Below are 72,089 nucleotides of genomic sequence, written 5' to 3'. Positions count from 1 at the left end.
TGCTCTCACTCCCTTTTATTCCCAGGTGCAAGGATACTTGAAAGGCCAAGTTCAAAAAAGACTATTCTCATGGAAGACAGCTTGAGTGATGATGGATGATGGGCTAATTGGGTGGGGAGGCACGGTCAAGACCAACCCACCAGGACCTGGGGTGCTAGTTTGCATGCTGCTAACGAGTGAAATATTCCAGAAGGGTATACGCGTGCCAACCAATTATAGAGGGCCGCATTCCAAAGAGCCCTATAGTTTAGAGATACAATGAGATGTTGTGTATTTGATGACCCTCACAATGACTTGCACTAGGGGTGGGAAGAGCTGTCCACTGGACAGTAGAGACCCAATCACAACACCAACCCTCATAGAAAGTATACCTAGATGTTTCCCATTACCCAATCACAGACACATATAAGTTTCTTAGTTTGCCACGTAGTATGACACATTGCTAGTATACAAGTGTGTATTTTTTATGTTTTACGCTGAGACCTTACTGCCAGACATCCGTTGATGTCCGTTGTACTCCCTGTTATAGATTATTGTTATTAAAACAGACTAAGGGCCTCATCACGAGTTGGGCGGTATTCCTGGCGTAATATCGAGCGCTATTTGCGTTAACGCCACGCTGTGTGACGGAAACAACACCAGATCAAGAGTCGGCGGGCTCACGCACACAGCCTTGGCGTTAACGCAAATAGCGTCAGGCTGAAAAAGTGGCTGCAAACCCAAAAATCCAGCACGCATTGTATTACCGTCGAGCTAGAGTGCTAACAGAGTTCGCTAATAGCGCCGCGGGAAATGCATCATGCTGGAACGGGAAATAAAGCAGCAGCCATCTTGAAAATCAGAGTCCACCAAAAATTGCAGCCCCTGTAGGCCATCTACTCTTCTAAAGCCTGAAAAATGTCCCAGGAGCGTACCAGGGTCAAGTCAGCCGTGGATAGGGTCCAAAAACGCAGGATGACAGATCAAGAGCTTGCTATACTTGTGTAGGAGGTCAGGGGCCATCAAGAAGAGCTGTATGGGCCACAGCAGCGCGAGACCAGTGACAGCGGCAATCACAGATCTGGAGAAAAGTGAGCCAGAAGGTGTAAGCAGTGGGCCGTGTGCCCAGGAACGGGGAGGATTTCCAGAAGCAGCTGAACACCTTGAGGGTCTGTGTCCGTGGGCTCCTGGCCCAGCACAGGAGCAAGAGCATGGGGACTGGAGGAGGGCCACCACCACCACCAGAGCGGACACCTTGGGAGGAGCAGATGACCACCCTAATAGACATGGGCGCAATTGAGGGAGTCGGTGGAGCAGAGGCAGGCACTGGTACCTAGGAGGCTGCAAGTGAGAACTCCCCCCCACCCCCCTTTGAAATTGCAAAATCTTGTTAGGCCCACCCTGCCAAACCCAGTGTGAATGTATGTGTTTGCAATGAGTGTGATGTGTCACAGCCACCCATGAGTGCTCCCTTGTACCACCGTACCCTAGCGCCCCCTGGTAGCATGACTAGCCTGAAGTATCTACAATGTATCAATCTAAGCCCCAAGGGAAACAGATCCATGGCCAGGCAACAGCAACGTGATGTGTGCATTCGTATCAAAGCCCCCCCTCACACACATCACCTTGGGAGCTGTGCATACACAGACATCTGAAGATGGCACACCAATATGTCTGAGCAGTGCCCCTCCCCTGTAGCACGTTCCAACACAACATGGTGAATAACAAATATGCAATGGCCAAGCATGTTACAAAATGTACCCTAATCCACCGTAAGGCATGAAATGCATGATACAAATGTAAGCTGCCCTCAACTCATACCACACCCTATGTACCCTACAGGCACGCAGCGATCATCGCAGGGCAATGTTGATGCGGAAGAAGTAGCCACATCCAGCCGCATGCCCCGACGCACCTCAACCAGCACCACCACCCCGCAAAGGGACTGGCCTGAGAAGGCAAGGCGCAGGACACATCCCAGGTCACCCCACCGGAGCCCAGTCAGACCGGCTCAATGTCCACAAGGCCGCAGGGTGTCCCTTCCTCGAACACCGGAAGCCACCAAGGGTTTGCAGGATGTGGAGGCATCCACCAGTGGGTCAAACACGGATGAGAGCCACACATCCACTGAGGAATAACAGAGCGCACTGGTGTTCTCACCCAGCCAGAGTGCCCCTCAGGAGATGGGCACACCTCAAGGGACCCCGGAGCAGGTGCCAGTGGAAACACACACTCCCCATGTCCCTGCACATTGTGCCCGCACATCCTTGCCCAATGTGGACACCCCTTCTTATGGTTCCCCTGAAGGCAGCCCCATCCAATTGCAGCAGCCCCATCATAGAGGCCGCCATGTCCGCTGACAGCTCCTCTACCACCCCGCGCAGACCTATCAGTCTGATCAACAGCACACCTGACAGACCCATAGTCACGGGAGCTGCTGTAATGGGACGGCTGGACATCATAGAGGAATGACAGTGGAAAATTGAGGCCATGGCGGCTGAGCACAACTGCCACATTAAGGCAATAAGACGTGCCATTCGTAATGCAGCCAAGACCATGGCGTGTGACAATAACTGTACCCGTAGAGTGGTGGAGGGCTGTACAGCGGCCCTGACTGGATTTGGACAGAGAGTCTGTGAGCTGGGTGAGGGCCAATCTGCACATGCAGAGCAGATGCGAGAGGCAAACAATCTGCTCCGCCAGCAGCTGCAGTTTGCAGGAGCAATCCCATCAACCTCCACGACACCCACAGAGGGATCCCTGGAAGCTCCACCCAGGCGCCGTTCCCTGCGCAATCTCCCATGCCCCTCACCAGAGGGACCCGGACGTGGGAAGCGTGCACGACCATCATAGATGGACATAGCACAGTTGTGCCAAGGCCTGGGCCTCTGGACCCACATGCCCTGTTTTGGGGTGTTCTCAGGGGAAGGGGGATTGTGTGCTGTGGTGTTCTCAGGGGGCAGGGGGCAGTGTGTGCTAGGGTGTTCTCAGGGGGAGGGGGGATTTTGTGCTGGGGTGTTCTCAGGGGGGAGGGGAGAGTGTGTGCTGGCGTGTTCTCAGGGGGAAGGGGGATTGTGTGCTGGGGTGTTCTCAGGTGGGAGGGGCAGTGTGTGCTTGGGTGTTCTCAGGGGGGAGAGGGGATTGTGTGCTGGGGTTTTCAACAGGGGGGAGGGGAGTAGTTTATTCCACAAATAATAAATCCTGTTCATAATGCATCCAAAGCATGGACATTCCCGATTGTGTTAAAGTCCTCTTTATTTTACAAGTGATATTTGTAACATGTACCCATTCACCACGATTTTGCCTACTTTCTCTGGTGCATACATCAATGCCCCTCCCGTACGGTCTAGGAACCGGAAACGTCCATTCAGCAATCGAAATGCCATTTCCCCACAGCTGCGTGTACGCCCATGGGCAATGTTATATGCCAGCTAAGCTGGAGTCTGTGGATTACGCACAGGGGTCATGAGCCATGTGTACTGTGGGTATCCAGAATCACCTGCATAGGGGGAAAACACGTACATTAGGCCTAGGTAGGTTCAGTGGATGTACAAGGCTCAGACATCATTAACATAAGCATCAAAATACTGTATGTGATCAAAAGGTACATGCTATCTCAGTGCAATGTTTTCATACATCCTTCACCTTCCAGGACATGCATGGGCTGAGGTATACATGCAGCAGTGTATCATTTCATATGTGAATGGTTATGTGTGCCACACTCACGCTGAACAAGTACAGTCATTTTCAGATGGCTACTTTCATTATGGTGTGTGCTGTGCAAAGTGCAGCATTTCGTTTATGGCATACTTACTGCATGCACCATCCCTGTGTCGAATTGTCACAGTGATCTGTCCGTTACTTCAAGATGAGGCTTCCCTTATATCTGCCTGTTCACGTAATATGTAGTTAGGTGTTGTGACAGTCGCTATGGCTGGTGTTGCGTTCGCTACTTGGCACAAGTATGTACATTTGGCCAGGCATGTGAATGGCCATTCAGGGGTCACTATCTCAGGGATGGTCATGGTTGCGACTCCAGCTACTAATGTACAGTGGTTTTGTGTATGTGCCCACATTAGGACTCTGTTGGCATTACTGTCTGGTGGCCAAGGTGGGATATCTCTTGGGTGTCAGGGCAAGGAGCAGCACTGTGTTTCCATATGTGACTGTGCTTTCACAAGTGTGTGGCATTCAGATTCAGTGTGTTCTGCTGTGTGGAATGTGTGCAAGTGTTCTCCTGCGACACGCATAACATGATATGATAGGTTATTTATAATGTGCTTAATACCCAGAGGTTTCTAAGCACGGATCCGGGATCGAACCTGCGGTGCTCTGTGTCGTCCTGCTTCCAAGGCGAGCACATTGCACCTGAGCTATCCTCCTGAGACACGTTGCCCAGTCCAGCCTTTACTCGGTCAGCAACTTCCCATCAGTCAGGGCCCAGGGTGTTGCACCTGACCCTGGGGATGGCTGTCCGCCTTGCTGGTGCTGTCTCCACTTCCTCCTCCTTCTCCTCATCCCCACCACCCCCTGTGCTCCCAGGACCCTGAGCTGGTTGGCAGGCCTCTGTAGCTCAGGCGCAGCAAGTACATGTCTACATCAAGGCTCCCAGCTCCAAATGGCAACATGGTGTTGGGGAGGGTGTGTGGGCCATGGGTGGGTCTTGTGTAGGCCTCTTGTGTGCATTGTTTTCACCTGGGCCCTTATTTCTGTCTCATGTGTTCTTTTACCTCCAGCATTTGGCCGGGGGTATTTTTGGCGGCATTACCGCAGGTTTTCCGGTGATAAGAGCACCAACACTGTACTTAAGATGGCTCGGTAATAGCGCGTTTGGTTGCCGGCGCTATTACAGCTGGCTGTGATTGCACCGGTGGGATTTGCAGTCATGATCTGGCGGAGCGGTATTGGCGGCGCAAATACTGTTTCTGCTGAATTTAAGGGTTACCCGCCAACTTGTGATGAGGCCGTAAGACTTTTGCCAACTTCCTGAGTCCGTTTTATTATTGATGTTTGAGTAATTCTCCATCCCCATCCACCCTGTAGAGTGTTACCTCATCTTAAAGGGCCTTCGGGTTCACATGGTAGCAGACAGGGATGGTTAGAGAGGCCCATCGATAAGTAGGTCTTTGGAGTAGTCGGAACATCAGACACCCTCCGCCATCCAGACAGAGGAACGTGAGGCTTCCTGTGGAGAACAATTGATATGGACAATTTACAAGTAAAGAAGATACAGGTGGGACGGGCCCCTCCTTGACAAAATCCCTCCAGGTTTCCACAGGCGCCGAGCGGACCAAAGGTTAATGTCTGAAAAATATGTTTCCCTCCACCAAATGTAAGACTTTGCTGGGGATTGTGGGTAATAAATTCTGGGCCGATTCATGCAAGTTAGACCTCTGTGGATTCCCACTGGTGTCCTCTTTTCAGAAATGCATGGGAATCCCCGTTTTCCCTGGTGGCTTCGACACCCTAGGCCCAAATCTGTAGGTTGTCCACATGAGCAAAATCCTGCAAAATCTGCTCTGCCGAAAGACTTGGGGTTACCAGTGGTTTAGCTTTTTCCCTTTGCGCCCAGGTAGATGCACCCACACATGAGGCACCATTTTCATCGGTACACCTGTGGGAACATGAGAAGGTAGGACATGTGGTGTTGGCGATGTGTTTCAGTGGGTGGGCAGAGTGAAATGTCTGAAAAAATTTTTTTCCCCAAATTTAAGACTTTGTCGGGGATTGGGAGTAATACATTCTGGGGCGAATTCATTCACATCAGACCTCTGTGGATTCGCACAGGTGTCCTCTTTTCGGAAATGCATGGTGTTCCCCGTTTTCCTTGGTGGCTGCGACATCCCAGGCCCAAATCTGTAGGTTGTCCACAAGAGCAAAATTCCTCAAAATCTCCTCTGCCGAAAGACTTGGGGTTACCAGTGGTTTAGCATTTTCCCTTTGTGCCCAGGTCGGTGCACCCACACATGTGAGGTACTGTTTTCGTCGGGATACCTGTGGGAACGCAGGAAGGTACAACATTTGTTGTGTTTGCATCGTTTTCATAATGTTTTAACACATTTGTTGCTGAACTTTGTCACACAACCCTGTCATTTCCCAAATGTGACCTACATTTAGTCGCTGCTCTAGGCACTATACACTTTTGTAACCTGCACAAGTCACCTACCCTTCAAAAGGTCTCCCTTTGCTCTTTCAAAAAATGTATCCTTGCCCTTCCTCACCACATTTGTTTTCCTTATTTACACATGCTAAGTACGTCTGTTTAGACCGTAAGCATACAAATCCTGTGTAGCATGGCTCGATTTTTGGCTTGTGGTATTGCTTGCTTTGTGAAACATTATGAAAAATGTGTGATTTCCTAACTGAAAGAGTTGGAGGATTGTAGTGGAGCATTGTTTTTCTCAAAATTAACAGAAGCCATTGCGTTACCAGGCCAACAATGTCCACCACATACCTTTTCTTTCTGTCATTTTCCCAATTTCTCCCCAAACTATGGCATGTTTCCCTACACAGTTGTTGCCTGACCTGTGAAAATCACCCCTTCCTAAACTTGGGATTTTGTCTACTTTTTCCAAAAATGAATGCCTTTCTGTCTTCCTACTCAGCTTCCTACACTTCTCGTACATTCCGTCCACGCATGTCCTATTAGGAAAAAAGGTCAAAATCGCCTACCTCTCACAAAATGGTTGGTAACCTTATCAAAATATGTTTTTTTGGTTTCCACTCAACCTGTTCTTGAAAACCTGAAAATGGGGAATTCAGCACAGCAAACCATTTGTTCCTAGCACTTACAAGGAAAAAAACACAGGCTTCTTTGTACATCATTTTATTGGCATTTTATGAAAATATCCAACATTTTCTGTCTTTTTGGTTAATTTTGCAAACTATGAGTCCTTGGTGGCGTTATGACCACCTACATTTGGGAAAAAAGGGGGCAAATTTGGCCGAGATATATCATGTAACAATAAAGTCACAAGGGATTGAATGGCAACATACCGAAATCACCAGAAAACGACGGGGGGCAGGGGGAACCCTTGGCAGTTAAGGGGTTAAGCTGCAAATATGCAAAATTAAGGTGTACTAGTGTCAACAGATGTCGGTTTCAGAATCTGTCCTCAACAGTGAACCGAGCAATAAGGTCTCAGACTGGAATTTTCAAGTTTAAAGAAAAGATTATAATAAAGTTGTATATATAGGTTAGACAGATATGTGGGACACTCCATCAACAACAGTGGTGGGTTCCGAGTTGTACTAACGCCATGAGAAACACAAAAAGTGTATTTTGCCTTGACATGAAAAATAGTGATTCTTGGTCAGAGCGCCATACATTGCGCTCTGACCAAGAAGTCACTTTTTTCAAAAAGCTGCCTTGCTTGTCAAATCCTCTTCATAAAATCCCAAGTGCTACATATATTGGCTAGCGTGCACAGTTAAACTGCAAATATGCAACATTAAGGTGTCCTGGTGTCAAGGGATGTTGGTTTCAGAATCAGTCTTCAACATTGAACCCATCAATAAGGCCTCAGACTGTAATTTTCAAGTTTTCAAAAAAACAAAAAAATGTTGTATATATAAATTACATACATATGTGGGATCCACCATCTAAACCAGTGGTGGATTCTGAGATGCACTACCGCCATCAGAAACACAAAAATTATATTTTGCCTTGACATGAAAGTTAGTGACATCTTGGCAGATATGCCATATATGGCGCTTTTGCCAAGATATCACTTTTCTCAAACATGATGCTAGACTCTTGGAGAGCAGTGTCACATACGATGGTCTCTGAAAACCTGAACGATTCCAGCAAATTATGTTTTTAACAAGAGTGCTGCAAAGCACACATTTAAAACACATAGATGCTTCTGTGGGTTAATATCTGTCGATTATCACTAACTAACTGGTGTTTAAAGGAACCAAGCTAATAATCAGTGGGTACTTAGTGTTTCAGCTCCCAGCTGGCTGACAGTCTCGATATAATAACCAACTATTAACTCCTGTGCTTATTTTTTTGTCTCTGTTATATTAAATGCACCACAAGGGCACCTCAGTCTGTTTTCAGCTCCATGGAGGGGCCCCAACTATTATGTTGAAATGGGCTCCCACACAACATCAGGAGGGGCTGATCATATGTGAGACGGCCCATTACGGGAAAGAGGCACATGTGATGCACAAACATCACTTAGAAACAAAAGGTGACTTCCAGAAATCCTGACTTTCGACTCAAGTCCAGAAATAAAGCTGTGTTTTGATTTAGGACACCCCCGTTCATTTGAAACTCACTGGATTTAAAAATATTGAGGGGTGAATTTGTTCAGAGAGCATAATTGTTTCTCTGGCCTCAGGTCTAGTGCTTTTAAATGAGACCTTTTTTTATAAAAAAATCTTCAAATGTTTTAATTTACTGCAAACTTTAATTTTACCTGAAAAAAGTGACAACCTTTGAGTTTGTGTGTAAAAAAGTGATTTTACATTTATTTTGCTCAGAATCATGTTAGGATTTGGGTCAGTATATTTTTATGATTTTCCATCTATCATCAACAAAATCCTTTGGAAGGCAAAAGCATCACATCTGATGCTCTCTGAAATAAATGCACCCTCATATATTTTTTTACAAACAAAGTGGTGTTCTAATGAACGGGGGTTCCCAAAACATTAAAAAACACAACTTATTTTTCTGGGCTGGAGTCGAAGGTATCCAATTTGGATCTTCTATGTCTCACAGAAACCTGGATACTGTCACAGAGTTTTCCCTCTTCTCACCTGAGACCGATCCTTGCTGGACTCTGTGGGCGGTGTCTTCTTGCGGACAGACCTGCACTTGAATAATGCTGAGCGAGTCTCTTCTGACTCCAGCGTGCGTTTAAGATTCCGGGATGCAGCAATCTGGGGATCCGGGAAACGAAGAAGGCGTGCTGATGGCGCACGAGTCCAGGAAGCAAGAGGGACAGGGAAAGGGGCAAGGAATGGGAGTAGAAAAGCTAGGAACCAGGAAAGCAATACAGCGAACTACAGAGCACACGTCTGATCCCTACTTGGCAATAGCATGGAGACGCGCAGAGCCACGGGGATGCGGTCTATTAGTAGAATAAGTTACGTCCAACGTATAGACCGCGGAAGGCGTGTCACGCTGGACAGCCATGTTGGGAGTGTCAGGGAATGCAAGGCCCGTTGCGATAAGGACCAGGAAGACCAAAAGGGGCGAGTCCTGTGGGTCATGACAGATACATGAGACAGCTTATCATGCAGTGACTTTGGCTACTCCAGTTGGCTACTCCTGCCTCCATACTGATCGTGAGGTAGTCAGGGGAGGGGGAGTTGCAGAACTTTTTAAGCAAGAATTGAATTTTTATATATCTACTATTATTAAATTTGATCAGCGTGAAGCATGTTGTTAAAATTGAATATTAACCCTGTTAATTCACTTAGCATTTTGCTACTATACTGAACCCCCAGATTAACCCAGCTTTTTGAAGAGAAACTTCTTGCATTTATTGGTGGCGCCTATAAGGATACTACAGCTTTTATTATCCTTGGGGACTTTAATATATGAGCAAATAATCCCTCGGTTCTAGAGGGCCTGTCAGTGTTGAAAACACTTGAATCTTTTGGCTTCTATCAACACATGTAGGGGGATACCCTAGATTGGATTTCATACAATAATCAGACGATATTAGTAACATTTGTGGAAGAATGCATATGGTCAGATCACTCCCATATTTTCTTTGAGGTTCCTCTCCCCTTCTCTTCAGACACATTTAAAAAAATAATTAGACTCTCTATTTTTAATCAGAATTGTAAAAAAAGTGTCTTTTGAGACCTTCAATACCCGAGTAGTACCCCTACTACCTTCCTTGGAAGATAATCTTCCCCTTGATATATGCTTATCTCTTTTTAGAACAGCAACAAATCAAGCTTTTGATTCTCTGGCCCCATTAAAACCAGTAAAATTGAACCAAGTGCTTAGTTTTAACCAGTAGTTAACTGCATGCAACTGGGGCAAAATTTAAGGCAGAACGTAGCTGGTAGAAACAACCGACAAATGAGTCAGCTACAGTCTATAAGCAGGCAGCTAGAGCTTTTGAGGAAGAGGTGTTTATGGGTAAGGAAAAGAACTTAAATATGAGAGTAGAACAGGAAAAATCAAAACCCAAAGAAGCGTTTACTGTGTTGCAGGAGTTCAAAGGTTCAGTGGTCAAGACATGTATTCCTGAAGATAATGATTGGTGCCAACACATCCATGATGGTTTTACTCAAAAAACTGCACAACATCAACAGGGTATTCAGGACCAGGTTAAACTGTTGCACACTGTTCAGTCTCCTGAGATATTACAGAACACTGTAACTAATGCCAATGCTCTCTCCTTCTCTTTTAAAGAATTAAACGGAAAAAGAGGTAATGGAGATAATACACAGTATGAAACCTACATCCTGTAAGCGGGATATCTTCCCTGCTACCCTTTTCAGGGACTTTGCAAAAACTCTTGCACCATGGGTTACACATTTTGTAAACTGTTCTTTCCAAGAGGCCTATGTCCCAGAAAGTATCAAGGAGGCATGGATCACTCCACTGATTAAGAAAGATAACATGGATCCAACAGTCCCAGAGAATTACAGACCTATTACAAATGTTCCTTTCATATTAAAGATAATTGATCAAATTGCCTGCACACAATATAACATTTTGTGGAGCAAAACAATATCTTCACCAGTGAACAATCAGGTTTCTGCATGAATCACAGGATTTAAAATTGAACATTGCTGGTGTTGTTGAGCAAGGCAGTGCAGCCCTGCTTCTGTTGTTTGTTCTCTCGTCAGCGTTCAACTTGGTCGCTCATGCACTGCTGGTGAATAGATTGATAGAGGCCGGGAAATGTACCTCCTTGGCTGCTAACTGGTTCACGTCATTTTTGGAACCACAGAAATGCCTACTCACTAACAACACTTTTGACTTGTGATGTCCCTCAGGGATCACGTTTGTCCCCACTACTCTTTAATGTGTTCTCTAAGCCCCTTTGCAATTTACTGGTCTCCCTGGGTGCTCGGTTCGCGAATTATGCAGACGACACCCAGATTGTTTTTAAACTGTCTGGGGATTACAGGTGCGATGTGAACAGTGTCAACAAAGTATTTGTTTGAAGCCGTACGGATATGGATGGCTTAAAAATCTTTGGCCCTCAATGACTCAAAACCAGAGCTGCTTATTATTGCCACTCAACGCAAATTAAAAAACCTTGACCCCCAGTACAAATGTTTTATGGTGAATGGTGTGGGGTACATTTACCTGCCCAGCAGAACTCCCCTACAACACCAAACTGCATTTTCAGCAGTTACAAGCAGAATGGCTGTGCTGGCCCTGCTAAGCGCTATTCACTTGCATCATAACTGTGTTTTGCAGCTACAAAAATGATGGCTTTGCTGTATTTGCCGGGCACATATGGGGTGGGATGGAACCTAGAACACCCTGAAAATGGCTGCTAGTGTTTTTTTCATGTGCACCAAAGCAAAGAATCCAAAGGCAGCGCTGCTAAGCTGCCAGCTGAAAACTTCCCACTGAAAAAACAAATGTTCTGCATTTAAAAAGACTGTGCACTGATGCTCTTTTTCATCTTTTCAACATTACCCAGTTTGGTTCCAGTAAGACACATTCGTGTACACCCATATGCAGGGTGTACACCAGGAAATGAGGGCCTTTCTCACTGAATGGCATGTTGTGTCAGGCAAAATCTGTGAAAGAGCAGAGAACTTCACTCCAAGCCGTATGGAAAATGCTTTACTTTTTTGCAACAAAATAACACTAGCAAACCCTTCACAAGAAGCTCTCTCTCTCTCTCTTTGCTCATGTCAGTTTCAATGGACCCTTGCCTTGGACAGATTCCTGTGTAGTAGAAATTGACTAGGGCTATAAATAATGTTCAGAATCTAGATGTGAGAAAAACCGCATTTGAAAGTGACATCCAGCAGAATTAACCCATGTGTAAAATGGTGCTTTTGACAAACAAGAAAATGTGAAATTTTAACAGTTCAAATGTCATTTTTGCACCATTAAAATAAGACTTAGCTTTTCGTAGCAGGTTGGAGACACAAACGCCAGAAAAATTTAGTTCATGGGAAAAGTATACATGGGGAGCTTTGAAAATTAATGAAAACATGCCTTGTGATAAATCTGTATACCTATATAAAATTGTAGAATATTAGGTGAAACGATTCCCACCAAAAAGTGCAAAGATTTATTAGAAGGACTAAACAACATTGTACAAACTTAGGAGTTGGAATGCCATGTTCTGTGTCAAATATGGAATCTGCCTATGTGATTTTCAAAAGCGTAACAATTGTAAAAAGGTGTATTTTGTGTGTCGTAACTGATTTTGGCAAAAGTAACTGTGGGATGGCTCTGTACTTCATTAAAAACACACCCCATAAAACGGAGTCCCCTCCTCCAGCCAATCTACTTCTAGGGAGGTGCCGACATTACAGGCTGACCTATCCGATTCTTAGAGGTAGGTATAGCTGAGTTCTACCCCATAGTAAAATCCTGTGATGTCATGCTCCTTGTATAAAGGGGAGGCATGGGGATCTCTGGACACACACTCTTCTGACTTTTCCAGCCCCTGTGCATCCAGAGATTGTAGATTCAACCTGAAAGATTCCAGATTCCACTGCCAGTAGCTGATCCAGACCCTACTATCCAGGCAAAACCACCCTGCAGAACTCAAGCCCTACAAATATCCCCATCATCCAGGGAAAAAAGGGGGAAAGGTGGCTGAATCCTCATTGGGATTCTCCAGCACTACCTGCTCTGCCCCGCTACCTGCTTTATCCAGCTGATGCACCTCGCTATCTACTGAGACCAGACCCCGGTTGCCAGCTGTCCACTTCTAGGAGAACCCGCCGCTGTGTACCATTACCAGATCTTTGTCCCGCTGTCCAAAAACCCGGTTGGCTGTCCAAAGTACCCAATGCATGTGATTATTGTAAGTATAAGCCATTCCCCATAGCAAAACGTAGCATATCCCATTTTCATACCTTGCCATTTGTCCCACCCTATAAGTAATCCCATAAGTATCCTAGTAACTTGTTAAAAGGTCAGAATCCTCTGTGCATTCTGTTTTTGATTTCCATGTGTTAGTGCCATCCTATCCCTTTAGTCCATTGCATACATCCTTAGTCATATTTGGAATAAACTAATTCCCACATAAAGAGACACACTGAGTGGGGGGGGGGGGTTAAGACTACAGCTTAACCTTTTTCACGGGCGGCGTTCCTCTTTTCTAGCCACTAATATATAGTTTCAGTAAAACTTGTCATTTCCTTCCCAAAACCGATTTTCCCTGTGCAACTGATTCCCATTTACAAACTGATTTTCCTGCCCCTTTAAGAATCTCATACTGTCATCCCTTCAGAGTTACCCTTTCACTTTCATATTATACCTGTGATGTGCATTTGTCCCTTAGCATCAAAACCGCATTCCGACTTTGTCTGTTTAACCGATTTTTCAAGCTGCTTTGACATTTTGAACCCGTGAAAATAAGCAAATGCAATTTCTCCACGTGTGATTTGGCTGCACTGTGTTTTTCCTTCCAAAGTTGATTTTACGAAGTGTATGCCCGTTGCCTTGTAGTTTGCTAATGTGCTTACATCTTGGATACTACTATACTCATCTTTACCTCATTCATTCAACTGCAAATGTAAAACAAGTATTTAGTAAGTCCGAGTGCTATTTTGCTCAATTTCGAAGGTTTTCAAATCCGATTTTTCCTCCCATTCAGAGGTGGAAGGTTGGATTTCAATTCTGTTTGTTGCCTAGTATACCCACATCCTTAGTACTCCTTTCTACCCACACAACATTCAGTTAATAGGGATTTGAGGGAGCGTTGCAGTGGGAACTACTAACTGTGGTGCTATCAGAAAACACCTCCCAAAAATAATTTTGCCTGTATTCATTTGTGCATTATAGATCTGATGTAAGAAGGGCAAACTAAGTGTATTCTACCATTTTACCGTGTAATTATCAACACACTGGTGATTGCTTCCTCATATTAAATTTGTGTGATTTTCATTGAAATTTAAAAATAAATAAATATTGTATTATTACACACAGCCTGGTTCATGGTCCATTGTGACACGGGGAGTTTGTAAAGGTGGGTGTGAGACGGGTTGGGTGCCTTCTTAAATTGAATTCATAATAAATCAAATAAAAGTATTTTGATTGGGTGCTGCATCCCCGGCCAGTAGCAAGGGTCCTGGTCTGGAGGGGGGGATTGCCCCTTTAGAATCCTTAACACAGTGGGGGCTTGTTCGACAGGATTTGAGATAGTGTTTCCATCCGTGACAGCTTAGCACAGCAGGCAAACCATAAAGGTAGTAATACTTTTTGTGGTGGGAAAGCTGTGTTACACTGTAGAAGCACCTTCCCAAAACATAGACCCTAAGTATCAGGCCTGTGTGAAGCCCCTTTAGAATCCTTCAATGCTATCACAGTTTCTGAATCAGTTAAAACATTAGGAGTTTTTTTCGATTCACCTCTGTCTTTTAAGAAACACGTGTCATACCTCAAATCACCCTGCTCGTATTACACAAATCTACTGTGGCAGTTCTGTCCAAATTTATCAGAGGCTAATAGAGCCCTGATTGCTGCAGCAATTGTAAATACAAAACTAGACTATTGTAATAGTCTTCTGGTAGGCACTTCTAAGGTAAACATAAAAAGAATTCAAGCGGCACAGAACGGAGTGGGTTTGTGCTGTATGTGGACTGGGCCGTCGCTCTCGGATCTCTGCAGCTCGTAGGAAGCTGTATTGGCTCCCAGCCGAGCAGCAAATGAGCAGCAAATTCAATTTAAGGGCTCTGTCTAGGTGTACAAATGCCTTTCGGGCAAAGCTCCCCTTGATCTCTCTTCAAGGATAAAAAAGTTCCCTTTAGGCAGACCCTCAGCTCAAACAAGTGTGTTCTTTCAGCCGCGTGTGGTTCTCAAGAAGTTTGGTGGTCGCAGCTTCAATGCCTGGGCACCAACTATTTGGAACTCACTTCCCCCGGACCTTAGGATCTGTGCTGCTGCAACTCTTTTTATAAAAAAACAACTGAAAACAATACTGTTTGACAGAGGGATAGTTGAGTAAGTACTATACCTACTTAATTTCTGAGACACCACCAATTGCAGTCATTATATGTTCTCTGTCTGTTCCTGTCTAGTGAGCGCCCTTAGGCCTTTGGGCGAGTGGCGCAATATAAAAAACATATAGATAGATAGATAGATAGATAGATAGATAGATAGATAGATAGATAGATAGATAGATAGATAGATAGATAGATAGATAGAAAATGATAAGTCAGAATGGTATAACTGGGGTCTCCCTTCCCCACGTTTTTAGCACGGGACAAGGCGGGACTCTCGAGCACAGCACACTCCTGGGCTTCTCCAGCACGAACGTACAGTTTGTTTCCAAATTACCTGGGCCTTCTGTGGCCAAGTCGCTTTAACCCCAAGTCTCTTGCCTCAGAGGGCCTGATGTACTATACCCAACAAACAAAAAGTGCCTTTCAGTACTTTTCCTGTTGGGTGATTTCCCTTCACCCGTGGATCCCCCTCAACCAGACTCTGATCCTTTTGCCACATTGGCCTCCCCCAGTCTGGTTCACTACAGCCTTTCAATCAAGATCTCAACAACTTGTAATATTCAAGAGTATCAATGTCTTTTTAAACAACCGTTCATTGTGGACATCCCGAAGCCGGGTTCACGCTTGTCGACACAATGTTTACGGGGTGTTAAGTTTTTCTCTCATTCGCGGGCATTCCTCAGCCGGGTTCACATTTCACTCAGTTGCTTTTTCTAGCCCTCAGTCAGGCTTTCCACATTTATCGTTCATACAGCGTTTTCCCTCAGCCGGGCGCACACATCTCTTTCACGCTGCCACAAATTTGGTAATGGGTTAAAGACTTTCAATTGAACAAGGGATTTTGGATCGACCCTTGTAGGATCACCTTAAATCTGTATGCCAGCATTTCCTATGGCCTCTTGTTACTATATTATTCACAAGAAAGGGGGACCAACCAGAGTCTTTCCGAATTGACACCTATGTGGCACTAGACCCCTCTGTAGCTGGTCTTTCCCTGGGTTTTAAAAGTTCAGTAGTACATCAGTTCTTTGTTCATAACAAGTTGCCGTTTGCAACCTTCGCTCAACACGGTCTGCTTTACTATTGGTTCTCCCTCCGACTCACTGGCTGTGCTGACCTCCTTGTCGTTTCTTGTTTCTGGAGTCAACGATGGTACCACGGTGGCACGAGCGCCTCCCCGCCTCGGTTAACAGGGCAGGAGGGTCCTGTGCACTGTTGACATCTGTTACACCACACCTCAGCTGTAGTTCCAAGTTTCAGGATTCCTTTCACAGAGACTTCACAGACTTGGGTCGAAAAGGGCAAGGGCACTTCCCTACTTGTTGTCCATTCCAGTCTTGCCGTCTTTCTTCTCCGTTTGAACTGCTGTCCTGGAATAGCTGCCTCCTCATGTGTTTGTCCTTGCTCGAAGTGTGCTCTCGTGCTCTGCCTTTTATCCCTGTGGGGAAGGGAAATGGAAGGCCCGTCAGGTGTGTGTAGTTATTGTCAATTGCCTGACTCTGCCTGACTCTTGTGTTGGGACAAGTCAGGTAAAGGGCTCTGGTGTTAGTCCATTGTTTTTCACAGTGTAAGAAAGTGTTTGTGTCGGAAAGGGGGAGGGGTTAAAGCTTTGAAGTATCCTACAGGATAGGATGGGGAAAAGGTATTATAAGGAAGAGGGAACCACATCTCACCCGTCACTGTCCCACTTCCACTCCCCGAAGAGCCCCCATCCAGGTGATCCTCCCCCACTGGTCCACCCCCAGGAACTGGATCCAATATAAAAGGCTGTCTCCTGGTACCTGGATGACAGATCTCTGGGGAATAGCGGGTCAGACACCTTCAGGTTTCTCAGAGCATGCAAATATCCCTGTTTAAGGCTTAACTGCTACAGTTCCCTGGGGGAGCCTTCCTTTCATTCTACTAGTATTGGAGGGGCACAGAAGCACATTCCTTGTCGGTGAAGGATAAATGAGCCATTTTCAACAGTCTACTAAACTCAGATTACTATTCCTTACTGTGCTCAGCTGCTGAAGGACTGTCAATGTGATCATAACCTCTGTGTTTAGAGTCTCTAGAATCGTCTCCTTGTTTAACAGTTTAAGATGAGTTGCAGAATAGGGACCATTGCGGGAAAAAGCACTCCTTTTGTTTATCCCGCTGAACAGTTCTGCAATTTACATTTATTTTTAACGGGGCTCCCTACGACCCCTCAGCGAGGCTTTTATTTTGATCACTTGTGTCCAGGCCGGGGTGACAAAGGGTGGGCAAAACAACTACAGGCTAGATTCTTTGCCACGTCATTTCACTTTCTATGACCAGGTCACAAGCGGTGCTCCACAATAACGTTTTACTCCATCATTTCCGACGTTTGGTGTCAAAGGATTTTTCATGAGGCACAAAAGAATTTAGCATGGCTGCTGGGATTCCTTTTAGGCAAGTAGAAACACATTTGAACTCTAGAAAAGATACCTTTTTGTAAATCAATACTTCCTTCCACCTAGTAATTCATTTTATATTAAAGAAGGATTTCCCTTTTCCCTCAAAGCTCCTCTTGAGATTAGGCAGTAATATTATCACAGCACTTTCTTGTGCTGCTGCTCTGCTAGCACCACTGATCCAGAAACATTAGAAGTGGAGCTTGGGCTGCTGCAGGTCCACTGTTCACTAATGTTGGGGTGGGTTTATTTTACTCATGTTTTGATAGGGAGTACTTGCCTGTTCCTAGGGACTTGTTTTGGATGAGTAAGACTTGTCCCGGCTCCGTTCCCATGGCAACGTGATGCTGATGGAATTCTGATCATCATTCTCATTGCTGCAGCAGTTCTGATGCACTCATTCTCCTGACACATACATTGTGAGAGGCGCGTCCTCGTGGCCCATACATGTCTGCATTCTAGTACTGCAAGCTCCTCTTGGCATGTTTTCTGGCACACTCCTTTTCGTTGCCAGTATTCCGCCTGACAAATACCAGATCATATCTGCATTTTTTGCCAACCACAGAAGTTATGATAGGCAATATATGGTTTTTGTAACATAGGTAAGCCTTCTTTCCCATTGGCATAAAACATGTTCTGCATTGCATCTGCGCAGCGTTTGCCCCGCAGCAAATGAATAACCACAACTAAAGTCATTGGTATGACGGAGCATGCAAAGCTTTCTTTTGTTGCACACAGGCATTTTACTCTACACACGGGTGATGGCTTTCCTCAGCCGGCATCAGAAATATTTTTTTAGCCAATATATTGGGAAAAGTGATTTAAGAAATGCCTTTAATACACATTTCTAAAGGATTATGGTGGTTGGGAGGCAGCAATTCCCTTTCGCACTCCCTTCAGAGACCACTAGGTGTCCACACCGAGAGCAGCATCAAGAGCAGCACTGATTTGCAGTAAGAATCAAGAGATTCTTTGCTTCGATCAACAATCCCACAGTCCGCAGAGGACGGTCAAATGTGTACACCACAAGTTTGCAGAGCCGCTCTGCTACAGTCACACTCCCACCAGAGGGCAGTCAAATGTATATACCACAAGGTTGCAATGCCGCTCTGCTACAGTCACACCCCCACCAGAGGACAGTCAAATGTATACACCACGAGGTTGCAGAGCCGCTCTGCTACAGTCACACTCCCACCAGAGGACAGTCAAATGTATACAACACGAGGTTGCAGAGCCGCTCAGTTACAGTCGCACTCCCACCAGAGAACAGTCAAATGTATACACCACAAGGTTGCAATGCCGCTCTGCTACAGTCACACCCCCACCAGAGGACAGTCAAATGTATACACCACGAGGTTGCAGAGCCGCTCTGCTACAGTCACACTCCCACCAGAGGACAGTCAAATGTATACAACACGAGGTTGCAGAGCCGCTCAGTTACAGTCGCACTCCCACCAGAGAACAGTCAAATGTATACACCACAAGGTTGCAATGCCGCTCTGCTACAGTCACACTCCCACCAGAGGACAGTCAAATGTGTACACCACAAGGTTGCAATGCCGCTCTGCTACAGTCACACCCCCACCAGAGGACAGTCAAATGTATACACCACAAGGTTGCAGAGCCGCTCTGATACAGTCACACCCCCACCAGAGGGCAGTCAAATGTATACACCACAAGGTTGCAATGCCGCTCTGCTACAGTCACACACCCACCAGAGGACAGTCAAATGTATACACCACGAGGTTGCAATGCGGCTCTGCTACAGTCACACCCCCACCAGAGGACAGTCAAATGTATACACCACGAGGTTGCAGAGCCGCTCAGTTACAGTCGCACTCCCACCAGAGAACAGTCAAATGTATACACCACGAGGTTGCAGAGCCGCTCTGCTACAGTCACACCCCCACCAGAGGACAGTCAAATGTATACACCACGAGGTTGCAATGCCGCTCTGCTACAGTCACACCCCCACCAGAGGACAGTCAAATGTATACACCACGAGGTTGCAGAGCCGCTCTGCTACAGTCACACTCCCACCAGAGAACAGTCAAATGTATACACCACGAGGTTGCAGAGCCGCTCTGCTACAGTCACACTCCCACCAGAGAACAGTCAAATGTATACACCACGAGGTTGCAGAGCCGCTCTGCTACAGTCACACTCCCACCAGAGGACAGTCAAATGTATACACCACGAGGTTGCAGAGGCGCTCTGCTACAGTCACACTCCCACCAGAGGACAGTCAAGTGTATACACCACGAGGTTGCAGAGCCGCTCCGCTACAGTCAGACTCCCACCAGAGGACAGTCAAATGTATACACCACGAGGTTGCAGAGCCGCTCAGCTACAGTCACACTCCCACCAGAGGACAGTCAAATGTATACACCACGAGGTTGCAGAGGCGCTCTGCTACAGTCACACTCACAACAGAGGACAGTCAAGTGTATACACCACGAGGTTGCAAAGACGCTCCGCTACAGTCAGACTCCTACCAGAGGACAGTCAAATGTATACACCACGAGGTTGCAGAGCCATTCAGCTACAGTCACACTCACAACAGAGGACAGTCAAATATATACACCACGAGGTTGCAGAGCCGCTCCGCTACAGTCACACTCCTACCAGAGGACAGTCAAATGTATACACCATGAGATTACAGAGCCGCTCAGCTACAGTCACACTCCCAACAGAGGACAGGCAAATATATACACCATGAGGATGCAGAGCCGTTCAGCTACAGTCACACTCCCAACAGAGGACAGTCAAATATATACACCACGAGGTTGCAGAGCCGTTCAGCTACAGTCACACTCCCACCAGAGAACAGTCACATATATACACCACGAGGAGAGCCGTTCAGCTACAGTCACACTCCCAACAGAGGACAGTCAAATATATACACCATGAGGATGCAGAGCCGTTCAGCTACAGTCACACTCCCAACAGAGGACAGTCAAATATATACACCATGAGGATGCAGAGCCGTTCAGCTACAGTCACACTCCCAACAGAGGACAGTCAAATATACACACCACGAGGTTGCAGAGCCGTTCAGCTACAGTCACACTCCCACCAGAGGACAGTTAAATCTATACGCCACGAGGATGCAGAACCGCTCCGCTACAGTCACACTCCCACCAGAGGACAGTCAAATGTATAACCATGAGGTTACAGAACCGCTCAGCTACAGTCACATCCCCAACAGAGGTCAGTCAAATATATACACCAGGAGGTTGCAGAGCCGCTCCGCTACAGTCATACTCCCATAGTCTGCAGAGGACAGTCAAATGTATACTCCACAAGGTTGCAGAGCCGCTCTGCTAGTCACACTCCCACCAGAGGATAGTCAAATATATACTACATGAGGTTGCAGAGCTGCCATGCTACAGTTATACTCTCACCAGAGGACAGCCAAATGCATACACCACGATGTTACAGAGCCGCTCAGCTAGTCACACTCCCACCTGAGGCCAGACAAATGTATACACCACGAGGTTGCAGAGCCGCTCAGCTACAGTCACACTCCCACCTGACCTCACAGTGGCATTTAAGGATTGTAAGCCGCTAGGTGCCAGTATTCACATTGCGATTAGGGATAATTATGTATACTGGGAGGGGAATAATACTTGTACGGACAAAAGTAGAGGAAACCTGATTGACTGGTGGGGGTGGGGGCTCTGCCAGACAACTAGACAATGGAGACCCCCACTACAGAAGAACAGGCTCCCAAATATTGTGAACATTTTCAATTTTTCTTGCACTAAATCTATCTCAATGCAACATCCTGACAAAGTAGAAAATGTTGCACAGCATTCTATCTTTCAACACTAAAATCACATGGCAGCCATATTACGCTCCGTTACAAGACAATTTACAACATAAACATTTCTTTCACATACTTGATTATTTGTAGGCCTTTACAATGCTCCAATTTGTTGTCCTGTAAGCCAAAGTAATTGCTATGCGGGAGCTCCATATAACTTCTCCTGCGGCTCACACCGTGAAGATGTGTAGATTACTTCTCTTGCCCTCACCACGCCGTTTAGGAGACCAACATTCCCATATAGCAATAAGTCTACACATAGCAGATATCTGCCCAAGATCCTGTTTTTAGTAATGACTTCAGCTAACAGCAGCACAAAATAAAGCATTTTAAAAAGGCTGGGTTTATCAGCCTATTTTGTGAAAAAGAACATGCAGGTTTCTGATTAGAGAAGCACAACCTCCATTGATTGACACAAAGGTCTGCTCCCTAGTGACCGGATTAGGCCGGACAAAAGCTTTTAAACCGATAAAAACATTCTCTATGAAGTGAAAGGTGTTCATACCTGTGAAGAAAGTTGCTCAGGGACTGAAACATGTTGGGATAAAACATTAAAAAAACACAGTGCTGGCACAGTATTGTTTTGTGCATGTGACATATTTTATACTTGCATTGTCTTGTAACGGAGAGAAATAAATTGTAAAAATAAATTGTAAGGATGCAGGCAGGACGGAAAACATGCTGATAAAGACAACAATATAGTTGCTTTATCATTCACAAATAGCAGGGAGCACATCTTTTCCACATAGCTGGTCTCTATTGTTTCTTTGAATGACAAGCACACACAGCTGGAAACTATTAGTAGGGGAGCTGAAACATCTAAATGAAAACATAGAAAAGAGGCACTACATGATCCGGCCTAGGAGGAGGCGGAAATTGGAGGATAATCAATGGAAGCCTTCATCGAAGAAGCAGGTACTACAAGGGAGCGCACAGTGCTCAGGGATAAGTGGCTGGGCCTAAAGACCTGGAGGCAGTAGAAGGAGATAAGGAGCAGCAGGGACTATCCTCAAGAGCCTGCTAAGGATTGTATCTATGACCAAGGCTGATACAAACCCAGGAGAGAGAGAGAGAGAGTGAGAGAGAGAGAGAGAGAGAGAGATAACGAAAGTGAAAGCGAAAGAGAGAGAGGGGTGCGAAAGGGAAAGCAAAACAGAGAGAGAAAGAGCAGGTAAGAGGGAGCAAGAGAGAAAGGGAAAGAGAGAAGGGAAGAGAGAAAGGGAAAGAGAGAAGGGAAGAGAGAAAGGGAGCGATAACGTAAGAGAGAAAGGGAAAGACAGAAAGAGAGACTGAAAGAGAGAAAGAGCGAGAGAACAAAATAGAGAGAGAAAGATAACAAAAGAGAGAAAGGGAAAGAGAAAGATTGAGAGAACGAAATAGAGTGAGAAAGCAAAAGGGAGCAAGAGAGAAAGCGGGAGAAAGAGAAACAGTTGAGAGAAAGGAGGAGAAAAAGAATAAGAAAGAGAGGAAAGGAAAGGGATAAAAGTAAAGAGAGAACAGAATAAAATGCAAGAAAAAGAAAGAGAGACATAGAAAGAGACAGAAAGGGAAAGAAAGGGAGAGAAAAAGAGAAAGAAAGAGAAGGGGAGAGAGAGAGAGAGAGAGAGAGAGAGAGAGAGAGAGAGAGACTAAAACCCTTAGGAAGTGAGGACTAGTTGCTGGTAGGCGTTTGGAGAAGCAGAAAGCATGTCTTGATATCCCCGAGACTGTGAGATTGCTGGGGAAGACCAGTATTGCCATAGGTTGGACTCTGGGATTACATCGACTTAACCCATGGTGACACTGGCACAATGGGGAGTGCTATTATTTGTAGTTTGCTGCCCCCAGGAGCTATAGGCCTTACCCTCACCCGTCCTATTGACTCTTCTGTGTTCTGCTGATCTCTTCGTCGCACCCCAACACAAGTTCCAAAGAGTGCAATGTTGGGAGAGACTCTTCTAAGCCCAGCTCGGGAAAGGAGGAGTGGGAGTCAAAAGGCTGGAGCTTTGCCAATCGGCACGGCCTGGCCGCAAGCCTCCATCTCATCGGAGGAGTTTAAAGGGAAAAGAAAATGATCACGCAGGTCCCCGCCGTGTTGCCTCTTCAAGCTTGATGAAGGCTGCTGATTTGATGCAAACAAACCTCCTCCACCTGTTTTCCAGTTTAACTTTGCAGCAATGAGAGGCAGCTTCCAAGGCTTGTGGTGCAGGAGATTCCCTCAGCTTGATGGGGCAGGAGATGGGGTGTTCACCTTGGCATAATATCCCATGCTGTGCTTCTAGACAGACTCGCGGTGCGTAGTCTCGCAGGAAACGCAGGGGTCAGTGAGCAGCGGGAAACGGGCATAAAAAGTCACTTGCCCCCTCAGTTCTTCAAATGTACACATCACACCATTATGTGCCTGTCAGGAGTCAATTATCAATCACCATTGGGTGGCGACGAGCGGAAAAATGAAATCCTAGCGGGAGTCAATGCGGATCCGTCAAATAAAAGTGATGCAGACTCCAGGCAAAACATTGTTGCAAAAGACTGGAGAAGAAATTGGCTGCTTCCCCGAGTGGCACTGGATATCACTGGTCACGCCAGGTGCCACCTTTATGCCTACAAGGTTCCCATATCCAGTCTGCACCAAGAGCGATCCCAAAACATGAGGAATTTGGTGAAGATCTCCATTAAAACTGAATTCAGAATCGCTGTTTAACACACTAAGAAATCTGACACACTTAAAAAACATTTTTATTTTCCTATTGTTCCATTTCAAAACACAAAAGCACTCTTCATCCAATGGAGACGGGAGATGCAGACAAGCAAGCACACCACTCAGAATTGTGCTTCAAGTCACCTTCCCAACCATGATTCAAGCCCTTCCAGGTTTACTAACAAATCTTATAAAACTAGATCTTAAAAAGAGAAGGCAATGTGGACAGATGCGAAATGAGAAAGGACCTGAAGCTTTGTTATTCATTTAACTCAGTCACCTGAACCCCTAACTATGTCATCCAGCAAACCCTACAAGTACAGGGTGACATTATGAAGCCAAGCCAGTCAAGATTTGAGAACCCTTCCACGCGCATGGTTAGGAACTTTGTAACAATTCATATTGTACTCCGGGTTGTACAGTGTGACTAAGAAAATAAACGTATAATCTAAAACAGGCAAGCCTTGCCATCATTGCGCCTTTGGTTTACCAGTGATCAGTAAAAGAGGAAACACCAAAACTCCTAAAATAATCTTTGAAAACATCCTAATTTGAATGGACGTGCCCATTTGTCTATGTAAATAATGCTTAAAAATGAAACTACGCCTGTTCCGAGTCTCTGTGCCTTTAAGGCAGCCCTGAGGCAACAGGCGGGAAGCGGCAGGAAAGGGAGGAGCCGGGATTCGAGGAGCAAGGATCAGTGAATGTCTGGCCTAGTAACCTTCTTGTGGCGGGACTAACAACGCCAGCACCTGAAATTCCTAATGATGCCAACCACCACTGTATTACTCGGCCAACACTGATTTTTAGCCACTCTAAGCCAGATACGAGCAATTTTCACAACAGGAGTGGAATTATTTCAAAACCAAAATGTGTGAGAGAGCTAGAGAACGCACTAAAAAGCAAAGGCAAGAGAGTTCTTCACACACAGGCAGCACAGCATACAGAAAGCGCCATTATCTTTCCATGAGACAACCATGAAAGAGCCACGTGGGGAGTGAGAGCATCATGGCTGAACGCAGGCCACACAAAGAGCACAGGGGCATTGAGAGGAGAGTCCTCCCGTCACATCTGAGGTCACACATGTTGAGGTGCGCCAAGGCCACCCGTGTGCGCCCACCATTGTACCAGTCCAACAGATTTGTAACATTAACACGCACTTCTCTAAAAGGATCTTATGCTCCCAGGCGGGCTGCCACCTGGGGGTGTGACACGTTTGTGGAGCGTTTTGCACGTTTTCTAGTGGTTTCTTTCTACTCTTGAGCTACTATTTACAAATACTAGTGGCCAAGTGGGCACTTGTTGAAGCCAATGGCAGTGCCGGAGGCATTGGCATTGTCCACACCTTGTCACCATGGCACCCAACGTTAAGTAGGGTGCTCCTGAGTCAGTGTGGGCCTTCACCAATTCCGTGTTATTGCTGGTCACGCTTCTTGGGTCTTATTTTGGAGTATCTTGTGGGATTCGTTTGAGGAGGACGGCAGCCTGGAGCACCAGTAGCCTTTGTGAACCGTAGTGAGGAGAACACATGTTAATTTCGGCTCTGCCCTGAGCCAATGGGGGGCCTGTATATGATTTATCAGCTCTGCCGTGAGCCAATGCGGAGACTGTAGATGATTCATCAGCTCTGCCGTGAGCCAATGGGGGGCCTGTAGATGATTTATCAGCTCTGCCGTGAGCCAATGGGGGGCCTGTATATGATTTATCAGCTCTGCCGTGAGCCAATGCGGAGACTGTAGATGATTCATCAGCTCTGCCGTGAGCCAATGGGGGGCCTGTATATGATTTATCAGCTCTGCCGTGAGCCAATGGGGGGCCTGTATATGATTTATCAGCTCTGCCGTGAGCCAATGGGGGGCCTGTATATGATTTATCAGCTCTGCCGTGAGCCAATGGGGGGCCTGTATATGATTTATCAGCTCTGCCGTGAGCCAATGCGGAGACTGTAGATGATTCATCAGCTCTGCCGTGAGCCAATGGGGGGCCTGTATATGATTTATCAGCTCTGCCGTGAGCCAATGGGGGGCCTGTATATGATTTATCAGCTCTGCCGTGAGCCAATGGGGGGCCTGTATATGATTTATCAGCTCTGCCGTGAGCCAATGGGGGGCCTGTATATGATTTATCAGCTCTGCCGTGAGCCAATGCGGAGACTGTAGATGATTCATCAGCTCTGCCGTGAGCCAATGGGGGGCCTGTAGATGATGTAGATGTTCTAATGACAGGCACTTGGCCTGCTGACCCTTTCTGCTCTGAAGGTGAATGTACACTTTATGGCAGCTGGCCATTATCGCTGTCGGTAGATCTCCAGCGAGGATGGTCTTGTGGTTGTGAGTGAAGAATCAGAGTTTCACGGGCTTCAGAAGACGAAGGTGTACGCTCTTTGCTAATCTTCAGCTAAGTGGAGTTGAAGATCCTTGCCAGGACCTTGATTGGGGTGTGTTCCTGATCTAAGGCGTTGGCCATGGGAGCAGGGGCATACCCCCTCCCCAATGATAATGAGACATCGCTTGCAGGATGCAGATTTAAAGGAACGACACATGCTGACGACAGTAGCCTAGGGCTGTGCACTTGCCCTTTTACGCTTCCCCTGAGATTATTGCTGAGGCCCCAGTTCACACAGAAGAAGAAGGTCTTTTCATGAAGGTCACTTGGGAAGAAGCGCTTTCAGTAGATCCGGGAAGTTGGGGGTACCCCAGCCACTCACAGGGTCCCAAGACGGAGAGGCACAGAACCCCTGACCTTCCACTTTATCATCTATGCAGGAGAGGTGGCATCCTTCAGTGACCTGGAAACAGACAGAAAGAGAATAGTGAGTATCATGACCTTGAGCGCCATCCAAATTCCACAGCGCAAAACCGATTCCTAAATCACGCGGAAGAGTTTGAAGATTCCATCATCAGATAAAACACCAGCTCAGTGTGGAATTCGGAGGAAGCTAAAAGTGCACAGCCAAAGATACTGCAAGGTACAGGGATAGTAAGCAAACTACAAAAGAGCCATAATTGGCTCATTCCCACTAACCAGGACGCCCCTCTCTACTGTGAAACTATTAAGACCATGTGAACTACTTACCAAAGCACCAGACCAGGATGCCTTCAACTTTAGAAGAACTTGGGAATTGATTAAATAAGTACGGCCCCATCACCAGTACTGGAAATGAAGACGTATGAAAGGAACCCCCTTAACCGCCCCCAAGGTGCCTTCTTCAGTTGTGCATTAAAACACTGGCCCTCAAACCAGCCCACATCAGACTGGCCGCTCCTCTCCCACAATCCAGGAAGGAGCTGAAAATGCAACTATTCAAGGAATAGCTCATCATCCCCGTCCAATAAGGACCCACCCTGGGATCTAGCTCCTAACCTTGATACCCATGTCCATGCCTCCACTTCCTGCCTGTGCTCGACCGCACCCTAGTATCTAACTCCTACCCTCGATACCTATATCACTGCCTGAACTTCCTGCCTGTGCTCGACCCACTCTAGGATCTAACTCCTGTCCTCGATAATGATGTCCCAGCCTCCACTTCCTTTCCGGTGCTCTACCTACCCTGGGATTTAACCCCTACCCTCTGTACCCATTTCCCGGCCTCCACTTCCTGCCTGTGCTCGACTCATTCTAGGATCTAACTCCTGTCCTCGATACCCATGTCCTTGCCTCCACTTCCTGCCTGTGCTCGAATCACCCTGGGATCTAACTCCTACTGCCAATACCCATGTCCCGCCTTCCAGACCATTTTACTTTGAAGTAAAATTTGAGGTTATTTCCATGAAGTAAATTACCACTAAGTAATTTACTTTGCAGATACAGCGGGACACCCTACGGACCACCCAAGCACACAGCCTCCTTCATTAAAGAATTCACAGACTTGGTCACCATCTTGCCTCTCACACATGCCAACAACACCTTCCTCAGCAACTTCAACATCCCTGGCAAACCAGTAACCAAGTCAATGAAAGAAGATCTGCCAAACTAGATCTCTTCACACAGCACACATAAGACCCAACTCAAAGAAAAGGTAATATCCCCAACCTCATCGTCACCGCACTGCCCACACTCCATCACAGCTCCCCAATCCCACTTGACTGATCAGACCATCTGTCAATCCCCTTTCCCATTATTCACACCACATCAGTCAAGCAAACTCATTGGAAACCATACAAACAAGCCTTCAGATAATTCAAGAACTTCCAAGTGGAGGCTCACATGCAAGACCGTGCCAAACTCCACTTTGCGTGGGCTGATCTACCTCAAGGAACCAGGACTGCGACTCACTTCTCCAAGAAATTAAAACCACCATGACAGAACATCATCAACCACCATGCCCCTGTGAAACAATGCACCCTCAAGCCTAAACCTTCCGCACACCCTGGTGCGCTCAAGAATTCAACTTCATCAAACAAACCACCACCACCAGAAAACAAAAATCCTGCATCGCATTCGACCTCGCCATGCTCAAGGAACTCCATACTACACACAGAAGACTGATCACCACATCCAAGGCCAACTACTACCAAAACACCATAGCCAAGGCCAACAATGAAATTGGAGTCAACTTCAAAGCTATCAAGCACTGCATCAACCCCCTGCATGAGCCACCTATACCACACTCCACCGAAATATTCACTGTCATCAACTCTCTCTTCCTCAATCAGCATGATCCACCAACACATAGACAATGCTACAGCTGACAGCGCACTACACATCCCATCTTGCAAAACTGCAATTAACTTGGCAAGCTTCAAGACACTCTCTATGGAAGACCCCACTAGCATCCCTCAAGGCAATATTGTATGCACACAATATCCTCTCTGCCTCCACACCTCCCTTACCAAACGATCATTAAACGCTCCCTAAAATAAGGCACCATCCCCTCGATCCTCAGGACCAGACAAATACTCCCACAAGAAACCAACACGTAACCCCGCCTATTCCAGCAACTGCTGAGATGGGGGAGCAGGTGCAAGTGGATGTATGCCACCTGACCTAAGCCCCGCCCAGCTGGTGCCTTCCTGCCTGCCGCTCTTTTTCACCACTTAGCAAGCCCTGCCCACCTGGTGCCTTCCTGCTTGCTGCTCTTTTCCCTACTTAATGAGCCCTCCAGCCTCTTTTCCTTTACAGATGGGGAGCAGATGCAAGTGGATCTAGGTCACCTGGCCTAAGCCCCACCAACCTGGTGCCTTCCTGCCTGCTGCTCTTTTCCACCACTTAGCAAGCCCTGCCCCCTTGGTGCCTTCCTGCTTGCCGCTCTTTTTCACCACTTAGCAAGCCCCTTCCACCTGGTGCCTTCCTGCCTACCGCTCTTTGTCCCTACTTAAGGAGTAAGGAGCCCTGCAGCCTCTTTTCAGTTGCAGATGGGGAGCAGGTGCAAGTGGGTCTTGGTCACCTGGCCTAAGCACCACCCACCTTCTTAGCCCTGCCTCTTCCTTCCTGCTCTTAACTCTTATATCAAGGGCGTCTCTCGCCCGGGCGTCTGAAGCGAAGGGCAGACAAAGAAAAGGGCAACTCCTGTTTGGAAATGTTCAGACCAGGAGGACCCGGGGCACAACCCCCTGCTCAGACAGCAGGTAAGCATGTACCAACATGTGTTTACTCCCTCTGTCCCCACAGGCCATCCCTGCACTCTCTGGTCCCCCCGTGTTGTTCCCTTGTGCCCCCCTTCCCGCACACAGGAGTCTGTCCTGATACATTCTGGTTTCACCATCACCATCTTGTGGCCAATGCTGGATTTGACTTTTATGGACTTCATTCATTCACGGTGCGTCACCCTTTCTCAACTCTCATGCTGGACTTCCTTTGCATCTTGTACTCATGGTGGCCCTGAATCATGCTGTTCCCATCTTCATCTTGTATCCTGGCTTGCAACATTATCTGTTACTACTGACTTCTGCAATTGTATTCACTCTCCACTCTTGCTTCTCCACTCTTTTGACTGCTTACTCTCTGTTCGCTCATCCTTTCCCTTTCCCCTTTTCCTATCTCCTCCCTTTACTTTCTTATATGCACTTACTCTATCAGAATTGTCCCTAGACCTAGTATGATAGCAACCTCGTCTGTCTCCTCCCCACATCCCCACCAGCACTATCTGAAACGTCATCAGGCCTAGTACGATAGTCGTTTGTATTGTTCCTTAACTCCCTTTCTGCACCCCTTCTCCGGCTCTACCAGAAATGTCGTCAGGCCTAGTACGGTAGTCGCCTGTCTGTTTCCATTTCCTTCCCACTCTCCCACTCCCTTCCTTATCTATGTCTTAGCTCTTGCACTATCTGAAATGTCGTCAGGCCGAGTGCAATAGTTAACTTCACATCCTTACTGTTCATGGCCTGTAAGAATGTCATTGTATTTTCCCTTGTTCCCTCCCTTGCCTTGAAGCGCTTTGAAACACATTGGGTATAGGCGCTATATAAATAAACTATCATATGATATCATACTGCGCCATCACCTATCTTTCCTTCCTAGTTAAGATCCTTGAGAAAGCAGTATCCACGCAACTCCATCAACACATCGAAACAAATAATCTCCTTAAATCCTACCAATCTGGCTTCAGATGCAGATGCAACACAGAAATTACTACCATCAAGGTAAACAACAATGAGCCTCATTACACGGTAGGCAGTAAGGGTTTACCGGTACCGGTATTTTACTGGTACCGTTAAATCCTTACCGCCTTACTACGAGGTCCCTTTGCGGGTTGGGGAATTTAACGCCTGCTTTTTGCAGGCGTTAAAAACCAACCCGCAAAGGGACCCAGGGAGCTAATTACGGTACCGCAAATTGCCCTATGGGGCAAAAATGGGAATGGGGAAGGGCAATGGTGGAAGGGGGAATTACCGCCCCGCCAACCTTGGAATGGGGTGGTAATTCCCCTTTCCACCAAGGCGGTACCGGCAAATTACCGGCATGAACCATGGCGCTAGTAGCGCCATGGTTTACCGCCTACCGTGTAATGAGGCCCAATGTCCTTAAAATCCTTGATGACCACCCTTGTTTGCTGGTTCTCCTTGACCCCTCAGCAGCATCTGACATTGTAAACCACCATACATTCACCGACAATCTACATTGCAGCTAGCTCAAATAGTACCTTTCTAATTGCCACCCGTTTGTATAAAAGGATTCCTCCAATCACCAACTCTAACTATCCATTGTGGAGTCCCTCAAGGATCCATCCTCTCCCCAGCCGCATGACCTTCAATCTTTACATGGAACCACTTGGAACCCTCCTCGTGCCATACAAAATTCACATCCATCAATACGCAGTTGACACGCAGCTCAACCTCAAGATGCCCACCATCAAAAACATCCATAGGCTCAAGGCCTGCCTCCTATTGATCCGGCTGAGCGGGTCCCTTCAACATCCACCTTGACTCCTCAATCACGGTTACCACTCTCTTCCGCGACCTTTGCACCTCGCTCCCCCTCTTCATCCTCCCCTCTGTTCTTACCTACTTGGCTGGACAAACTCTTGATGCCTTCATCCACACTGATCTTCTGCTCTCCCCCTCTCTCGTCACCCCTCTCTCCTAGTCAGACCACTCCCTCCTCTCCTCTCGCCTGGGCCCCCTCAGCCCCCTGACCTCACATCCTTCAGCTCGGCCAACCTCATTCTCGGACATTCGCCCGATGAAAAAAGTGTCAGCTGCTGCCTTCGTATCTACCTTCACCCCCGCCTCTCTTCCCATTGCAGACTCTACCACTGATGTTGCACTTAGCAACCTCCACCTCGCCATCACCAACACACTTGATATCCTTTTCCCAGTCGTGAGGATTCGCCTGAAACATGCCACCAAGCGTAACACTTGGTACAGTTCTGATCTAGAAGTCCTGAAGCGCAAGTGCAGAGCTGCAGAACGGAAGTGGCAGACCTCAAGCTCATCCTGTGACAAACTGGCCTGTCGCCTTCTCCAAATGCAATATTGTATCTCCATTCGCTCCAAGAAGAGAGCTCACATCCAAGCCCGCGTCTCTGGAGCTTCTAACAAACTGCTGAACTCTTTAAAATCTGCAAGGAACTAGCCAATCCCTCCGCAGTCTCTACCATGCATCTTCCCTCTCTGGCCCTGTGCACTGCACTGGCCACCCACTTCACTGCAAAAACTCAGGACATCCTGAGCACCCTCTCCCCTCCCAGCCCCCTGCCGCCCTTGTCTTCCCATCCACCCTCAGCCTTCATCTCCTCCTTCTCTCCCATCACATCAGCTGAGCTCTCTAGGGTAGTCCGCTCTATGAAGGTCTCCTCCAAACAGAACGACCCTGTTCTTCCAGAACTTTTAAGGACAACATTGGCTCCCTTGCCGCTGCACTTGCTGATTTCTGCAATCACTCCCTTGCTACTGTGTCTTTCACCTCTTCCCTGAAGCACTCTCTTGTGACCCCCTCCTAAAAAGCCTTCTGCCGACCCCCTCATGTCCGGCTATCGCCCCATCTCTATATCCCCTTCATTGGTAAACTCCTGGAGAAATTTGTCCTCCCACAACTGACTCAACATAATGCATGAGCTGGTTTGCTGCCTACACGACCATCAGTCTGGGTTGCAAGCATCTAGAGACACGGAAACTGCTCTCCTGAACACCTGTGAAGACCTGCTTGCATCTCTGGACTCTAACTCTCCTGCTGTTCTCCTTCTACTTGATCCCTCCTCTGCATTTGATACGGTCAACCACTCCATCCTCATAAAATGGCTCCACGATATCCTAGATATCTCGGAGCGGGCACAGGACTGGCTGACCTCCTTCCTCACCGACCGTCCATCCGTCCATGATATGATATGGCATTTATAACGTGACTATACACAAGTGTTTCAAGGCACGACGAGGCAAGGGGGGGAACAGCGGGAAGACCAATACAATTATCTTATTAGGCCAAGTGACATTGAGATCGCACAAGTGCAGGGAAGTGGGGGAAAGGGAAAAGTGCGAGGGGGAAGGGGCAGTGCAATACATAGGATCAACAGTAAAACAAATAATTGAAATAAATAAGAACAATAGGTAAAAAGTGCGGCCAGCTTGTGGCAAGTGCAGGGGTAAGTGCAGACATCAAGTGTCAAGAGCTGGTAGGGGAATGTAGGAATACAGTGTTGTCCGGGAGGCAGTGCAGGTGTGCAACTGGCAGGGGAGGGGACCTGGGCCCGAGATCAGAGGGTAGCCAGGTGACCAGTACAGTTTCAGCCAGGATTTCAGCAGGGGAGAGGAGGAGAGAAAGCAGAAGCAAAGAGGAAGGTCTTGAGGTGCTTCCGGAACCGGAGATGGTGCTCCTCAAGTTTCAAGGAGGCTGTTACAGGTTATCTTGGGCTCTGTCTCCTCTCCCACCTCTACCTCTACCTGTGGCATCCCATAGGGCTCCAACCTCTCACCCTGGCTCTTTAACGTATATCTCACTCCACTTGCTCACCTTATTTCCACTCCCCCCCCCACTTCCAGTGTTATGCAGATGTCACCCAACTCTTCTTCAACCTTCCCTCTGACACTCCTGCTACTTCCTTTACCATTCCTGACTGCCATTCTGCTATACAGTCCTGTTGTGCCTCTAATGATCTCTGCCTCAATGCCATCAGGACTGAGTTCTTTCCTATCGGGATTCCTGCTCCCACTTCCCTCTGGCCACCCTCTATTGCCCCCCCCACCCCCTTCATCTGAAGCCAGAAACCTCTGAGTCATCTTCAACTTCTCACTTTCTTTCATCTGTCACATCACGGCCCTTGCCAAGAAGGCCCACTTCCAACTCCACCTCCTCAGAGGCATCCTTCCTTTCCTCACTTTTCCCCAGAAGCTCAATGTCTATAGAGCCCTGGTCCTCTCCAGGCTGGACTACTGCAACAGCCTCTTCCTTAATCTACCCTCTTCCTCTCTCCGCCCCCTAAAGCTTATCCAGAATAGGGCTGCAAGACTTATCCTTGGCCTCAAGCCAAGGGACCGCATCTCTCCAGCCCGAAAATCTCTCCACTTGCTCCCCGGTCGCTGCAAGAAGCAAATTCAAATCCCTCTGCATCTTCCATAAGGCTGTCCGAGGCCGGGGATCACGCCATCTACAACTTGCTCTCACCAAATACTCTCCCTTCACGTCTTTACGTTTTCTCTGGTCCCAACTCTCTGTCTGTCAAGTGCTTCTGTAAGCAGCAAGCTGGAGGCCAACCTCTTTCCTCAGCTGGCTCCCTCCTCTGGAACAGCCTTCCCCTTCCTTTCCGTCTTGAGCTGGATCCCCTCAAATTCTGGAAGTGCCTCAAGACTTTCCTCTTGACCTCCTCCTTCTCCTTCTCCTTTCCCCTCATGTGCTAAACCCCTCAGTCGCTGAGATTCGAGGCATTGGTCCTTATGTGTCCTCTGGGTCCTGGCCTTCCGGCCAATCGCTTTCAGCCCCTCTCACTCCCAGCACTGGCCCTTGGGCACTCAATGGCCTGTGTTCCCTCAAAGGACTGCACTTATTATATCGGAAGATGACCACTCTTTACTATGTGACCTCTGCCAAGCACTTAACGGTTCCCGGCAACTTACTGCCTGGCATTTGCCATTCCGGGGAAGTTCCTGGCACTTATCCCACCCCACCCCCACCACCTCCTTGTCCATTCTCTCTCTCGGCACTTGCACGATCCGAATGCTCACAAGGCCTAGTAGGACCACATTTATCCTGTTCATTATTGTATTCTATTGTCTTTGTCCCATGTTCCCTCTCTGCCCTGTGGGCGCTTTGAAACTCAATTTCCTGCTGTATAAGCGCCTTACAAATGCACAATATATATAATAATAGGGGTATTGATGCAATTTGGGTGGAATGAGCTCAGGGTTTACGCCCTGACTGCAATTGGCAGATGAACAGGAAATATCTCCAGGGTCCCTTTTGGGGCCTTCTGGAAGATGACATCCTCGGTAGGTCCTGGGTCAACCACAGGTTGTCCTTTATTACCTTAAATACATTATGGACTCTTAGTAGTATATCGAGTCCACGGCGAAGACAAAAAAGTCAAACCTTATATTTGGAATAGATCACTGGGTCTGTGGAAAAAGGACGAGCCTTTGTGATTGCATTAGGGGAGTGCAAGAGATTGCAATTCCTGGGAAGCCTCTACTGCAGTTGCAGGAGATTAGAGAGGTGCAGTAAGCACTGCTGGGGGCCCTTTGCAACTTACCCCGACCGGTGCAATTTCCCATTGCTAATTGCATTGGGAGGGCATGGAAAGTTAGAGATAAGATGGTGTCGACAGTGTAGCACGTATAGCGGGGCTTCAAGAAAGCGTTCCAGACGCTTCCTCCGACGTTAGACGTTACTATGACTAAAGTAGCGGTCTAGGTTTTATACGCATTGACCGGAAAGGGTCGATTTATGAAAAGGGGCTAGATGGGAAACGTAAATTCAGCCTCCTACACATACTCATGGGTTAATTGTTTTAGATTCCAGACTTTGGGTTCTAATATAGTGTCCATGTGATCACTCGGGTGCCAAAGGTTATGCCGCTTTCGTTGATAAGCCAATGATCACATCTCTACCCTGTCTCCATTGCAAGCCTTGGCCACTTCTCTTAGTGTCATGCATTCCTTCTCAGCATCCACCTTCCACACTCTTCGCCAAACCTCTTGCCTCGGCGTGACTTACATCGAAGAGGGCGCTGCTGCTCCCGTTGGCCTGCAGTTTGTACAGCGCTGGATTCAAGAAGCCCAGAGGGCGAAGCCCCTTCTGCAATCGGTGGTCATTGATCAGGGCGAGGACGCCACCGAAGACCGGAGTTGAGGCCTGTGAGGAAAAGAGAACAAAGGCGTGAGCAATAGAAGGTGAAAGTGGCAGCATGGCGGCGCTTCTGGCTGCATTGCTCTGCTCTGCCTGGCTTCCAGTCCTTTGATGCTGCTGTAGGACTGTAGGTTGCAACACAAGGAGGCTGAAATCTCTACAACCTACGGTTAAAAACTTCCAAGGTTCAGAAACCGCTTATCACAGTACATGAGAGACCAAAGGGCTAACACCCTCAACCTTGCCCTGTCCTCCTCCCTGCTCTGGGAGATGGTTGCATGAATCATGCCACTAGCCCAATACTTCTCATGGTACCCATCAACCATGGACCGCAGCCACCCACCTACATCGCCCGCTGCTCTTTCAAGGACTTCCGCAACTGATGCCATAGAGGCCAGAGGGCCACTGCCTCCTCTAGACTTTTAAACACAACACAGCCATTAGTGTAGGTGACCATATGCCACTGAAGCAGAGCCATAGCGCACCAAATTCACATATGTTCTGTGGAGATCTTTGACACCAAATGCATCATCTGCCTAGCAGAGACCATCAAGCATAAAAGCAAAAGCAGAATCGCCTTGAGAACTGCACCCTCTTCAAGACAGCAAATGCCTCATATTACAGAACAATAATAGCAAATAAATCAGACGGGTTTCTGAACTCTGTCCTGGTGGCGCAGAAGTTCAGAAGGCCAACCTAATTACTTGGAACAGGGTAACCTCTGGACGAGCCAGACTAATCAAGGTAGCGATCGCGGCGATCAAGACTAGGTCTCAAGAGGGGTGAGGATGACTGAAAGCCTGCAATGAGCACACAAAGCAAGATCACTTACAAACTACTCCAAACAGTTATGTTAAAAATATATACACATTTATTTCAAGGCCTTTAAAACAATGACCGTAGCGAGAAAATCACAATATAACGATAGTAAACCAACACATACCATATCAACACAATATATATACAAATACAACAAGTCTCAAGCGTTATATGCACGAAATGTGTAGTCCACCTAAAAGGGAGGGAAAACAGGCAGTGCGAAATAATGCTTAGACCCAGTTCGCCTTCAGAGGCACCTAACTAGATGGAAGTCCGAGCCCTGCGAAGAGTGGAGCCTTGTGCTCACAAAGTAACTGCACGCGCTGGTGCCAACGGGCAAAAGGAGAAGCTCTTCGAGGGAAATCAGGCAGTTCAGTTTAGTGCACAAAAGAAGAAGAACAAGTTCCGCGACTCAAGCGCAGCCTCCAGAGTGAGCAGAAGCAGAGCGCGAGTACGGAAAAGGGTGCTGTTTGACACAGCGGGGAAAGGCAATGGGCTCCTGCAGGAGGGCGACCAGATCCTAGCTATGCTACTCACCGGTCCCCGATGCAAGCAGACCCAGGCTTCTCCGCGTCAGTTTCAGCAGCTGGCATGTTCAGAAGAGCAGGGAACGCCTCGTCGTCGTGTTGAGTAAAAAGACGTCCCAATCGAAGAAACCCGCACAGTTTGTTACCACAGCAGGGCAACGGAGCGGCCGTGTGTATCTGAGCCAAATGTACACTACTCACTTCAGACCTGGGAACGCCAAGTGTACGAAGCGTGTGAGAGTGACAAGGACTCGAAATACTACACAACCTGGCGGCGGTTACAGAGCAAGACCCCCGTGTAAGCTGGTCAGTCAGCTGGATGGCCCAGAGACGCTTCCGAAGGCTTACTGACAGGAGATGGTGAAGATGCTGAGAATAGCTGTTCCCGCTATTCCAAGGGTCGAAGTACCAGTACTGGCTCGATCAAAGGTGAAAAGGGTTTCACAAGGCAAAAGCAGTGCAGAGGAGAAGTCCTTCAGCGGGTCACCAGCGATTCCTCGGTCCAGCCTCTTGGTTGCAGGATACTTGGCTCCTGTATTCCTTCGTTCGTGAGAACTCAGGAGATCGACATGGTAGTGGTGTTTCCAGCCCCCTCTTATCCACGGTTCCCTTCGCGCCAAAACGGAGGGGACCCAATGGGAGATCCGCTCATCAACACTAACACCATTCGTGGACCAATCACGGACCACGGTGGTCCCAGGAATTCACACCACCCTAGACTCTCTGGCACCCAGGATGTGTATTGGGACCAGACATCCCAGCCCACATCCTGGAGGCACACACAAGACATGTAGAAGCCCGCAAAAGCATCCGTGTTTCGCGGGAAAGTACATGCCCAAATAAGGAAGGCCCCGGGTCGGCTCGACCTGGGGAAGGTGAAGGGAGCAAGACGGTCAGCGGACAGGACAAAGGAGCCTCGAGGTCTGGCCATTTTGGGAGCCAGGCCACCATTTTGGGTTAAGCGCGGAAAACGCGCTTAGAACGCCAAAAGGAGCTCAAAACACAAGAAACAATCGCTGCCACCATTCCCGTCCCTGAATCACTTGCACCGATCAGATACAATCCTAAACGAGTATCTAGGGCCTGTAGAAGGCTAGAGACCCAAGAGAGCTGTAACTTAGCTTACAGTGCCCTCTTGTGTCATGTTGCACGAAAGCCGCAACATGATAAAAGAAACTACGGGAAACAGCGTTCCCCGGTACTGACTGTCTTAAGGGCATATCAGTTTCCCCGTAAGAAAGGAGCGAAAGCCCAGAGGAGTGCTGCAGAAGGCTGCACTTCTCTGGCGAAGTCAAGAACAAGGTGAAAAACAACAGCAAAAAGTTTAGGGGTTGCCACATGGAAGGAAAATTACCTACAATTACGAAATCTTTCCTAACAACTTTCCAGGCTGTGAAGCACTGTTGCAGCCCCCTTCCACAGCCCCCATGTTGGTAATCAGTAGATAAATGCTATGCCACAAACCTCTTCATTGAAACGACCTCAGAAATCAGAACATACATTGACAACACCCACTAACTTAGACCGCTGTTATTCATTAGTGTTCTGTGTGTTTTCCTCACGCCATGATGCCCTTGGGTGACCGTGCGCTCTATAAATGCTGATAACATAACAGAACACTAACCCGACGCCCCCAGCCGTCTGCTCTAGGGCTGAACCCGGCTGAATAGCCAGTCTAACGTCAGGCCCATTACTACTATTAAACTCGCCAACATCTTTGCATCCCTTGAACCTACCACGTACGAGGTAGTGTCCTTCCCGCCACCGTCATCCAACAATCCAAGGTCGAAGCACCTTTGCCCCCTTCAAATCATCAATAAGTCGCTCTCGCAGGAGACATCCCCCACACTGCTCAAAACCGGTGCAATACGCTCAGTTCCCCTCCAAAAGGAAACTACCCAGACAATCTCATCAGATACCACCCAATCACCAACCTTCCCTCCCTGGGGATGGTCCAGAAACCTGTGCGAACAAATAGTGCAACCTGGTGTCTTACAAGGCAGTCAGACCATCATGTGGGCTATTGATGACACACTCCGTATCATGGAGAAAGGTGACTCGTGTCCTTGACCCATCTAAAGCCTTCTACACAGTCCACCACTTGATCCATTTCACTACTAGCCTTGCAGATGGGGTTCTCTGGCTCCATTCTTATTGCTTCACCTCCTACCTACTGGACAGACTCCAGCTGCTCCAGATGGGGAGGTTCAAGCTGATGATCCACCCAGTCACATACAGGTTGCCCAAGTCTCCATCCTGTCAAAAGCCTCTAGGACCTCTCTCTGATGATTTCGACATCTCAGTCCATCAAAGCTCAGGAGTCGGTGGGTGGCATAATGATACCTAAAGGTCACTTGCGCCCAAGACTTCTCACAGCTTAAACACAGTCTTGCACTTATCCAATCCTGGGTGTTAAGAGCACCATAACCGAATGCGCGAATCTCGGCAAACGCACCCAAGCAAACACTCATCCAAAACTGGCTAGCCTCACTGAAGTTACTGCCCCTGGTTACTGGCCCTCACTGTTGCTACCATGTTCGAGTAACAGCTTAAAATCAAGTGCAGAAGATATTGGCCCACCAGATAGATCTTCACTTTAAATAGTCTGACTGTAAACCATCCAGACCGGCTGCCTTACCCACTGGGAGAGCCTTCACACAGACCCAAATCTCATCCCAAGTAAAAACAATGGGGGCCTCCCCCACTCCCTGCTCGGCCATGATGGGTTCTCCCTCTACATCAACATCAAAGAAGATGCTGGAAGAGTGGGGGGCCCACCTATCAGCCGATTTCTTCGGATTATCAAATCCCCGGCTGACTAGGCTCCAAAAGAGCTTGCAATCTTCAGTCACCACCGCAGACTCCAATTGCTCCCATTGCTTAAAAATATGCCTTTTCAGCAACTTACTATAATCAATCTTAAGGGCGTATCATTGGCTGCCATTCAACCCCCACCCTGAGCCGCCCGCTGATTACCCATTTCAACGTCCTGCATTCCTGGTCATTCCGGGTGCACCCCTAGTCCCTGGCCTATCAGTCCGCTTTCTGCGCTGGTACAAACACTTACTTTCACAGGATATTGTCACAATTAAGTCTTCGGACCATCTAATAATCCCAGTAGCACCCGCTAGGGCGTTCCTGTACACAGACAGGATTTCCTCCAATCTGTCTGAAACCAAAATCATATCATGATTGAAACGAAAAGAACACTCCGGTAGACACCTACTACTCTCAACCTCCGGGGCAGGGGTCTGACTGGGAAGCTTCAAAGCTACAACCAGGGGGAAGTGGTCACTATCCATACCAGCGGCCACCTCAAAGCTGGTAATCCAGGGGAAAAAGTAACTATCGATCAGGCAGTAGACGATTATAGAAACACTATTACCCCGTTGGAAAGTATGCCTGGCTGGACAATCCCCAACACACCTCCCCTTTAATTCCACTAGATGGTATTCCTTCATAAAGTAACCCAACTCCTCACCCCGGACATCTCGTTGGGGGTTTAGCTGGCATGTAAAGATCTGAAGATCAGGAAGTAGGGTTTCCCCTGTTACCATGGATACCGTGGAGCTACATCCCATTGGACATAAACACTAGAACTGATGCCCTATGAGTTCCTCACAGGGCACAAGGCCATTAAAGCATCTGAGCCTGCCTGCGCTTCGCTTCCTATATCCTAGGAGACCACCATGACACCATGTCACTCTTGCAAACCTTGTATCCACCTTTGTGCAGCAGCGCTGCTTCCTAGGAATGTTTGCACTTTATACATCCCACATAATTATACGACCATACGTGGGGTGGACATTTCTATTGGAGATGTTGAGAAGTGTAAATTATGGTAGTCTGCTTTGATGCAAAGTGTCCAGAGCACAGCAGCCAATCCCAGGCTGCCATCAGGCATCAACTGTGATCTCCAGGCACCATGGATTAAAAACCACTCAAGGGCTTGACGACAAACAACAGCTCAACTATAGTGTCTTAAGTGCAAACAGAGTACATGCTACAGACAGGGAAGGAATTGGGCCGGAACGCGACGGAACTGTGATCCGACAAAGATTGTCTTCCCAGAGAGCCTTTCCATGTAGGCCTGATGCCCGACTGCGAGAATCTCCTTAATGTTGTGCGTTTGGAGTCTGCTGAGCAGCTCAATGTTGTGTGAGAGTTTACAAACTGCCTCTGAAAGTAGTCCTTTACTCACCAAAACACCCCAAACTCGAGTAATGAAACGGTCCAAAGCTGTGTATATGTCTCATGCTCTGCACACATTTTACTGTCAGGGTGACTATTCTGACAGATGAAATGAGCACCATACCCAGCGTGCCTTGCATGCTCAGAAGGAAGGAACATTGGAATGACTAACACAAACATGTTTGATAAACTGGTGGTCATTATGATGTTCCCAAAATGTTTTATGCAAAGCAGCCAGCATCCTCTTTTCAGGGCACCCACATTATTCCACATCTAGCTCTGCCCCTCAGTCCCACCTGTACTGCTGACGATCCACACTGATGCCTGCTAGCCCCTTCCCCGCGCACAAAGGAGAGGAAGGCGAGTTCCCCCAGCAAACTTGGTCCCTTTCCAGCACTGACTACAAAAAGAACAAATCCCAGGCTTGCGCATAGACTGAGCTCACCAAAAGACCATCAAACGGTCTAGAGAAACCTGGGAGCTCCAAAAAGAGAAGTCCTAGAAAAACAGGTAAAAAAAATAAAGAAAATGCTAGGCCATAAACTATGAGATGGCAGTAATCGTTGGTCCACCTTCTGGCCCTTGATGAGCGTGCATGCCAAGACCGGCAGTAGAACAGCTCTTACCGAGGTGCCCGACACCCAAGGGATGGGGATCCGGTTGCTCACGACCCAGTAGTTGTCAGAGAGGGCGGCGATGTCGGGGTAGGCGCGGCCACTGGCATTGTAGTAGCTCTTGGGAGGTGGCTTTACCATGCTATTCAGGTAGTTCTTCACAGCAGAGACCTGGCAAGAAAAGCACAGATTTGATCCTTGTCTTAAGCTCTGTTAACACCACTTGTTCCATGTATGGTGATGTACTTTTTATGGATTTTAAGATCTGTGATCTTTGTATGAGCTGCCTTGACCGCCTTGGTGTCAAGCTCACGGTGTCTGGAGAGGTTTCGGCTCACCTGATAGTCTGGCATCGGGAAGACATTGCTGAATCCTCCACCGCTGATGTAGTCCGTCACCTCGTAGGTGAGCAGGAAGGGGTTCTTGAAGGATGTTCCTCCCACGGTGGTGACGTAAGGGCTGCGGGCGGGAGACAAAAGAGAAAGTGACGCCATTTTAGGCATCATCACCAAGGAGAGCCAAGCCTAAATCACACAAGTTCCTCCTGAAAGTCATGGCCTTGATTGTCACCAGCGCTTCAAGATCCAGCGACAGACACCCATATCAACCCAGACACCTTAAATTCCACTTCCATCATTACCAGCGGCATCATGCTCACAGACATCATTCTCATCGCTCTCGAAACCTTGGCCCGCTGTGTCTGACCCTCACGGTTTTCAGCATTAAATGAGCTGTTTCTGGCACATAACGAACCAAAGAGATAGCTGAAGGCTTCGAATTAATCTCAACAACTAGCTGATCTGGGCAAGCTAGCACACCGCCGTTCCGAGCCCAGTCTAGCCACTGTAGGAGGGAAGCGGGCACATGCCAACAGGTCTTCCCTTTGCATTCCCTCAGCTTTCAGATCAGATGTTTGTAGCACCTACTGAATCAGATACTCTGCCACCTTTGCGGGTCACCCAAAGCAAGCAGCAAGGATCCGATCGCTGGCGATCCTGTAGCACAGTATCCAATGGCAGGGATGCCCTTTGGGTGTCACCATGGCCTGCAACCGGGTAACCCGCTCTGCTGTTTTATGTGATTACATCGATTAGACGTGCACTTACACTTATTTTGTACTTTTTGAAACCACTTCCTATGATTTCCTTAGGGTCAAACATCGTGGGAGGTCACTTTGGGAAACATCAGGGGATGGAAGTGGGTAGGAGGTCTCTTCCGCTACCCTATAATTTGAATGAAATGGCCACCACCAGCCTGCACTACAACCTCCAGCTTTATTAATGGTGGTATAATCATTAGTTGCTTCATCTCAGACACTCGGCATCACCGCATGGAAGCCGCGCAAGCCTTCATTCTCACGGTGCTCCAACTCTTCACGCCCTCATCATCGCCATCGTTGACGGGATCAATCCAACACTCATCGTTGCCACTTGCAAAAGCACTTGCCCATAATCCAATGCTATGAGCTCCCTTCACAGGAGCTGAGTGCTCCGGGGACTGGAGCACATATCACAGGGACAGACTGCGGGGCTACTCCCTACACCCCGTTTAATCACTACGTACCGGGTACGCCAATATCACTGTTTGAGCAGCCACCAGCTCATGTTCCAACAATCGTAATGAGGTTTTACTTTCATGATGGGTTGTGTTTTTACATCTATGTTACCCCATGGTCTGCATCCTAATAACCTGATTAAAGGCTGAACTGCAAGTTCTTACCTAGAAGCCGGAAAACTGGGTCTGAACGCGTTGTCCCCTTTGGCTTTGTGCCAGCAGCCGGCCCCAGAATCCCCTGACAAAGAAAACCACAGACATTAGAAGTCACACAGTGCGAAGAAAGGTCTGTGCAACCGTTCCCTGACCCACTGGTGGGCGGTGTGATGAAGTCAGTGCCCAGACCTCGTCCCAAGAGGGGAGGATGACACTGGGGGACAAGGAAGGCGGCCTACCAGGGCCATAGGGCCATTGACTTAAGCTACTTGGCGAAGGTAACAGTTGATATCCCCAGAGCGCCTTCCCAATAACATGGACAGCCCGCTCAGCTGCATTCTGCCTCTCCCGCCAGCCCACAACCTGCCCTAGAATGTCTTCACAGCTGGTGAATTTCTTTAATTGGAGGGGCATAGATTTTCACCACAATTATGCCAGAGTAACTGAGCCCAAACTAACCCAGAGCAGTTTGGGGTGGTTCTCCTCCCAAGAAAATGTTTTGAAAGCTAGGTTAAAATGGCACACTATGCAGCACAATGGAAAATTGGGTAAACGGTCAGACAGATTGCAATCAGTTTTGTGGGTTAACTCATGAAAAAAGAAATAGATGTAAGTCACCAACAGTGCACAGAAGCATTTCCACAACACCTTCGCCCACAATATATGCCAATATAAAAACATATATGCCTGTAGTTCCATATAGGAACATACTCAAGTTTGCTTTGTGCATAATGCCAGTAATGATAATATAAGAAAGCATGTCCAAGCTGGCTCTACCAATATATGGCAGTATCCCCACATAAGATCATACTACTGTTGGCTTTGCTATTAAAAATGCCACGAAAACGTGTCCAAATTGGCTGTGCTTATGTAGGCCAGCTTAGATATGTAACAAAACGTATGTTTGGTTTACCTTTGATGCTCAGTAAAAAATACCACGACACAGTAAGAAATGATAGCCGGACTAGCAGCACTGAAATTTGCTAGCCTTGCTACGTCATACAACTTATGTTTGTTTTATCAAAAATGCCCAGTAAAAATGCCATGCCACAGTAAATAATTATAGCTAGACTGGCTGCACCAAAATATGATGGTCTAGCCACTAAACAAGTATCGTGCTTGCTTTATTATAGATGGCCATTAAAACATGTCATGCTGTAGTACATCCCCCTCTGCCTGCCAAAATCAGCACTCCGCCTCGGCACAAGCACACACATTCATACAACATTCACTTGCTCATTCACACACAGCATTCACAATCCACATTCAGTTGTGCACCTATGCTCTCACTGATTCACACAAGCATACATACACACACTTATATCATAAACATTAAAGTTCATCTTCCATTAGCCCTGGTCTGGACTCTGCTCCTCACTGCCACCACAAAAGCCTGGAAAGCACAGCTGGAAAGGTGCTTCCTGTTTCCTGCACATGTGTGGAGGATCTGGAAGCTCCAAACCCAATGTCCCAAGCTGTATGAATGTGCAGAGAGGTGCGGGAACGCCCCATATGCATATTCAGATGTGCAGTACCCCAGCCTGCATCCCCAATGGGCCATGCAAGTCTGGGGAAGCAAAACACCCCGAGCCGTGCAAAAAAGCAAGATAGCAACAAAACACGGGCTCTATTGTACCATTCCCAATCACCTCACTGGAAACGCGTCACTGCCCTCACATCCAATCCATCTGGCCTAAACGCCTCTCCACACAAATCTACTTGCCCAGGCATGTTCAGATTCGGCTATGCAAGTATGACGCCCTGTGCAGAACATCCCCAAGACGGAATGAAATGGCGCCATGCTCATCATGGTTACGCATTAGGGCACATACCTGAGGCGAAGAGTATGGAGAGACCTCTTGCTCCAGCCTTCATGAACTCCACATTAATCCGCTCCATGTAGGCAATTGAAAGACTGTCTTCATCATCTCCGTAGCTAACGGTGTGAACCCACGGAAGGGACGACATGTTGCTCAGCAACAGCAGCCAGTCCAAGAATGGCTCCTGCGATTCGTGGCGGCCTGCAAGAAATCCAGCAAAGAGATTATCAGATCCAGTGTGCATCCAGGTCAAGTCTTCCATCTTTTCCAAATGCTGATGGATACACTCCATATAGGGTACTACCGGGAAGAAAGCGCTTCAAGGAACTTCAGAACAAACGGAAAAGGTAGGTAGAACAACCTGGATTAAACTGGAAAAAGGCTGAAAAGTGGATTATGGATGTGGGACTGCTCTTACGAGGTAACTCTCTAGCACGCCCTCCCTGACCACTTTCATCCAAGTCTTTGCGCTTGCAAAATCTCATTACCTTAAAACTGGCCAATCAAACCTTCATGTTTCCACTTCCATCCACTGCCTCTTCAGGCAGCTGCCTGCCACCCTCGCCTTGAGTTCACAAAACCAGTTCTGTTCCCAGGGACGCATTTACAATAAGGCACACTAGGCCATGGCCTAGGGCGGCAGAGTGCCAATGCAGCAGCATTTTATAGCAGTTTCTTTTCATCGTACTAGGTGCCATTTCTTAATGTTCATTTGGTTGATCCACAATGCCCAAGTGATATTAGCAGTCACTGCACTCTTGATCCACAATGCCCAAGTGATATTAGCAGTCACTGCACTCTTGATCCACAATGCCCAAGTGATATTAGCAGTCACTGCACTCTTGATCCACAATGCCCAAGTGATATTAGCAGTCACTGCACTCTTGATCCACAATGCCCAAGTGATATTAGCAGTCACTGCACTCTTGATCCACAATGCCCAAGTGATATTAGCAGTCACTGCACTCTTGATCCACAATGCCCAAGTGATATTAGCAGTCACTGCACTCTTGATCCACAATGCCCAAGTGATATTAGCAGTCACTGCACTCTGCCAACGTCTTTGCTGTCCAAACTTGTATAAATGGCTGAAATTCACAAGGTTCTAGAGTTAAGGTGACTTTTGTAAAAAAAAAAAAAAAAAAAAACAACAAAAGGAAATGTATACCAAACCCAGAATGCATTAGGAATTTAGTTATACAGCTCTGCCTGGCATATATGGCAAATATGAAGGTCTGTGGTCATTCTTATGCCCCCAAAATGCTCTTTGATATGCAAAGCAGGCCATGGTTTTATTGGTGCCACGCCCCATTCTTTCTAATCAACACACAAATCCTTGCACAAATGAGGGTTTTCCATCCTGAGAAGTAAAGGTTAAAGGTTAAAGGTGTGTCATTTTCACATGCTTATGCTTCAGGTGGGCACTATAATGACGTTTAGAAGAAGCACAACATTCCCTCCCCTCCCCCACATTTCGGAGGTCTATGCCCGCTCAATGAAGACAAGCATGAAATAAGATTGTACAGAAGTTAAAATGGCAAAGAGGAAATCCGAATGCACAAGTGTATCAAGAAGCCTGTGAAATGATACCCGGAACCATAGAAGGGTGAGCGAGAAAAGACAAGAGCTGTAAAGGAGAAAGGTTTGACGACGCTGCTCAGCACTGAGCAGGAAAATGGCCGCCCGGCTGGGCTCATCATGTTCAGCTGCACACTCAGTACTACCAGGAGAACAACTGCAAAGTATGTCAGGGAACATAGAGCAGTTACATTTATAAGTAACCTTAACATACATTGTAAACAAGGCATGACTTTTACTGTGAAACAGGACCTTAACACAACAGCAGGAAATCTATATCTATTACCCACAAGGCCCAAAATGCTCTTATGTATTACACAGCCCATGCAACTCTCGAAATGTTAAATTACCGCAAACGCAAGCTGGCAAGCCCTAAAGCCTAAACCACACCCACAAAGGTAATGGTGTGCTGGAGCGCTCAACAACCCATTACTCAGTTTCACTCTTGGGGTGTCGGATATTTTGGACAGTAGCATGTGTTACAAAAGCTGCCTGCACTGCGCCGCTACGAGGAGTGCTGTTGCTTCCTATCCATGCATGTTCTGGGCCGCCCTTATCCATTAGTCCACCCTGAGGACGCACGGCCAAATGTTCCAAGAACCTTCCCCGTCTGTTTTTACTCTACTGAGGTGTTTATGCCCAGGCAGAGTTAACAAACGTAACTTGTGATTTTGCCATATTGTAATGACTTTCCATCCCTAGGGATTGGAGGTAAATGGGCTGCACTATGTGCTATCTCGCCTTATCCCCGTGATGCGCCCAGCTAGCACAGGAGCTGTACTGTCTCATTCGACCCTTGGGAAGGAGGTTCAGTTCATTTTAATCAACACCTCTTAAGCTGCGCCTGAGCAACCTGCATATATTTCCTATGTAAGCTTCACCACTTGACAAGTTCACATGTAGACATGTAGTTTGTTCCTTGAAACCTTGATATTACACACCAGTACAGTTGCTTCTCAAAAGGGGACTGGAGGCAACTCGCGAGAAACCAGATGTTAGCATTGACCCCAAAATTCTCATTCCAACCCTCCCTTTCTTCTGTCCAGTTGTCAGACAGTTTATGTTGCTATCAGGGCTTCTGAAAGATGGTTTCTGATGAAACTGAGAGTAGTCCATTGGCCTCAACACGTACCTCCAGTGCACACAACTGTAGACCACACGGCCTTCTCCAAATCCTGGGCAGCAGAGACCTGAAAACGTGCATTCAAGCGATATAGCATAGGAGATGACAGGCTTGGATTGACAGAGCGCAAGCAATACGTTTCTAATCCCTGCAGCCTTAAAAACGGCCTTATGTTGGTATGGAGCCAAATTGGAAAAAAGTGGGGGTCAAAAGGGGGGGATTTTGGCCAAAGGTGGATAGAGACTAAAGAAGGTACAGAGTTGGGCGAAGATGTGGAGTGAAGTTGGGGAGGGGACACTTGCACTTAATTTGGCCGAGTTCAGCAGAAAACATAAATACGCCACTGTGCACGATTTACACAGACGCTATGCAAACGCGCTTGCACGCACACGATAAACTGAGTGTCTGAGGGCCCTTGTTTCCTAGTGAAGGGTTATCTTGCACCCACTTTGGTGTAACTGTTCTGTCTAAGCTGCTGAGGAAGAGCACTCGCCTTTGGCTTTCCTGGAGGGGAGAGACCGCTTACTCTGCTCTTGGCTGATCTGGAGTTGGCTGTGTGCATGTCTAAATGCACAGACACCAGCTGCACTCTTTGGCCTGGTGCGTCTTCCCACAATGTCTTGATACACTGAGTGCCAAGTGCAGCCTTGGACATACAGAACTACAGGTATTGATGCATATATTAACTAACAGACCTTTGGTGAATCCCAAATGATGTACATTTGGAAATCAGTTCCAGGAAGGTTTGTGCGGTGATTAACGCATAATCTGCATATAGCTGCAGTGGCCGGCGATCATGGGTCTGTCACGCAGGGCGTTAACTCATCCATCTAAGTCATTAATATACGTTAGACATCAGGGGCCCGGGAGACCGCTGTAGCCTATCCCCCTATCTGAAGGAAATATTGATCACTCCAACTGGACACCTAAGGAATGCATTTCCCTCCAAATACTCAGCATGGAGTATGGATTACCTTATTTGTGACCAAGGACGGGAAACGTCCATGAATGCAAGATATATTGGGGCTTGTGGACCAACAGTACGCTTGCTAATAAATGGAGCAAAAGCAGACTGAATGCCGGTTCATTGTGCCGAAACTGAACTGAACCAATGATATGCGATGGAAAGACTTGGAACATGCCATCAACCTTCCCCGAACCACTTTCGGAACACAGGCAGGTAGCACTTAGGAGAGAATTTGGGCACTAATGCATCGGGTCACTAGTATAGACTTTTCCCAGCTAGTCCGGTTCCTCATAGGAATTCAATAGAGCATTGAAAACACAAATTAGAAGCGGTGCCCAAAATGCGATATCAAATTTGTACGGATCCGTTGGACAACAGTCTGGCCCGGCACTTTCATGCTATTCTTCAGTTCGCCACGCAGGAACAATCTCATTAGGACTGGAAAGAATGGTTTCGGAATCTCTGAATTCTTACCCAATGGATCTTTGGCCGCAGCAGGGATGCTGCCTTCTTGTATATCCCTAGAACGGCACAACACATGAAAAAGTGATGATCCCGTCAACCTGTGATGACCTAACAATCAGCCCTAGAACTGCTGACATCCCCCTTAATCCTGCAGTTCATTATTAGTGATGGCAAATTCACGTCTTCCCAGCCCGCCTCTTTTTCATGCGCTTTCCCACCTCGTACAGATTTGTTCAAGCACAGCCTCTAATCAGCCCTCATTTATTTTGTAAAGCTTCAGAAAGATCTTTTTAGCAATTTTGGAGTTTGCAGTTAAAGAGTTATCGTGAGATTTACAGGATAATTCAGATCTTTGTTTTTGTTGACAGAGTCAGTTTCAACGTAGATAACACTGACATGATCAGTTAACCCCAAATAATGGTCTACCCAAGGAAGAAGAGGGGCCTCCAGAGGACGAATTAGGAGGCCATTTTGACTCAAAATCAGCCATTTTAAGGCTCAGCTGTTATTACTTAACGTAGAAACAGTGTTTCCAAGCACCCATGCTGTCTATAAGAAATGCAGGATTAATATGAAGAATGAACATTAGTAGCTGTATTTTAATGTGACGCCGTAAGCGGCCGCAAAGCCCTGTTATTGGCTGGCACGAGTAGTGAAGCCTCTCTCTCCTCCTTCTCCTCCCCATCTCTCCTTCTCCCTCACATTCCCACTGCTCTTCTCTCCCTATTCCCTTCAGTTTAATTGCTCTTCTTACTGGTTTGTTGATCGATTCATACTGTAATTTGCTTCTACCGTTATATTGTTTATGTTTTATGTACCAAGTTGTTCAATTGTACAGCGCTTTGGCGTAAAGCGCTATATAAACAAATAAATACGACACAATACAAATACAATGTACAATTAGAAAGCAGCGGGCATCCAGTGACAAAAAGGTGTAGCACGTGACACAGTGTTGCGCACGTAGGCTGATGCTTTCAGTTTCACCCATGTGACCCTACGAAGCAGGAAAACGGGACATTAGGCAGCAAATCATGTGACCAGGCTAGATAGATAGGGACAAGCAAGAGACAGGATGCTCGAAGACCGCAACTTCAATGACAAAATAATTCATTTGTGGTGGAGGAAGAGCCGTGGGTGAGGAGCGACGCTCAGATACCTGGATTGCTGAAGACCCAGGTAGAGATGTTGGCTCCGGTGCTCATGATGTACTCCACGTCCAGGCTTGCCTCGAGCCCAGCTCTTCCTCCGCCCTGATGACCCACCAACTTGTCCACCTGATTGTGATGATCGAAACTCCTTCCGAAAAGCTGCATGAATTCCGCAAGGTCAGCTTGATGGAAATACTGTTCCAAAAACTAAAAAGAGGGAATAAAATCACTCAGAAGTAAGGGACAAGGAATCACTTACAATGAAAACAACAGATTCAGAAAATTGGGAACAAGGTCATGTGCGTATAAGGAGCTCTTACGCTGTGGTGACCGGCCTCGATTATGAGGTCGGCAGTGTGGGAAAAAACTGCAGTAATGTGGTGGTAATTCTGTTACTGACACATTACAGCACCACCGAACTAGGAGTTTGGCAATAGAGATGTATGTTTACCACCGACCCAAAGTTGGAGGTAAAATGTTCTTCCTACCACCACAATTCCGCGGAAATACCACTGGTGAAATTACATCCAGTGGTAATTCTGCCAAAATCCCCATGGAGGATCTATGTATTCCAAAAAATGGGGACTTAAACAGCCTTCTATTACCATGGTAAATCCGTGGGAGCAAGTGGCGGTAAATGTAAATCCACGTCACGGTATTTGAGGCAGATTTCAGACAAACCACCATACTCGCATTGAGGCCCATTGCCTGGATCTCGATCATCTTGGAGGAGGAGATTTTTCTGATTATGCCCGCTTAGCTACCCTAAGGGATGTTAGTACAGACACAAATATCTCAAAATGAAATCGAAGCTATCCGAGACTCAGAGGCGCCCTCCGTGTGGGCCGTCATGATGAAGGGGAGATGGTGAGGTTCTGTGCAGAGGGTGCTAAGAGGTGATATCTGTAGGAAGGACAGCGACCTCCTCCCAAATGTGAGGCTGTCAATAGGAGGGTGAATGGGAGAGAGTGATAGTCCTCATACAGAATGTGTCAGAATATGAGGGCAAGGTTGCCCTGTGCCAGAGGATCCTGGGAACGGTTGAGCTTCCCCAAGCAAAGCCGATGTCAAGAAATGTCTGTGGGGGTGACAGAATGCAAAAGTAAGACGTTTCTGGCAGTAAATGGGTTTACCTGCATGCAGAGAATAGTTACAAGGTTTGTCTCTGGGAGAGAATAACACTATAGCATTGCATTAAATTATTCACTCAACTGTCCACTCACTTCAAAATAATAGGTGTTATAATCATCTAACTTAATGGTACTTGATTCACTGACCATGGAAATCGAACCTGTGACTATGGGATGGACACAGATCTCTGAAGTGAGCGCTTAACTTGCTGAGCTACCTTACAAGTTCCCAGAGGTACAGCTATCAGAATGTGAGTTTTTGTTGATGATGCATGGGCTGGCTAGGAAGTTGGTGCTGTGGCCAACCCCCAGATTTCCAGGGCAGTTATCAGACGAGGGTTGTAGCTAGGGGTATACCGAACTTCGACTTTGAGTAAGTATTCGGCCGAATTCCAGCTGAAAAAAAGCTATTCGGCTCCGGCCGAATAGTTTCTTATTATTCGGCTCTTGCCGAATACTTTGACATTCTCATTTGAATGCAATGCAACATAAACTCAGAAAGGCAAATATAGACTTCAGTTTCCAAAACTGAATAGAATTAGACCAGACAAATTGCTATCAAACCGCTGAAAAATATCTTATATTGTAATCTGCTCTTTAGGGCATGTTTTGTTACAGATTCTTAGACAAAAAATGTGCTTATCTTTTATACTTAGCCTGCAACAATACAGCAACATCTTTTCTTTTGGTAAATGTTTATATGCAATGTGCACTTTTTTCAGTTGGAAAAAACAAACTGAAAGAATTCTGCATAGATACTTTCAGTTCCTGTCATGTCACTTTCCATTGCGTACATCATAGCGCCCCCCCCCTTTTATTTTTTTAAGGAATTGAGTCTTGAGTTTAACATTATCTGATATTTTATCAGGAAATTATAAGTTGCATATGTTTGTATATTGGTGAGAAAGAGTGGCGAGGATAAGTGACGCATTTCAGATTTCCTCTTGACTTGTGCATGAGCCGACATTAACCATTTTATACATTTCTAAACTTGACTACATCGACTTTGCAACTGGATAGAAAATGCAATGCATCTGATTCACAAAGGCAGTCCTTTTGCATTTGTGAAGCCTCCTAATTTAACTGGCACTGAATAGGCAACACTCTTCTGTACATTTGGTCCCTTTATTTTGGGTATATCTGCTTTATTTCTGGCTTTTATACTTTAAAAATAAAGATGCTACATTAATTACAATGAAGAGAAATAAACGTATAGAATGCATTTAAAATGGGGCATTATTTTTTTTTAATAAGTGTGTTTTTTGAAGTTTGGAACATGACATATTAAATAAAGCAACTATTCGGCTTCATATTCAGCTTCGGCCGAATAGTTGACAAACTATTGGGAATTCGGCCGAATACTAAATATGCTATTCGGTACAGCCCTAGTTGTAGCACAGTAGAGTCTCACCTGTGCACACGCTTGGCTATTGTTAGGAGAGCCTCCAATGTCGGTGTCAGAGAGGTTGTATCGCTGTCTGATCAGGGACGGGGTGACTCCCAGATGGAGCTCCACACTCCGCTGCTTGTGGTCCTTCCAGGCCTTGCTCAGTACTTTGGTCTCCACAGGAAAACGGTGCAGACCCCCCACTGCGGCCCCCGAGAGAAAAAGAGTCAGTAGCGTGAGAAAAAGCAGCCTCTGGAGGATAAAATTCTGAATCAAATTAATTAAAACATCAGAGAAATCATGTATGAATCCAGAAATGTGTCCTAGGTAACTCTGCGTTTGCCCTGCATATTATCGAGTGTTCCGTTCCTCACATATGTGCACGCAAATGGGCACCAGACCAGAGAGATCTCGTCTAATGTCCAGAACAAAGAGGCATTCATTGGTGGATGAGTGGGTGAATGCATAGTTGATGTATGTTAATGAGACCGTGGTCCTCATTACAGTTTTGCCGTTAATTACCAGTGGGATACCAGCAAAACTACCGTACAGTTTCTGCTGCCTGCTATCCCGGTATTACTGTGATATTACGAGCGGCAAAGACACCAGTAACTTCCCATTCCATGGATTCCCATGGTACTCCATGGATGGGATCGCTGGAATTACCAGTACCAGTGATTCCGGCATTTACCGGTAAGTGCCTGAACTCCAGGCAGGTCTGGCCTTGCGGCAGTCCACTGCTCCCACCGGCAAACGTATGTTTCCTCGGTCCGAAAAAAATGGCGGTGCCGACATTCCCAGCATTTGTTCCTGTATTCTTTCCAGACAGGGAACTCATAATGAGCCACCAAGTGTCAAATGTAATCAAGAATGTATTACTTACAGTAATGCGCATCATCCAGCACGTTAATGCTTGCTTTCATCTTTCACATGGCAGCAGGATGCAGAGCAAGAGCGTCACTTACCTGTAACAATATTTTGCAGCTTGACGCTCAGAGAAGGACATTTCGGCGCAGCCGGTTCTGCGCGGGCCGATTTGCCGCAGCCAGTTCGGCGTAGGAGCCGGTTCGGCGCAGCAGCCCGTGCCGAACTTCCCGCATCGAAATTAAAGGATTCGAAGCTGCGTAATACTGCCCTTCCGCCCCTCTGCATGTCTTTCCTTCCTTACGACGTTACAGTGGCAAGCACTTTTATACACGTACTGCCATCAGATGATGTGTGCAGACAGCCGTCTACCGAAAGTCAACTTCAGCAACTGACTGAAATGCACAAATAGTAAAATAGCAAATATAGAAAGTAAAAGACAAAGAATGACTACACTACCAAGAATAAATAGTCGAGTGGCGTGGGAGTCACAGAGGTCATTAAGGACTGGAAGAGAAGGGGGGATCTGAGGGTAATAAATAGGGGGGCATTTACTCTACCCGTGCGGTAGGGAAAAGAGCTTTCCCCCTTGCATTACCAAAATCATGGAGAGGTTACCCAAATAATGCATAAGGAGTATTCCGAACAGCGATCCCCCAAAATGGAGCCGTTTATTTTTAGCTTTACCTGGGCCTATTGTTTGTGCCACTCGATCTGGTCATTAATCGGCCATTTATATTGAATCAATGAGGGCAAATACAGAATATGGTTGCAATAGTACCAAGTCATCTCTGTGCCCATCTCTAGTGCGATCATCAGCCAGGGTGTACCCTAAACTAGTGCGATCATCAGCCAGGGTGTACCCTAAGCTAGTACCCTAAATTAGTGCAATCATCAGCCAGGGTGTACCCTAAGCTAAAACCCAAGCAAGTGCGCTCATCCGCCAGGGTGTACCCGAAGCTAGTGCCCTAAACTAGTGCGATAATCAGCCAGGGTGTACCCTAAGCTAGTACCCTAAGCTAGTGCGATCATCAGCCAGGGTGTACCCTAAGCTAGTACCCTAAGCTAGTGCGATCATCAACCAGGATGTACCATAAACTAGTGCCCTAAGCTAGTGCGATCATCCGCCAGGGTTTACCCTAAGCTAGTGCCCTAAGCTAGTGCGATAATCAGCCAGGGTGTACCCTAAGCTAGTGCGATAATCAGCCAGGGTGTACCCTGAGATACTGCGATCATCAGCCAGGGTGTACCCTAAGCTAGTACCCTAAGCTAGTGCGATAATCAGCCTGGGTGTACCCTAAGCTAGTATCCTAAGCTAGTGCGATAATAAGCCTGGGTGTACCCTAAGCTAGTACCCTAAGCTAGTGCGATCATCAGCCAGGGTGTACCCTAAGCTAAAACCCAAGCTAGTGCGCTCATCCACCAGGGTGTACCCTAAGCTAGTGCCCTAAACTAGTGCGATAATCAGCCAGGGTGTACCCTAAGCTAGTACCCTAAGATAGTGCGATCATCAGCCAGGGTGTACCCTAAGCTAGTACCCTAAGCTAGTGCGATCATCAACCAGGATGTACTCTAAGCTAGTGCCCTAAGCTAGTGCGATCATCCGCCAGGGTGTACCCTAAGCTAGTGCCCTAAGCTAGTGCCCTAAGCTAGTGCGATAATCAGCCAGGGTGTACCCTGAGCTAGTGCGATCATCAGCCAGGGTGTACCCTAAGCTAGTACCCTAAGCTAGTGCGATAATCAGCCTGGGTGTACCCTAAGCTAGTACCCTAAGCTAGTGCGATCATCAGCCAGGGTGTACCCTAAGATAGTACCCTAAGCTAGTGTCAGGATTCGTCCATGGAAGCTGTGGAGCTCATGGCGTCTCCAATAATAGTATACTTCGGTCTAGTCCTCACCCAACATGGCGTCGCTGGGCTATAAGACGCAACCACGCCCCCTTTCCGGCGCGTTGTATCTGTGTTTCCTACAGACTCTTCAACGCTGCGAGCTACGGATCGTCCTTCCACAGTTCTTCTTAGAGTTCCCCGCTAAACCCTTGACTTCCGTTCACTCGGTCCTTCATATCTTGTATTCTTTCCCTTCTCGCCTGTGTTCCAGTTTCTGCCTTCCCCTGTTATTTTCTTCCTGTCCTGTCCGCTAGTTTTGCACATACCCGGTGTTTGCAGCGGTATTGTTTCTGTTTTCCTTCCTTGACCGCGGTACTGTTTTTCCCTTTTCATTTCGCAGCGCCGCGGCACTCCCGTTTTGTTTGCGGTCGCGGAGCTGTTTATTTTGGCGTCCGCGATCACGACTTGGGTACCTTCACTCTCTGGGTGCTGCCAGAGCTCTCGGTAAGTGGGAACTGTTCTATATATATTATTCCCTTCTTCATTCTTCCATCGAAGTCCAAGCTTCCTTATACTGTTATCCCGCATCTACACCGGAAGTAGCTCAGAAAAGACTCCGAAATCTCTACAGTCTTTGACTATCCATCTCAAGGAAGAAATACATCCTACCAGGGTTTTTTGTGCCTTTTTGGCTTTTTCCCTGCCATTGGAGGTTTGGCTCCTCGGGGTTCCCCTTGGGCAGGTGTTCCTTCCCTGTCAAGGTGGCCTCTGAGGGAGCCAGGCCTTATTTACGCGATAAGAAGAAGAAGACATCCCAAAGACAGTTGCCTGCCGAAGACAAGAAAGCTAGGAGAAGACCCACCACAGAAACCAAGGACAACATCTCAGAAGGGTCAGGTGAGGAGGAGGTTGGGAAAGGAGGTTACTCACCTGGTGAATGTGACAGAATACAACGCCTAAAGTCCCCCATGGCGTCCTTGGAGCAGTATCAGGAGTTGGTGGTGGCGATGCAGAACCTTATGGTTGAAGAACAGGCATTGAAAGCAGAGAATGTAGCTTTAAGACAGCAGGTAGTCCTGCACAGAGATGACCGGGGAGACCTACCCCCTATGGCCCTGTCGTTTGGGAAGTATGATGGGCATCCTGGAGGTCTTAAGGAGTTCTTGGATGCCTGCCAGGTGTATTTCGCATTCCGTCCCTATGCCTACCAGACAGCCCGGACCAGAGTGGGATTCATCATAGCTAACCTAACTGGTAACGCCCTGGCTTGGGCCACTCCGTTGGTCACAAATAATGACCTTGCGCTACAGGATTACGACCGCTTCATACAACTGTTCAAGGAGAGATTTGATCGCCCGGAGGTCCTGTACACTTCTTTTGAGGCCATTTTGGATGTGATACAGGGCACTACAGATGTCCAAACCTACTTATCCCGTTTTATCCGGCTTGCCACAAAGGCAGACTGGCCGGACTCTGCCAAACAGACAATATTCCGAAGAGGTCTTCATGAGGATATTAAGGACGAGCTGGCTCGGATTGCTCGCCCTTCGTCTTTCCATGAACTCACTACTATAGCCTTACAGATTGAATTCCGTCTTAGCCAACGATGAAAGGAAAGGAGAAGACCTCGTCAACTGACTACCCCACCTCTTTTCCAACCTTCCCGAGAAAACACCGAAAGGGATGAACCCATGCAGATCGGAACAACCAGGTGGCCTTTAACTCCAGAAGAACGAAGAAGACGTCGCGAAGCAGGACTGTGTATGTACTGTGGCTCTTCTAAACATCTACTTCGCAACTGTCCAGAAGTACCACCTCGTCGAAAGGAAAACTCCAGCCCCCGAACCTATGCAAGGGAGGTGTCGGGGATACCAGTTACAGCCCTTGCTTCATTACAAGACCAATAACAGGGGGCGAAGACAATAGACTCATGGTATTCAAGGTCCAACTCTGGATAACGAGTCCTGAGCCCATCGAGGTGTTGGCCATGCTGGACTGCGGGGCCGCAGGGAATTTTATTGACATAGACTGGGCCAGGAAGAACAAGGTGCCCGAGCGCCTCAAGAACAAACCTATTCCAGTGGAAGGAGTGGACGGTACTCCTCTGTCCTCAGGGCCCATAGTCAAGGAGTCCGTTCCCTTACGGATGAAGATGGAACAGCATACCGAAGACATGGTATTTGATATGATTAAGGCGGCACACTTTCCGTTGGTCATCGGAATTCCCTGGCTTCGAAGGCACAACCCTTCAATTGACTGGTACACTAACAAGGTATGTTTTGATTCGGATTATTGTCAGGTACATTGCATGGAGGTCCCTAACCTCCAGATTGGAGTAGAAGAGTTAAGCAATCCAATAAAGAAGACAGTATCTTCTATCCCACTCCAGTACCAGGAATACTCTGAAATCTTCAAGGATATACTGCCAAGAGTACTTCCTCCCCACAGGTCGGAAGATTGCGCCATCAACATCGAGCCTTCCTCTCAAGTACCGTTTGGTCGGATGTACCCTTTGTCTTTGCCTGAAAAGAAGGCTTTAAGAGATTACTTAGACGCTCACCTCCAGAACGGCCTTATCCAAGAATCCAGGTCATCTTGCGGAGCTTCACTGTTCTTTATACCAAAAAAGGACTCAGCAGAACTCAGACCCTGCATAGATTACCGGGGGCTTAATCAGGTAACGGTTAGAGACCGCTACCCCATGCCCTTGATAAGGGACGTGCTGGAAGCAGTTCAAGGAGCCCAATTCTATACCAAATTGGATCTCAGAGGAGCCTATCATCTCTTGAGGATCCGTAAGGGTGATGAGTGGAAGACTGCCTTTCGGACACCTTTAGGTCTCTTCGAATATAGGGTGATGCCGTTCGGGCTTGTAAACGCTCCCGCCATATTCCAGCGGTTTATGGACAGAATGTTTTCAGACTTATTGTTTGTGTCAGTAGTGGTTTACTTGGATGATATTTTGGTGTACTCACGCAGCCTTCCAGAACACAGGGATCAGGTCAAGGAGGTATTATTCCGTTTACAGGCCAACCACCTATTAGTCAAGCCAGAGAAGTGTACTTTTGAAGCCAGGTCAGTATCTTATCTGGGCTTTATTCTCTCTGCAGCAGGAGTACAGATGGACTCAAGTAAGATACATGCTATCCAAGACTGGAAGGAACCCCAAAATGTCAAGGAGATACAGAGATTCCTAGGGTTGGCGAACTTTTATAGACAATTAATTCCGAATTTTTCCCAGCTAGTACAACCCATCACTCATTTGCTTAAGAAGGACGTCAAGTTTTCATTTGATCAAGACCAGAGGGAGGCCTTCAGGTGTTTAAAGGAACATTTCTCTACAGCCCCTATTCTAGTCCAGCCAGATCAGAACCGACCCTTTGTCCTTGAGACCGATGCCTCAGCTGGAGCAGTAGGAGCAGTGCTGTTACAAGAGGCAGAGGACGGACTGGAACATCCAGTTGCCTACTATTCAAAGACGTTGTCTAGCAGTGAGCAGAACTACTCAGTCCTCGAAAAGGAACTGTTGGCCATGAAGCTAGCATGTCAAGAATGGCGCCATCTGCTGCAAGGGGCAAACCATAAGTTCCTTATTCGCACTGACCACAGGAATTTAAAGGTACTCCAACAAATGGAATGCACCAATTCCCGCCATGCCCGCTGGGCATATTATTTCTTACAGTTCGATTTTATTCTTACCTACATACCTGGTACCGAAAATCATGTTGCCGATGCCCTATCCCGAAGCCAAGGAGAAGAACCCACCAAGATCCAGGGTCATGAATTACTGCTTTCTAAGGCACTGAGAGTGTCCACCGTGATCCCTTTCTTGCATGAACTCATGGAGCAATATAAGGAGGAAGAAGCACTGCCTAGGTCAGTCATTCAAGACCCAAACGGTTTGTACTACCTAGGGAAGGCTCTCTATACCCCTTCTAAGACCCTGCAGAGCCAGATACTCAAGTGGTGCCATGACTCTCAGTTTTCGGGTCATCCTGGCATACGCAAGACACGGGATCTCATATGTCGACAATTTTGGTGGCCCACTCTCCGCAAGGACGTAGACAAATACGTCTCTTCGTGCCCGGTGTGTGCCAGTAGCAAAAGTCCTACAGGGAGGCCGATGGGCTTGCTACAACAGTCAAAAGTACCAGGAAGGGCTTGGGAACATATCTCCACAGACTTTATCGTGGAGCTACCCTTCTCAAAGGGAATGAATACCATCATGGTAACTATCGATTCCTTCAGCAAACTGGCACATTTTTCAGCCTTATCCCATCTACCATCGGCTCCAGAGATGGCAGCAGTATTCCTAAGGGACATTGTCAGACTACATGGCCTGCCTAGGACTATAGTCTCGGACAGAGGATCCCAATACACCTCAAGATTCTGGACCACCTTATGCCAACAGCTAGGCATCGACAGAGCGTTGTCATCAGGTTACCATCCGCAGAGCAATGGTCAGACCGAGAGGCTGAATTCTACTCTTGAACAGTACCTTCGATGTTTTTGCTCTAATAAGCAAGAAGATTGGGTTTCCTTTCTCCCTCAGGCGGAATTCGCCTATAACAATGCTCTTCATACATCCATCAAAATGAGCCCATTCCTCTGTACTTACGGGTACCATCCTAACCCCTTGCCATGGTTAGGTTTACCTTCCACCAGGACACCTGCTATTGATAGCTTGTTGGTGGAACTCCTAGAAGTTCAGAAGACGGCCAAAAGGGCCCTGGAGTCCAGCAGACAGATGCACAAGAAATGGGCAGACCGGAGGAGAGGTAGTAATCCGGCCTGGAAGCCCAACCAGTTAGTCTGGTTGTCCACAAGGTTTTTGCCAAAATGGGTCCATGCTGGCAAATTTGCACCACGATACATAGGGCCTTTCTCCATTCTCGCTCAGATTAACCCGGTGGCTTACAGACTTAAACTACCGGACAGACTCTGAAGGGTGCATCCAGTCTTCCATACCTCTTTGCTCAAAGAATACCAGACGGACCCGTATGCACGAAGACTGTCTAACAAGAAATCTTTACACCCACCTGTTCAAGAGGAGTATGAGGTGGCTTATCTGGTGGACTCACGATACCGTAAGGGAAGACTTCAATATCTGGTACACTGGAGGGGTTATCCTCCGGAAGAGAGAACGTGGGAACCTAGAGGTCATCTCCATGCTCCTAGGCTCATTCAACGTTTCCACCGCCTCCACCCGGGGAAACCCGGAGGGCCCCCGAAGGGAAAGGGGTATACTGTCAGGATTCGTCCATGGAAGCTGTGGAGCTCATGGCGTCTCCAATAATAGTATACTTCGGTCTAGTCCTCACTCAACATGGCGTCGCTGGGCTATAAGACGCAACCATGCCCCCTTTCCGGCGCGTTGTATCTGTGTTTCCTTCAGACTCTTCAACGCTGCGAGCTACGGATCGTCCTTCCACAGTTCTTCTTAGAGTTCCCCGCTAAACCCTTGACTTCCGTTCACTCGGTCCTTCATATCTTGTATTCTTTCCCTTCTCGCCTGTGTTCCAGTTTCTGCCTTCCCCTGTTATTTTCTTCCTGTCCTGTCCGCTAGTTTCGCACATACCCGGTGTTTGCAGCGGTATTGTTTCTGTTTTCCTTCCTTGACCGCGGTACTGTTTTTCCCTTTTCATTTCGCAGCGCCGCGGCACTCCCGTTTTGTTTGCGGTCGCGGAGCTGTTTATTTTGGCGTCCGCGATCACGACTTGGGTACCTTCACTCTCTGGGTGCTGCCAGAGCTCTCGGTAAGTGGGAACTGTTCTATATATATTATTCCCTTCTTCATTCTCCCATCGAAGTCCAAGCTTCCTTATACTGTTATCCCGCATCTACACCGGAAGTAGCTCAGAAAAGACTCCGAAATCTCTACAGTCTTTGACTATCCATCTCAAGGAAGAAATACATCCTACCAGGGTTTTTTGTGCCTTTTTGGCTTTTTCCCTGCCATTGGAGGTTTGGCTCCTCGGGGTTCCCCTTGGGCAGGTGTTCCTTCCCTGTCAAGGTGGCCTCTGAGGGAGCCAGGCCTTATTTACGCGATAAGAAGAAGAAGACATCCCAAAGACAGTTGCCTGCCGAAGACAAGAAAGCTAGGAGAAGACCCACCACAGAAACCAAGGACAACATCTCAGAAGGGTCAGGTGAGGAGGAGGTTGGGAAAGGAGGTTACTCACCTGGTGAATGTGACAGCTAGTGTGATCATCAGCCAGTGTGTACCCTAAACTAGTACCCTAAGCTAGTGGGATCATCAGCCAGTGTGTACCCTAAACTGGTACCCTAAGCTAGTGCAATCATCAGCCAGGGTGTACGCTGAGCTAGTGCGATAATCAGTCAGGGTGTACCCTAAGCTAGTACCCTATGCTAGTGCGATCATCCGCCAGGGTGTACCCTAAGCTAGTGCGATAATCAGCCAGGGTGTACCCTAAGCTAGTACCCTAAGCTAGTGTGATCATCAGCCAGTGTGTACGCTAAGCTAGTACCCTAAGCTAGAGCGATCATCAGCCAGGGTGTATCCTAAGCTAGTACCCTAAGCTAGTGCGATCATCAACCAGGGTGTACACTAAGCTAGTACCCTAAGCGAGAGCGATCATCAGCCAGGGTGTACCCTAAGCTAAAACCCAAGCTAGTGCGCTCATCCGCCAGGGTGTACCCTAAGCTAGTGCCCTGAACTAGTGCGATAATCAGCCAGGGTGTACCCTAAGCTAGTACCCTAAGCTAGTGCGATCATCAGCCAGGGTGTACCCTAAGCTAGTACCCTAAGCTAGTGCGATCATCAGCCAGGGTGTACCCTAAGCTAAAACCCAAGCTAGTGCGCTCATCAGCCAGGGTGTACCCTAAGCTAGTGCCCTAAACTAGTACGATAATCAGCCAGGGTGTACCCTAAGCTAGTACCCTAAGCTAGTGGGATCATTATCCAGGGTGTACCCTAAGCTAGTACCCTAAGCTAGTGCGATCATCAACCAGGATGTACCCTAAACTGGTGCCCTAAGCTAGTGCGATCATCCACCAGGGTGTACCCTAAGCTAGTGCCCTAAACTAGTGCGATAATCAGCCAGGGTGTACCCTGAGCTAGTGCGATCATCAGCCAGGGTGTACCCTAAGCTAGTACCCTAAGCTAGTGCGATAATCAGCCTGGGTGTACCCTAAACTAGTACCCTAAGCTAGTGCGATAATCAGCCTGGCTGTACCCTAAGCTAGTACCCTAAGCTAGTGCGATCATCAGCCAGGATGTACCCTAAGCTAGTACCCTAAGCTAGTGCGATCATCAGCCAGTGTGTACCCTAAGCTATTCCCTAAGCTAGTGGGATCATCAGCCAGTGTGTACCCTAAACTAGTACCCTAAGCTAGTGCAATCATCAGCCAGGGTGTACCCTGAGCTAGTGCGATAATCAGTCAGGGTGTACCCTAAGATAGTACCCTATGCTAGTGCGATCATCCGCCAGGGTGTACCCTAAGCTAGTGCGATAATCAGCCAGGGTGTACCCTAAGCTAGTACCCTAAGCTAGTGTGATCATCAGCCAGTGTGTACCCTAAGCTAGTACCCTAAACTAGTGCGATCATCAGCCAGGGTGTACCCTAAGCTAGTACCCTAAGCTAATGCGATCATCAGCCAGGGTGTCCCCTAAGCTAGTACCCTAAGTTAGTGCGATCATCAGCAAGGGTGTACCCTAAGCTAGTGCGATCATGCGCCAGGGTGTACCCTAAGCTAGTGTGATAATCAGCCAGGGTGTATCACAAGATAGTACCCTTAGCTAGTGCGATAATCAGCCAGGGTGTACCCTAAGCTAGTACCCTAAAATAATGCAATCATCAGACAGGGTGTACCCTAAGCTAGTGTGATCATCAGCCAGGGTGTACCCTAAGCTAGTGAGATAATCGGCCAGGGTGTACCCTAAGCTAGTACCCTAAGCTAGTGGGATCATCAGCCAGTGTGTACCCTAAGCTAGTGGGATCATCAGCCAGTGTGTACCCTAAGCTAGTACCCTAAACTAGTGCGATCATCAGCCAGGGTGTACCCTAAGCTAGCACCCTAAGCTAGTGCGATCATCAGCCAGGGTGTACCCTAAGCTAGTACCCTAAGCTAGTGCCCTAAACTAGTGCGATCATCCAGCAGGGTGTACCCTAAACTAGGACCCTAAGCTAGTGCAATCATCAGCCAGGGTGTACCCAAAACTAGTGCGATAATCAGCCAGAGTGTACCCTAAGCTAGTGTGATCATCAGCCAGTGTGTACCATAACCTAGTACCCTAAGCTAGTGCGATATTCAGCCATGGTGTACCCTAAGCTAGTACCCTGAGCTAGTGCGATCATCAGCCAGGGTGTACCCTAAGCTAGTACCCTGAGCTAGTACGATCATCAGCCAGGTTGTACCCTAAGCTAGTGCGATCATCAGCCAGGGTGTACCCTAAGCTAGTACCCTAAGCTAGTGCGATCATCAGGCAGGGTGTACCCTAAGCTAGTGCGATCATCAGCCAGGGTGTACCCTATGCTAGTACCCTAAACTAGTGCGATCATCAGCCAGGGTGTACCCTAAACTAGTACCCTAAGCTAGTGCAATCATCAGACAGGGTGTATTCTAAACTAGTGCGATAATCAGCCAGGGTGTACCCTAAGCTAGTACCCTATGGTAGTTTGACCATCCGCCAGGGTGAAACCTAAGCTAGTGCGATAATCAGCCAGGGTGTACCCTAAGCTAGTACCCTAATTTAGTGTGATCATCAGCCAGTGTGTACCCTAAGCTAGTACCCTAAGCTAGTGCGATCATCAGCCAGGGTGTACCCTAAGCTAGTACCCTAAGCTAGTGCGATCATCAGCCAGGGTGTACCCTAAGCTAGTACCCTAAGCGAGAGCGATCATCAGCCAGGGTGTACCCTAAGCTATTACCCTAAGCTAGTGCGATCATCAACCAGGGTATACCCTAAGCTAGTGCGATCATCAGCCAGGGTGTACCCTATGCTAGGACCCTAAGCTAGTGCGATCATCAGCCAGGGTGTACCCTAAGCTAGTACCCTAAGCTAGTGCGATAATCAGCCTGGGTGTACCCTAAGCTAGTGCGATAATCAGCCTGGGTGTACCCTAAGCTAGTGCGATAATCAGCCAGGGTGTACCCTAAGCTAGTACCCTAAGCGAGAGCGATCATCAGCCAGGGTGTACCCTAAGCTATTACCCTAAGCTAGTGCGATCATCAGCCAGGGTGTACCCTAAGCTAGTGCGATCATCAGCCAGTGTGTACCCTAAGCTAGTACCCTAAGCTAGTGGGATCATCAGCCAGTGTGTACCCTAAACTAGTACCCTAAACTAGTGCAATCATCAGCCAGGGTGTACCCTGAGCTAGTGCGATAATCAGTCAGGGTGTACCCTAAGCTAGTACCCTATGCTAGTGCGATCATCCGCCAGGGTGTACCCTAAGCTAGTGCCCTAAGCTAGTGTGATCATCAGCCAGTGTGTACCCTAAGCTAGTACCCTAAGCTAGAGCGATCATCAGCCAGGGTGTACCCTAAGCTAGTACCCTAAGCTAGTGCGATCATCAGCCAGGGTGTACCCTAAGCTAGTACCCTAAGCTAATGCGATCATCAGCCAGGGAGTACCCTAAGCTAGTACCCTAAGTTAGTGCGATCATCAGCTAGGGTGTACCCTAAGCTAGTGTGATCATGCGCCAGGGTGTACCCTAAGCTAGTGTGATAATCAGCCAGGGTGTACCCTAAGATAGTACCCTTAGCTAGTGTGATAATCAGCCAGGGTGTACCCTAAGCTAGTACCCTAAGCTAATGCAATCATCAGACAGGGTGTACCCTAAGCTAGTGTGATCATCAGCCAGGGTGTACCCTAAGCTAGTACCCTAAGCTAGTGCGATAATCAGCCAGGGTGTACCCTAAGCTAGTACCCTAAGCTAGTGTGATCATCAGCCAGTGTGTACCCTAAGCTAGTACCCTAAGCTAGTAGGATAATCAGCCAGTGTGTACCCTAAGCTAGTGGGATCATCAGCCAGTGTGTACCCTAAGCTAGTACCCTAAACTAGTGCGATCATCAGCCAGGGTGTACGCTAAGCTAGTGCAATCATCAGCCAGGGTGTACCCTAAGCTAGTACCCTAAGCTAGTGCCCTAAACTAGTGCGATCCTCCAGCAGGGTGTACCCTAAACTAGGACCCTAAGCTAGTGCAATCATCAGCCAGGGTGTACCCAAAACTAGTGCGATCATCAGCCAGGTTGTACCCTAAGCTAGTGCGATCATCAGCCAGTGTGTACCCTAAGCTAGTACCCTAAGCTAGTGCGATCATCAGCCAGGGTGTATCGTAAGCTAGTACCCTAAGCTAGTGCGATCATCAACCAGGGTGTACCCTAAGCTAGTGCGATCATCAGGCAGGGTGTACCCTAAGCTAGTGCGATCATCAGCCAGGGTGTACCCTATGCTAGTACCCTAAGCTAGTGCGATCATCAGCCAGGGTGTACCCTAAGCTAGTACTCTAAGCTAGTGCGATAATCAGCCTAGGTGTACCCTAAGCTAGTACCCTAAGCTAGTGCGATCATCAGCCAGGGTGTACCCTAAGCTAGTACCCTAAGCTAGTGCGATCATCAGCCAGTGTGTACCCTAAGCTAGTACCCTAAACTAGTGGGATCATCAGCCAGTGTGTACCCTAAACTAGTACCCTAAGCTAATGCAATCATCAGCCAGGGTGTACCCTGAGCTAGTGCGATAATCAGTCAGGGTGTACCCTAAGCTAGTACCCTGAGCTAGTGCGATCATCCGCCAGGGTGTACCCTAAGCTAGTGCGATAATCAGCCAGGGTGTACCCTAAGCTAGTACCCTAAGCTAGTGTGATCATCAGCCAGTGTGTACCCTAAGCTAGTACCCTAAGCTAGAGCGATCATCAGCCAGGGTGTACCCTAAGCTAGTACCCTAAACTAGTGCGATCATCAGCCAGGGTGTACCCTAAGCTAGTACCCTAAGCTAATGCGATCATCAGCCAGGGTGTACCCTAAGCTAGTACCCTAAGTTAGTGCGATCATCAGCCAGGGTGTACCCTAAGCTAGTGCGATCATGCGCCAGGGTGTACCCTAAGCTAGTGTGATAATCAGCCAGGGTGTACCCTAAGATAGTACCCTTAGCTAGTGCGATAATCAGCCAGGGTGTACCCTAAACTAGTACCCTAAGCTATGGCAATTATCAGACAGGGTGTACCCTAAGCTAGTGTGATCATCAGCCAGGGTGTACCCTAAGATAGTACCCTAAGCTAGTGCGATAATCGGCCAGGGTGTACCCTAAGCTAGTACTCTAAGCTAGTGTGATCATCAGCCAGTGTGTACCCTAAGCTAGTACCCTAAGCTAGTGGGATCATCAGCCAGGGTGCACCCTAAGCTAGCACCCTAAGCTAGTGCGATCATCAGCCAGGGTCTACCCTAAGCTAGTGCCCTAAACTAGTGCAATCATCAGCCAGGGTATACCCAAAACTAGTGCGATAATCAGCCAGAGTGTACCCTAAGCTAGTGTGATCATCAGCCAGTGTGTACCATAACCTAGTACCCTAAGCTAGAGCGATCATCAGCCATGGTGTACCCTAAACTAGTACCCTGAGCTAGTGCGATCATCAGCCAGGTTGTACCCTAAGCTAGTACCCTGAGCTAGTACGATCATCAGCCAGGTTGGACCCTAAGCTAGTGCGATCATCAGCCAGGGTGTACCCTAAGCTAGTACCCTAAACTAGTGCGATCATCAGGCAGGGTGTACCCTAAGCTAGTGCGATCATCAGCCAGGGTGTAACCTATGCTAGTACCATAAACTAGTGCGATCATCAGACAGGGTGTATTCTAAACTAGTGCGATAATCAGCCAGGGTGTACCCTAAGCTAGTACCCTATGGTAGTTTGATCATCCGCCAGGGTGTACCCTAAGGTAGTGCGATAATCAGCCAGGGTGTACCCTAAGCTAGTACCCTAATTTAGTGTGATCATCAGCCAGTGTGTACCCTAAGCTAGTACCCTAAGCTAGTGCGATCATCAGCCAGGGTGTACCCTAAGCTAGTGCGATCATCAGCGAGGGTGTACCCTAAACTAGTATAAGCGAGAGCGATCATCAGCCAGGGTGTACCCTAAGCTATTACCCTAAGCTAGTGCGATCATCAACCAGGGTATACCCTAAGCTAGTGCGATCATCAGCCAGGGTGTACCCTAAGCTATTACCCTAAGCTAGTGCGATCATCAACCAGGGTATACCCTAAGCTACTGCGATCATCAGCCAGGGTGTACCCTAAGGTAGTGCGATCATCAGCCAGGGTGTACCCTAAGCTAGTACCCTAAGCTAGTGCGATCATAAGCCAGGGTGTACCCAATGCTAGTACCCTAAGATAGTGCGATCATCAGCCAGGGTGTACCCTAAGCTAGTACGATCATCAGCCAGGGTGTACCCTAAGCTAGTACCCTAGGCTAGTGCGATCATCAGCCAGGGTGTACCCTAAGCTAGTACCGTAAGCTAGTGCGATCATCAGCCAGGGCTTACCCTAAACTATACCCTAATATAGTGCGATCATCAGCCAGGGTATACCCTAAGATAGTACCCTAAACTAGTGTGATCATCTGCCAGGGTGTACGCTAAACTAGTAGCCTAAGATGGTGCGATCATCAGCCAGGATGTACCCTAAGCTAGTGCGATCATCAGCCAGGGTGTACCCTAAGCTAGTACCCTAAGCTAGTACGATCATCGGCCAGGGTGTACCCTAAGCTAGTACCCTAAGCTAGTGCGATCATCAGCCAGGGTGTACCCTATGCTAGTAGCCTAAGCTAGTGCGATCATCCGCCAGGGTGTACCCTAAGCTAGTAACCTAAGCTAGTGCAATCATCAGCCAGGGTGTACCCTAAGCTAGTACCCTAAGCTAGTGCCCTAAACTAGTGCGATCCTCCAGCAGGGTGTACCCTAAACTAGGACCCTAAGCTAGTGCAATCATCAGCCAGGGTGTACCCAAAACTAGTGCGATCATCAGCCAGGTTGTACCCTAAGCTAGTGCGATCATCAGCCAGTGTGTACCCTAAGCTAGTACCCTAAGCTAGTGCGATCATCAGCCAGGGTGTATCGTAAGCTAGTACCCTAAGCTAGTGCGATCATCAACCAGGGTGTACCCTAAGCTAGTGCGATCATCAGGCAGGGTGTACCCTAAGCTAGTGCGATCATCAGCCAGGGTGTACCCTATGCTAGTACCCTAAGCTAGTGCGATCATCAGCCAGGGTGTACCCTAAGCTAGTACGATCATCAGCCAGGGTGTACCCTAAGCTAGTACCGTAAGCTAGTGCGATCATCAGCCAGGGCTTACCCTAAACTATACCCTAATATAGTGCGATCATCAGCCAGGGTATACCCTAAGATAGTACCCTAAACTAGTGTGATCATCTGCCAGGGTGTACGCTAAACTAGTAGCCTAAGATGGTGCGATCATCAGCCAGGATGTACCCTAAGCTAGTGCGATCATCAGCCAGGGTGTACCCTAAGCTAGTACCCTAAGCTAGTACGATCATCGGCCAGGGTGTACCCTAAGCTAGTACCCTAAGCTAGTGCGATCATCAGCCAGGGTGTACCCTATGCTAGTAGCCTAAGCTAGTGCGATCATCCGCCAGGGTGTACCCTAAGCTAGTAACCTAAGCTAGTGCAATCATCAGCCAGGGTGTACCCTAAGCTAGTACCCTAAGCTAGTGCCCTAAACTAGTGCGATCCTCCAGCAGGGTGTACCCTAAACTAGGACCCTAAGCTAGTGCAATCATCAGCCAGGGTGTACCCAAAACTAGTGCGATCATCAGCCAGGTTGTACCCTAAGCTAGTGCGATCATCAGCCAGTGTGTACCCTAAGCTAGTACCCTAAGCTAGTGCGATCATCAGCCAGGGTGTATCGTAAGCTAGTACCCTAAGCTAGTGCGATCATCAACCAGGGTGTACCCTAAGCTAGTGCGATCATCAGGCAGGGTGTACCCTAAGCTAGTGCGATCATCAGCCAGGGTGTACCCTATGCTAGTACCCTAAGCTAGTGCGATCATCAGCCAGGGTGTACCCTAAGCTAGTACTCTAAGCTAGTGCGATAATCAGCCTAGGTGTACCCTAAGCTAGTACCCTAAGCTAGTGCGATCATCAGCCAGGGTGTACCCTAAGCTAGTACCCTAAGCTAGTGCGATCATCAGCCAGTGTGTACCCTAAGCTAGTACCCTAAGCTAGTGGGATCATCAGCCAGTGTGTACCCTAAACTAGTACCCTAAGCTAATGCAATCATCAGCCAGGGTGTACCCTGAGCTAGTGCGATAATCAGTCAGGGTGTACCCTAAGCTAGTACCCTGAGCTAGTGCGATCATCCGCCAGGGGGTACCCTAAGCTAGTGCGATAATCAGCCAGGGTGTACCCTAAGCTAGTACCCTAAGCTAGTGTGATCATCAGCCAGTGTGTACCCTAAGCTAGTACCCTAAGCTAGAGCGATCATCAGCCAGGGTGTACCCTAAGCTAGTACCCTAAACTAGTGCGATCATCAGCCAGGGTGTACCCTAAGCTAGTACCCTAAGCTAATGCGATCATCAGCCAGGGTGTACCCTAAGCTAGTACCCTAAGTTAGTGCGATCATCAGCCAGGGTGTACCCTAAGCTAGTGCGATCATGCGCCAGGGTGTACCCTAAGCTAGTGTGATAATCAGCCAGGGTGTACCCTAAGATAGTACCCTTAGCTAGTGCGATAATCAGCCAGGGTGTACCCTAAACTAGTACCCTAAGCTATGGCAATTATCAGACAGGGTGTACCCTAAGCTAGTGTGATCATCAGCCAGGGTGTACCCTAAGATAGTACCCTAAGCTAGTGGGATCATCAGCCAGGGTGCACCCTAAGCTAGCACCCTAAGCTAGTGCGATCATCAGCCAGGGTCTACCCTAAGCTAGTGCCCTAAACTAGTGCAATCATCAGCCAGGGTATACCCAAAACTAGTGCGATAATCAGCCAGAGTGTACCCTAAGCTAGTGCGATCATCAGCCATGGTGTACCCTAAGCTAGTACCCTGAGCTAGTGCGATCATCAGCCAGGTTGTACCCTAAGCTAGTACCCTGAGCTAGTACGATCATCAGCCAGGTTGGACCCTAAGCTAGTGCGATCATCAGCCAGGGTGTACCCTAAGCTAGTGCGATCATCAGGCAGGGTGTACCCTAAGCTAGTGCGATCATCAGCCAGGGTGTACCCTATGCTAGTACCCTAAACTAGTGCGATCATCAGACAGGGTGTATTCTAAACTAGTGCGATAATCAGCCAGGGTGTACCCTAAGCTAGTACCCTATGGTAGTTTGATCATCCGCCAGGGTGTACCCTAAGGTAGTGCGATAATCAGCCAGGGTGTACCCTAAGCTAGTACCCTAATTTAGTGTGATCATCAGCCAGTGTGTACCCTAAGCTAGTACCCTAAGCTAGTGCGATCATCAGCCAGGGTGTACCCTAAGCTAGTGCGATCATCAGCGAGGGTGTACCCTAAGCTAGTATAAGCGAGAGCGATCATCAGCCAGGGTGTACCCTAAGCTATTACCCTAAGCTAGTGCGATCATCAACCAGGGTATACCCTAAGCTAGTGCGATCATCAGCCAGGGTGTACCCTAAGCTATTACCCTAAGCTAGTGCGATCATCAACCAGGGTATACCCTAAGCTACTGCGATCATCAGCCAGGGTGTACCCTAACGTAGTGCGATCATCAGCCAGGGTGTACCCTAAGCTAGTGCGATCATCAGCCAGGGTGTACCCTAAGCTAGTACGATCATCAGCCAGGGTGTACCCTAAACTAGTACCCTAGGCTAGTGCGATCATCAGCCAGGGTGTACCCTAAGCTAGTACCGTAAGCTAGTGCGATCATCAGCCAGGGCTTACCCTAAACTATACCCTAATATAGTGCGATCATCAGCCAGGGTATACCCTAAGATAGTACCCTAAACTAGTGTGATCATCTGCCAGGGTGTACGCTAAACTAGTAGCCTAAGATGGTGCGATCATCAGCCAGGATGTACCCTAAGCTAGTGCGATCATCAGCCAGGGTGTACCCTAAGCTAGTACCCTAAGCTAGTACGATCATCGGCCAGGGTGTACCCTAAGCTAGTACCCTAAGCTAGTGCGATCATCAGCCAGGGTGTACCCTATGCTAGTAGCCTAAGCTAGTGCGATCATCCGCCAGGGTGTACCCTAAGC

The 72,089-nt window shown here is 47.8% G+C and overlaps 1 protein-coding gene across 1 annotated transcript; it reads right to left on the bottom strand.

The window, feature by feature from the left end:
- Nucleotides 1-26,059: 26,059 nt before the first annotated feature.
- LOC138528642 (tripeptidyl-peptidase 1-like) lies at nt 26,060-53,410 on the bottom strand. Its single transcript, XM_069640461.1, has 8 exons — nt 53,235-53,410; nt 50,702-50,900; nt 45,425-45,613; nt 43,602-43,674; nt 42,221-42,341; nt 41,895-42,053; nt 35,600-35,737; nt 26,060-26,804 (listed from the first exon to the last, which is right to left on the bottom strand). The coding sequence occupies exons 2-8, from the start codon at nt 50,856-50,858 to the stop codon at nt 26,664-26,666; spliced, it is 978 nt and encodes a 325-aa protein (XP_069496562.1). The 5' UTR covers nt 50,859-50,900; nt 53,235-53,410; the 3' UTR covers nt 26,060-26,663.
- Nucleotides 53,411-72,089: the final 18,679 nt, after the last annotated feature.

This window comes from Ambystoma mexicanum, chromosome 7q (genome assembly GCF_040938575.1).
Source record: "Ambystoma mexicanum isolate Mex_15411 chromosome 7q, UKY_AmexF1_1, whole genome shotgun sequence".
In the NCBI taxonomy this organism is placed as follows: domain Eukaryota; kingdom Metazoa; phylum Chordata; class Amphibia; order Caudata; family Ambystomatidae; genus Ambystoma; species Ambystoma mexicanum.
The sequence above is the reverse complement of the archived record's forward strand: the minus strand, read 5'-3'. Positions and strand labels throughout refer to the sequence as shown.

Excerpts from the sequence above, each read along its gene's own strand:
- LOC138528642 (XM_069640461.1), bottom strand. The coding sequence starts at position 50,858 with ATGCAGCTTTTCGGAAGGAGTTTCGATCATCACAATCAGGTGGACAAG. Across the intron at positions 45,614-50,701 it reads CTGGGTCTTCAGCAATCCAG|GCCGCCACGAATCGCAGGAG; the intron begins GTATCTGAGCGT and ends GATTTCTTGCAG. Across the intron at positions 42,054-42,220 it reads TCCCGATGCCAGACTATCAG|GTCTCTGCTGTGAAGAACTA; the intron begins GTGAGCCGAAAC and ends TTTTCTTGCCAG.